The sequence below is a fragment of the Trichosurus vulpecula genome, chromosome 2 (assembly GCF_011100635.1).
Source record: "Trichosurus vulpecula isolate mTriVul1 chromosome 2, mTriVul1.pri, whole genome shotgun sequence".
Taxonomy (NCBI): Eukaryota; Metazoa; Chordata; class Mammalia; order Diprotodontia; family Phalangeridae; genus Trichosurus; species Trichosurus vulpecula.
The window spans coordinates 428,654,600-428,726,688 of record NC_050574.1 but is presented as its reverse complement, the minus strand read 5'-3'; the positions used below and the strand labels follow the sequence as shown (position 1 = coordinate 428,726,688).

At 36.2% G+C, this 72,089-nt stretch overlaps 2 protein-coding genes across 2 annotated transcripts; one reads left to right on the top strand and one right to left on the bottom strand.

The window, feature by feature from the left end:
* The first annotated feature begins 19,052 nt into the window (after positions 1–19,052).
* On the top strand, positions 19,053–68,870 carry TMEM47 (transmembrane protein 47). The gene is made up of 3 exons (XM_036745040.1): positions 19,053–20,046; positions 54,553–54,693; positions 65,477–68,870. The coding sequence occupies exons 1-3, from the start codon at positions 19,821–19,823 to the stop codon at positions 65,653–65,655; spliced, it is 546 nt and encodes a 181-aa protein (XP_036600935.1). The 5' UTR covers positions 19,053–19,820; the 3' UTR covers positions 65,656–68,870.
* On the bottom strand, positions 50,946–51,351 carry LOC118837901 (40S ribosomal protein S15a-like). Its single transcript, XM_036745041.1, has one exon. It carries the CDS (start codon positions 51,349–51,351, stop codon positions 50,959–50,961), a length of 393 nt encoding a protein of 130 aa, XP_036600936.1. The 3' UTR covers positions 50,946–50,958.
* Positions 68,871–72,089: the final 3,219 nt, after the last annotated feature.

Genomic DNA, 72,089 nt, shown 5'->3' with positions numbered 1-72,089 from the left:
AATGCTTTCCAGAATGGTTGGATCAGTTCACCACTCTACCAGCAAAATGCATTAGTATCCCAATTTCCACACATCTTCTCTGATATTTATCATGTTGTTTTTCTATCATATTAACCAATCCTGACTCTTCTGTTCCCCCAGTACAACCATTATTCCTAAAATATTTGGCTTGTCCTCTATGGACAGAAGACACTTCACCATCTTGGATGTCCTCTAGGAACACTCTCAACTTCTCAGTGTCATTGCTAAACTGGAAGATTTAGCACTAAATATAACTATCAAGGTATGGTTTTAGCCAGGACAGAATACAGTATTACTATGACCTCTTTATTCCTGGAAGTTTTACCTACATTAGAGCAGCCTAAGATCATGTTCACTTTTGGCTGCCATATTGACTCATATTGAGTTGCAATCCATTAAAACAACTGGTCTTATCTACTTATGTCTACCTCATGTTATATTATGAATTTTATCTTTTTGAACTCATGTATAAGATGAATAATTTCACTCTATTAGATGTTCCATATTGTAGCCTCTCTCATGTCTTTGATAATTTTACTTAGTCATCCAGTATATTAGCCTTCTCTCTTGATTTTGTTTCATCTACAAATGTGACAAATATGTCATCATCTATCCATTAATGTAAGTCATTGACAAAAAAAAAAACCTAAATAGAAAAGAGCTCACATCAGATCCCTAATACACTCCACTTGAGATATCCTGCCATGTTGACATTTAACCACAAATGTGTAAGAAGTTATCTAGTCCATTTTTGTCAAATTCAAATGAAAATGGATCCTGCAATCCACATATTATTCTTTAAAAGAAATTAACATTACCTATGTTGTATTGAATATTTATTTTGCTAAAAATTCCTAGTTACATTTTAATCTGATTCAGTTTGAACTTGGGAGTTTTGCAGGGCTTATGCAGGTAAGTGACCATGAGTTTGAAACCTCCAGTCTATTCAAACAATCAATTAAAACACGAAACTTGTCTAAATGATTCTTTAGAATTTGGCATCCAATCTCTGCTTAAAGACATTTTGTGACAAGGACCTTAATACCAGAAGAGACAATTCATTCTATTTCTAGAAAGATTAGAACTACTTTTAGTTCTAATCATTAGAAAGGATTTCTTTCTTCCTGAGTCTAGCCATCTGCTCTCTTGTAACTTCTACTCATTGGTTCTAGTTTTTCTTCCTGGGATAGAATAGAATGAACAGAAGAAGCCTAATACCCTCTTCCATGTAACAAACATTCAAATATTTGAAAAAAATACCAACTTTGCCCTCTTAAATCTTTCTTCTTGAGGCTAATAATCCCCAGTTCCTTTGATTTGCATTAATATGAAAACTTTTTCTATTCATGTTACCATTCTAGCTGCCTTTGACCACAAACAGAACTTACCAATGTCTAAAGTATGGTTCTCATAAGTATCTCAAATACAGTCTGACCAGGGAAATGTATAGTGAGATAATAAATTCCCAAGTTCTAAGCAAATTCTTCTATCAGCCTATGATCATATTACTTTCCCTTTTTAGCTCTACATCATATAGTTGACATATAGGTAGCATTAAGGCCACTAATCCCCAGGCCTCTTTCAAATGAGAAAGATTTGATAACATGTATCATATATGTCCATGTCTACAGATAAATATAGATATGTAATTTCTAAATAAGGCTTCTTAAGTTTACACTGTCCAAAGGAACACCAAAAGGAAACATCTTAGGAGTATCATAATGTAAAATATGGAGAAGCAACATCAAAGCAAAAATATTACAAACATGCAGAAAGAAGCAATTCAAGTATTATTGAACTGCAGTTAAGATCACACACAAGACTTGGCAGCTTCTACCAAAAAATAAAAACATCCTGGGAATTCAATATTCTAAAAGACAAAAGACAGAACTGAAACCAAGAATAGCTTACTCTACAGAGCAGAGTGTAACCTAAGGGAAAAATAAATATTTAATGGAAAAGAAGACTTCTAATTATTTCTGGTGAGAAGTAGGAGCTCATGCATATAAACAAAAGAGTCCAGAGAAATATAGATATATCATGAAGGCAGAATTCATGATTTCAAAGAAAATCATATATATGCCTGAATGGTTCAGAACCACAGTATATAAGGAATTCTCTAAGTAGAAGGCAGACGAATTAAAGCATTTATTCAAGCTCCAAAGTAGCAGACCCACAGACCAGTGTCCCCAATTCAATATTCTGGCAAACAGCTTCCAGGCTCAATATGTCCACCTCACAAGAGTAACCAGGAGCTTACAGAAAAACATCATGACATTAAACCAAATCATACTCGTGCTTCCCCTCTCTGGTAAGAAGATTACCCACTGGCCTCCAGCCCTTGCTCAGCACTCTCTGCTCTTCCTGAGGGTCAGTCCTGCTATCAGCAGCACCTGCTGCTTCAGCTCCTTCTGCTTCTGCTTCAGCTGCCGCTGTTGCTGCCACTGCTGCCACTGCTGCTGCTTCTCCTGCCTTCACCACGTCTCAGTCTCCAAGTTGTGTTCTCTCTTTTTATACAGTTTCAGACATCATCAAATGTCATCTGAGCAACCAGAACTTAAGCTCCTATGATTGGCTCCGGTCTTAGCACCTCCCCTTAAGACCCTGGGGGCTTCATGCCCACATCAGCTTATCACCTAATAGATAGGGGTTTTTGGCCTACTTGGGAGGGAAGATATGATCAGATCTCCCTTCTTTCACCCCACCTGGGGCCCCACCTTAAGCATATTTAAATGGGCGGGAAAAATCTTCTCATTTACTGATTGCCTTAACACTAGACCAAAAAGTTTATTTGAGTTATTAAAGAACTATATGACTACATAGTGCTAGCATTCTAATAAGGGTAAAGAGACAAATATCTCTTCATGATGTTAATATATTCACATGGTATTAAGGTAGTTTAATAACAGTAATAAAAAAGACCTAGGGATCATTGTTTTTATTATTAGGCTTTTAAGTGGACAAAGGAATGGAGGGTAATAGAGAAATAAAGAAATGTAAAAAGAAAAAGAGGGGAGGACTTACTATTTCACATAATTAGGGTACATAAAAAGATTGCATAACATGGAGTAAAGGTAAGAGATGGATGGGATCAGATGAAACTCACTTTGAAATGGACAAAGAAGGTTTGAACATACAACTTGTAAAAATACATCAAATGTGAGAAGGAAACAAGTCACAAGAAAAACAAATTTGATGATCTTAAAACAGGGAAGGAAAAATAAAACTAAAATTTTATATTGTCTCTAAGACAATTGGGGAATGGCTAAACAAATTGTGCTGTGTGAATGTAGTGGACTACTATTGAGCCTTTAAGAGATGATTTTAGAAAATCCTGGAAAGTCTAAATTGACACGGACTTAAGTGGGCAGAAGCAGGATCACAATTTGCACAAGGACAGGAACATTGTAAAGAAACACATTTTTTTTTATTTTTAAATTTAACATATTTTATTTTTCCCAATCACATGTTAAAACAATTTTAACCATTTTTTTTAGTTTTCACTTCTAAATTCTTTTTTTTCCCTTTTTTCATTTGTTATTCCTTTCCATTTAGACTTTTATTAGTTCCTTTTTCTTTCCTGCTTTTATCTGGTTATATATTTCTTCTCCTTTTTTCTTGTGTTAGTGAAGTAGATTCCTCCTTCATCTTCTCCCCTTCAGCTAGTCCTGTTAATTAGTTTTTTTAATTTAATTTTTTGTGCCCCTTTCCAAAAAGAATTTCTTTCACTCTTTATTATCCATCTTCTCTTTCTTTTTACTTGAGACCCTCAAGCTCTGATTCATGATCCCTATAATTATCTGGTCTCTCTCTTCTGTGTATTCTTCGGGCAATCAAACCTTCCAAGGTGTCTGGTGTAAATTGGTTGCAAATCTCAGACAAGCTGGCAGCTTCAGCTCCGATTCCTTAGCATACCAAAGGAGTCCATTTCAGTCTCCTAGAGTTAAACATTTTTACCTTGCAAGATTCAGGCACACCTCCATGAGGGAGGAGGCCTCACTTCTAAATTCTATCCCTTTCCTCCCTCTCCCACTACCTGAGATGGTACACAATCTGATATAGGTTATACATATACAATCATGTAAAACATTTCCATATTAGTCATTTTGTACAAGAAGACTTGAAAAAAACAGAATGAAACAAAGATAGTGAAAAATAGCATGCTTCAGTCTGTATTCAAACAATACCAGTTCTTTCTCTGGAGGCAGACTGTATACTTCATCATGACCTTTAGGATTGTTTTGTCATTTTATTGCTGAGAATAGCTAAGTATTTTCAGTGCTTCATCATATGATATTGCTGTTACTGTGTAAAGCATTCTCCTGGTCCTGCTCACTTCACTTTTCATCAGCTCATGTAAGTCTTTCCAATTTTTTTTTAAATCCTCCTGCTCATTATTTCTTATAGAACCAATATTATTACATTACATTCATATATCCCAACTTGTTAAGTCATTCCCAGATTGATGTGCATTCCCACAACTTCTACTTCTTAGCCAACAGAAAAAAAAGGTGTTAAAAGTATTTTTTTTGTGCAAGTGGGTTCTTTTCCCTCTTTTTGATGTCTTTGGGATGTAGACCTAGAAGTGATATTGCAGGATCAAAGGGTATGCACAGTTTTAGGGAAAGAGAACTTTTAAAAATCATGATTCTAATAAAAGAATGTCTGATCATATGTCTAGTGAACCCATGATGAAGCATGTTACCCACCCTCTGACAGAAGTGATGAACATAAAGTTAAAAGACATATTTTTTTGGATATAGTCACCATTGGGATTCATTGTGATTAACTATATTTATAAATGTTTGTATTTTTTCCTTTCTTTAAGTTAATTGGGATTCATGTTAGGGGGAAGAAATTGATTAGCAATAGCAAAACCATATTATTGAAACTTTTAAAAGGCACAGAAGATGAACAATAGAGTGTCAGAAGAAAGAACAAACAGGATATCATCAAAAGTAATGTGTTGAATTTATTATAATTTTTTAAAAGGGGAGAAACTAAATGGAGATTCAGTTTCATGTAGAATCCTCTTTTTGTTCTCCTGTTTGTATGGAAATATTTCTAGTGGTTAAAGTTTGACTAAAACAATCATTTTTTTTTAAATAAACTACATCTGACTATTTAAAAAAATGTCCATTGCAGTATTGAAACAATAAACAATACCAAGTTTTATACAACAATTAGTTTTGACATAGTGAACATATACTTCTGTTTTTGATGACATCTCTCTACCTAGGGAATACCTGAGCTTTAGAAGTTAGATGGTAACAGCCTGCCAATCTCAAGTTAAAGTAGTTACAGAATTTTCAAGGACATAGATATTCTTAAATGTAAGAAAGAAAAAAAACATTCTCCCTAAGAGCAAATAGCTTGTCTCTTATACTTTCTATATTTGCTTGAAGTATTTAGCAGTCAGTCAAAAAATATTTGTTAGGCAGGTACTATGTACCAAGTATTGTGTGAAGGGCTGAGGATACATAGAAAGGCAGAAGACAGTGCATACCTTTGAAGAGCTCACAGTCTAATTCCAGACACAACATACAAATAGCTACAGACAAAGGAGTTATTTTTAAATAAATAGGAAGTATTTAAGAGAGATGTCATTAGAATTAAGATGGATTGTTAAGGACTTCCAATAGAAGGGGATATTTTAGCTGAGACTGGAAGGAAGTTAAGAGATAGAGATGAGAAGAGACAGCATTCAAGGCATGGAAGATAGCCACTGAAAATGCCTGAAGTCAGGTGATCAAGGATCTTGTTTGAAAACCATCAACAAAACAAGAGTTACTGAATCTAAGAGTGCATATGGGGATGTGAGGTATAAGAATACTGGGAAGGCTGGGGCTAAGGAAGAGACATACTACATTATGAATGTCTCTGAATGCCAAATGAAAGATCTTAGAGTTTTCAGGGAGCCATTTCAATTTATTGAGCAACAGAGTAATATTATCAGGCATGTGCCTTAGAAAAAAATCACTTTGACTATTGGGTGGAAGATGAACTAGAGTATGGAGAGATTTGGCATGAACAGAAAACAGCAGGCTATTACAATGGTCTAAGAGTGACATGAGGAGGTCTTATACAGGGTGGTGGTAGTATCAGAGGAGGGAAAAGGAAAGATGTCATAAATGTGAAATTGACAAACCTTGGCAATAGATTAAATATGAGACTTGAGAGACAATGACGAGTTGAGGATTACAACAAAGTTGTGAGTCTGGGGAAATGGGAGAATGTTATTGACTTTGATAGTAACAGTGAAGTTTGGAAGCAGGATGGTTGGGGCGGGTGAGGGGGAAAGATAATGAGTTCAGTTTTGGACATGTAATTTAAGATGATTATAGGACATTCATTTGAGATGTCTAATAGATAGAGATATAAGACAGGAAGCCTGCAGAGTTTTTAGGGGTGGATAATTAGATTAAGAATCATCAGCATAGAAATGATAATTGAATTCATAGGAGATAATGAGATCACTGATGGAAATAGTATATAGAGAGAATACAACAGGGTCCAGATCTGAGAACTCTGAGAAATGCATGGTTCATAGCCATGACCTGGATGAAGATACAGCAAAGGAGAATGAGAAGGAGCTGTTGGATGTTTTGGAGGAGAGTCAGGAGAGAGCAAAACTGAGTATCATGCTCCAAGGCAAAATATGGACTTTCAATAAAATAGAGGACTTTCAAGCTTTCTCAGTGAAAAGACCAGAGCTGAATAGAAAATTTGACTCTCAAACACAAGAATCAAGAGAAGCATGAAAAGGTAAACAAGAAAGAGAAATCATAACGGACTTACTAAAGTTGAACTGTTTTGTTTACATTCCTACATAGAAAGATGATGTGTATGATTCATGAGACCTCAATATCATAGCAGCTGAAGGAATATGCATATATATATGTTTACATATATATATATATGAATGTGCATGTATTTATATATGTATGTGTATATGTATATATATATATATATATATATATATATATATATATATATATATAGAGAGAGAGAGAGAGAGAGAGAGAGCAGACACAGGGTGAGTTGAAGATGAAGGGAAGATATCTACAAGAAATAAAATCAAATTAAGGCATGAGAGAGGAATATATTGAGAGAGGGAGATAGGGAGAGAGAGAATGGGGTGGATTATCTCACGTAAAGGTGGCAAGAGGAAGCAGTTCTGTGGGAGGAGGGGAGAGGGCAGGTGAGGCGGGAATGGGTGAATCTTGCTCTCATCAAATTTGGCCTGAGGAGGGAATACCGTACGTACCCAATTGGGTATCTTACCCCACAGGAAAGAAGAGGGAAGAAGATAAAAAAAATGAGGGGATGATGGAGGGGAGGGCAGATGGGGGTGGAGGTAATCAAAAACAAACACTTTGGAAAGGGGACAGGGTCAAGGGAGAAAATTCAATAAAGGGGATGGGTTGGGAAGGAGCAAAATATAGTTAGTCCTTCACAACGTGAGTATTGTGGAAGGGTAATACATAATGGTACACATGTGGCCTATGTTGAATTGCTTGACTTCTTAGGGAGGGTGGGTGGGAAGGGAAGAGGGGAGAGATTTTGGAACTCAAAGTTTTAAAAACAGATATTCAAAAAAAAGTTTTTGCACGCAACTAGAAAATAAGATACACAGGCAATGGGGTGTAGAAATTTATCTTGCTCTACAAGAAAGGAAGGGAAAAGGGGATGGGAGGGGAGTGGGGTGACAGAAGGGAGGGCTGAATGGGGAACAGGGCAACCAGAATATACGTCATCTTGGAGTGGAGGGGAGGGTAGAAATGGGGAGAAAACTTGTATTTCAAACTCTTGTGAAAATCAATGCTGAAAACTAAATATGTTAAATAAGTATAGACACAAAAGGCAAAAGAGTGTGGGGTGATAACAGGGATGGGTAGATTAAGGGAGAGGAGTTTGTGTGTGTGAGAGGGGGGGGAGAGAGAGAGAGAGACAGAGATAGAGGGAAGAGAGAGAGAGAGAGAGAGAGAGAGACAAAGAAAGAGACAGACAGAGAGAGATAGAGAGAATGCAAGAGACATGGACATGTTTAGAAACAGTAGAAACAGTAGGGAAGCAGCCAAGGGACACCAATGGATTAAAGGTAGGAGGGGATGGGATCATGGAGATGAAAATCATCCAAAGAAGACGGGATGGAATAGTATCATTTCTGCATTTACTGATGTTTGCCTTGACGATAAGAAGCACTACCTCACAATATGAGGGGGGAATCAAGGAGGAGATAATGGCAGAAGTCATTTGGGTAATGTGAGATAAGGAGGAAGGAGGAAGAGAGAATTCTCAACAAATAACCTGAAAAAAACATTTTAATGAATTTAACATCTTTTATTTAAAAATTTTGAGTTCCAAATTCTCTACTGCCCTTTCATGATCCCATACCCACTGAGAAGGCAAGCAATATAATATCAATTACACATGTGAAGTTATGTAAAACTTATATCCATATTTGCCATTATCAAAAAAGCAAGAAAAAGAGTGAGAAACTTATGCTTCAACTTGCACCCAGAGTTCATCAGTTCTTTTTCTGGAGGTGACAGAATTTCTTTTTTTATATCATTAGTCTTTTGAAATTGATTTTCTTGGGAATTTTCATTTTGGCATCTCCTTCAGGAGGTGATAGGTGAATTCTTTCAAATCCTATTTTCCCCTCAGATTTAAGATATCAGGGCAGTTTTCCTGGATAATTTTTTGAAGTATGATGCCTAGGTTCTTTCTTTGAACATGACTTTCAGATAGTTCAATAATTCATAAATTATTTCTCATTCTATTTTCCAGGGCATTTGTTTTTCAAATGAAATATTTCACATTTTCCTGTATTTTTTCATTCATTTGACTTTGTTTTATTCTGTCTTGCTATCTCATGGAGTTATTAGCTTCCACTTACCCAATTTTAATTTTTGAGGAATCATTTTCCTCACTGAGCTTTTGTACCTCTTTTTGCATTTGACCAATTCTGCCTTTAAGGAGTTCTGTGAATTTTTGTACCTGCTTTTCCATTTTGGCCAATTCTGTTTTTTAAGCCATACTTTTCTTCAGTCTTTTTTGGTGCCTCTTTTACCAAGTTGTTTATTCTCTTTTCATAATTTTCCCTCATTTCTTTTCCTATGTTTTTTACTCTACCACTTTCACTTTTTTTTCTTTAACACTTCCAGGAATTCTTGTTTGGCTTGGATATGATAAGCATTTTTGAGGCTTTTTTTTGGAGCTTTTGTCTTCTTCTGAATTTATGTCCTAGGCTCTCCTGCCCCTAAATAGTTTGTAAGCATCAAATTTTTTTCTTGTTGTTTGCTCATTTTTCCAGCCTATTTAAGTCGTACTTTGTTTACATAATAGTCAGAAGGCCCTGTACAAAGCTTCAGGGTTTTTTGCACTGCTGTTTTCAGAGCTTGTTTTGGGGGCCTGCAAGTTTTGGTGCTTCCAAGGTGGTGTGATGCTGGGAGAAGTACTCTGCTCTACTTGTCTGCACTCTGATCTTTACCTAGGAAGCTCTTTTGCTCCCCTGCTACTGCAATTGTTAGTACTCATCTTTGCTTTGGAACTTGACCAAGGCCCCTAGTGCCTTGTGACCAACCACCAGTGCTCCTCTCTATCCTGAAACTGTGACCCAGAAATGTCTATAGGAAATGGGGTTGCCAATCAGCAACAAATATACCCACTTCCAGCAAAGGATCCCCCGTAATCATATTTTGACCAGTTGTCATACCCCCTTACTGTCTCTAGACTGAGAGCTCCTTAAGGGGAAGCATTAGCTGCTGCTTCTGCCATATATGTGGGCTCTGGACAGCCCTCCTCCCCCATGTCATAAACTTATCCTACTTACCTCTTAAATTTTATTAGGCAGGAAAAAATGTCTCACCTCAACTTTTTGTTCACTCTGCTACTATGAAATTTGATTTGGGGCATTATTTTAAAGATGCTTGGAAGGAAATATTGGGAGAGGTCAGCGGGGTGGTTGCTTCTAATCTCTCATCTTCAGGTTGCCCCTAATCCTACTACTGACTTTATTTTTTTAAGTAAAATATGAGATAAAGTTCTTATTTGAGACCCGCTATTGCCACAATCGAGCCCCAGGCCTCTCAGCCCAGGACTGGAGTCTGTCTGAGCACAGAGCCTGTGGCTACTGGAGCAACTAGCCCAGAAGCCTCCAACCCCAGGCAAATGCAAGGGCACCAGACCAAACCAGCTGTGAACAGCATGAGCAAAATGCTGGATCAGGAACAGGCCCAAGGCAGAAGTATCCGCTACAGCTGCAATTGAGCCTGAGGCCTCCCAGCCCAGGACAGGAGTCTATCAGAGTGCAGAGCCTGCGGCTGTGGGAGCAGCTAGCCTGGAGGCCTCCAACCCACAGTCTAAAGGTTTGAAACTCGTCTTCTTGAACTTCCAGGAGCCACAATGTGCAGGTAAAACAGTTCTTATCCCTCTCTTGAATAAACCCAGAGAACAATACCTCAGGAGAAACAGAGGAGTCAGAAGAGGGGCTTCAGTAGCAACAGAAGTGGGGGAGAGGACCCTTCCTATGGTGGTGGAAGTAGACTAATGCAGGAAGAGAGGTGTCCCAGCAGCCCTCACCTCAGCAGAACAAGAGTAACTGAGCCCCAGGGGATGGAGCTAACAAACATCAATGCCAGGACCCCAGATGGGGCTTTTCACAGCAAGGGAAAGTGGCAGACCCCAGCACAGACAAGATCTGAGACCACCCATTTGGTAGAAAAGTCCTGGGGAAGAGGAGATCCCCCAGCAGTCAGATCACTCCTCCCTCCCACACCTCACAAAACCAGAGGCTATAGAACGTAAAGCCAATGAGCAGACCCACAGATTCCAGTACAAGAAACTTGGGATAGAGCCTCAGAAAGAGAGATTCACTTTAGAAGCCAGGAGGAAAAAAAACACCATGAAAAAACACACTAAGAAGCCAAAGACAATTGATTCGTATTATGGAGACAGGGAAGACCAAAATATCAATTCAGAAGAGAACAGTGTAGACACTACACCCATATCTGAAACCTCAAAAGGGAAATTGAAATGCTCTCCAGACCAAAAAAGCATTCCTGAAAGAACTCAAGGAGGACTTTAAAAACCAAATGAGGGAGGTAAAAGAAAAAATAGTAAAAATGGGAAAAAAAAACAGAAAAAAATTCAATGAGAAAAACAAATCTTTGAAAGGTAAAATTGGGTAACAGGTTATGGAAAATCAGAATATAAATGAAGAAAATGTCTCATTGAAAAGTAAAATCAACTGAATGGAAAAGGATATAGAGAAGATAAAGGAAGAAAACAAAATATTAAAAATTAGAATTGGGTAAGTAGAAGCTAATGACTCTATGAGACATCAAGAATTAGTCAAACAAAATCTAAAGAATGAAAAAAGTAGGAAGATATGTGAAATATCTGATTGGAAAAACTACTGAGTAGGAACACAGATCCAGGAGAGAAAATCTAAGAAGTATTTGTGTACCTGAAAGCTATGCTGGAAAAAAGGGCCTGGACAGTATCTTCCATGAATTCCTCAAGGAAAATTGCCTGGAGGTTCTAGTCCCAGAGGGTAAAACTGTCATCAAAAGAATCCATCAATCACCCCCTGAAAAAGATCCCAAATTGAAAACTCCAAGAAATATTATGGCCAAATTCCAGAACTACCAGGTAAAGGAGAAAATTCTGCAAGCAGTGAAAAAGAAACAATTCAAATATAATACAACTACAGTCAGGATCACACAGGATCTTTCAGTTTCTACCTTAAATGGCAGGAGAAATCAGATTAAGATATTCCAAAAGGCAAAGGAGCTTGGACTACAACCAAGGATCAACTACCTAGAAAAATTGAGCATCATTTTTCAGGCAAGGAGATGGACATTCAAGGAAATAAAGGAATTCCAGACCTTCCTGATGAAAATGCCAGAGATCAATGGAAAATTTGATCTTCAAATACAAAATTCAAGAGAGACATAAAAAGGTAAATGGGGGGAAAACCCCTAGTTAATCAACAAGGCTAATTAGTTATATCCTGATATAGGATTATTTTGTTTTATATATGTTTTACATATATGTCAATCTTGAGAATTGTATACTTATTATGACAATTGAAAGAGGTATTCATAGACTGTGGGTATCAGTATTAAATAACCAATATAATGATAAAAAATATAATTAAGAGATATAAAGGGATGGTTCTGGGAGAAGAGGAAAGGAGGTAGTAGAAAAGGGTAAATTATATCCCGTGAAGAGGCACAAAAACACATTGTAGTAGAGGGAAAGAAGGGAGGGAGAAGAGCAGTTACTGAGGTTTACTCTCATCAGATTTGGTTCAAGAAGGAAAGAACATACCATGATAAGTATAGAAATCTAACTTGTCCTACAGGCAGTAGGAGGGGAAAGGGGAAAAAGGGAGGGCATAGGCAGAAGGGAGATAAGAAGTGGCAAGGGGAAAATGGTAAGATAAGGGAGGGGAATCAAGAGGGAGGGTAAACTGAAGAAGGCAGTGGTCAAAAGCAAAATACTGTTGAAGAGTGGAAGGGGAAAGGGAGAAACAAAATCATAAATGGGGGGAAACAGGATGGAGAAAAAGACACAGATAGTAATCATAACTGTGAATGTGAAAGGGATGAACTCTCCCATAAAACAGAAGTGGATAGCAGAATGGATTAAAAACCATAATCCTACAATGTGCTATTTACAAGAAACACATTTGAGATAGGGGGATATACACAGGGTAAAGGTAAAAGGCTGGAGTAAAGTATATTGTGCTTCAGCTAAAGTAAAAAAAAAGCAGGTGTAGCAATCTTAATCTCAGACAAAGCAAAAGTAAAGATAGATTTAATTGAAAGAGATAAGGAAGGACACTACTTCCTGATAAAAGGCACCATAAACAATGAAGCAATATCATTGTTTAACATATATGTACCACGTGGTATGGCATGCAAATGATTAGAGGAGAAGCTAAGGCAGTTACAGGAAGACATAGACAGCAAAACCATACTTGTGGGGGACCTCAACCTCCCCCTCTCTGAACTTGATATATCTAACCTCAAAATAAACAAGAAAGAAGTTAATTAGGTGAATATAATTTTAGAAAAGGCAAATACGATAGACCCCTGGAGAAAACTGAATGGGGATAAAAAAGAATATACTTTTTTTCGCAGCAGTACTTGGCACATGCTCAAAAACTGACCTTGTACTAGGGCATAAAATCATCACAATCCAGTGCAGAAAGGCAGAAGTAGTCAAAGCATCCTTTTCAGATAATGATGCAATAAAAATTATTTGTAACAAAGAACCATGGAAAAATAACTAAATATTAATTGGAAACTAAATAATCCAATTGTAAATAATGAGTAGGCCAAAGAACAAATGATAAAAACAATTAATAACTTCATTCAAGAGAATAGAAATAATGACACAACACACCAAAACTTATGGGATGCAGCAGAAGCAGTTCTTAGGGGGAGTTTTATATCTCTAAATGCTTACATGAATAAAATAAAGAAAAAGGAGATGAACAAATTGGGCATGCAACTGAAAAAGCTAGAAAAAAGAATAAACTGAAAATCCCCAGTTAAATTAGAAATATTGAAAATCAAAGGCGAGATTAGTAAAATTGAAATCATGAAAACTATTTAATTAATAAATAACACCAAGAGCTGGTTTTATGAAAAAAACAATAAAACTGATAAACCTTTGGTCAATTTAATTTAAAAAAAAAGAAGGAAGAAAATAAAATCATCAGTATCAAAAATGAAAAGGGTGAATTCACAACCAATGAAGAGGAAATTAAAACAATAATTAGGAATTATTTTGCCCAACTGTATGCCCATAAATTTGACAACTTTAGGGTTATGGATGAATATCTACAAAAATATAAATTGCCGAGGTTAACAGAAAAGGAAGTAAAATACCTTAATAACCCCATCTCAGAAAAAGAAATTGTACAAGCCATCAATGAACTCCCTAGGAAAACATCTCCAGGGCCAAATTGTTTTACAGGTGAATTTTATCAAACATTCAAAGAAAAATTAATTCTTATACTTTATAAACTATTTGGGAAAATAGGTGAAGAAGGAGTCCTACCAAATTCTTTTTATGACACAAATATGGTACAAATACCCAAACCAGGAAGAGTTAAAACAGAGAAAGAAAAATACAGGCCAATTTCCCTAATGAATATTGATGCAAAAATTATAAATAAAATATTAGCAAAAGGATTTCAGCAACTTATTACAAGAATAATACACTATGACGAGGTAGGATTTATTCCAGGAATGCAAGGTTGATTCAATATTAGGAAAACTATTAGCATATTGATCATGTCAACAACAAAACTAGCAGAAACCATATGAGTATCTAAATAGATGCAGAAAAAGCCTTTGACAAAATACAACACCCATTCCTATTAAAAACACTAGAAAGCATAAAAATAAATGGAGTCTTCCTTAAAATTATAAATAGCATCTACCTACAACCATCAACAAGCATTATCTGTAATGGGGATAAGCTAGAAGCATTCCCAACAAGATCGGAGTGAAACAAGGATGTCTATTATCACCCCTGTCATTCACTTTGGTGCTAGAAATGTTAGCTATAGCAATAAGAGAAGAAAAAGAAATTGAAAGAATTAGAATAGGCAAAGAAGAAGCTAAATTATCACTTTTTGCAGATGATATGATGATTTACTTAGAGAATCAAGTAAAAAAAACTACTTGAAATAATAAACAACTTTAGCAAAGTTGCAGGATATAAAATAAACCCATATAAATCCTCGGAATTCTTATACATTACTAACAAAGCCCAACAGCAAGAGACAGAAAAAAGAAATTCCATTCAAAGTTACTGTAGACACTATAAAATGTTTGGGAGTCTATCTGCCAAGACAAACCCAGGGCCTATAGAACATAATTAGGAAACACTTCACACAAATTAAGTCAGATCTAAATAAATGGAAAAATATCAGTTGCTCATGGTTAGGCTGAGCTAATATAATCAAAATTACAATTTTACCTAAATTAATTTATAAATTCATGGTCATACCCATCGAAGTACCAAAAAATTATTTTACAGAGCTGGACAAAATGACAAAAAAATTCATCTGGAAGAGCAGGATGTCTAGAAAATCTAGGGAATTAATGAAAAGAAATGCTAGGGAAGGTGGCCTGGCCACACCAGATATTAAACTGTACTATAAAGCAGCAGTCATCAAAACTACCTGGTACTGGCTAAGCAACAGAGTCCCGGATCAGTGGAACAGGTTAGGTACACAAGACACAGTAGTCAATGACTACAGCAATCTACTCTTTGATAAACCCAAAGAATCCAGATTTTGGGCTAAAAATTCACTATTTCACAAAAACTGGGAAAATTGGAAAATGGTAGGGCAGAAACTGGGCATAGACCAATATCTTACACCATGTACCAAAATAAAGTCAAAACGGGTTCATGATTTAGGAATAAAGCCTGATACTATAAGCAATTTGGGAAAGCAAAGAATAGTTTACCTATCAGATTTATGGAAAAGAGAAGAATTCATGACCCAACAAGAGATAAAGAGCATTACAAAATGCAAAATGGATAATTTTGATTATGTTAAATTGAAAAAGTTTTTGTGTAAAAAAGCCAAGGCAACAAAGATTTGGAGGGAAGCAAAAATTTGGAGAAGATCTTTACAACTAGTGTCTCTGATGAATGCCTCATCTCGAAAATATACAGCAAACCGAGTCAAATTTATAGGAATACCAGTCACTCGCCAATGGAGAAATGTTCAAAAGATATGAACAGGTAGTTTTCAGAGGAAGAAATTAAAGATATCTATAGATGCAAGAAAAAATGCTTGAAATCACTACTGATTACAGAAATGCAAGCCAAAACAACCCTTAGGCACCACATCTCTCCTGTCAGATTGGCTAAAATGTCAAAACAGGAAAATGATAAATGCTGGAGAGGATGTGGGAAAATTGGAACACTGTTACACTGCTGGTAGAGTTGTGAACTGATCCAGCCATTCTGGAGAGCAATTTGGAACTATGCCCAAAGGGCTCTAAAAATGTGCATACCCTTTAATCCAGCAATACCTCTTCTAGTTTTGTATCCCAAACAGATCACGCAAGTGGGAAAAGGACCCGTATGTACAAAAACATTTATAGCAACTCTTTTTGTAGTAGCAAAGAACTGGGAATCAAGGGATCACTTGGGGAATGGCTGAACAAGTTGTGGTATATGAATGTAATGGAATATTATTGTGCTATAATAAATGGGAAAGATACAGACCTCATAATAACCTGGAAAAACCTACATGATGTAATACTGAGTGAAGGGAGCAGAACTAGGAGATCATTATACACAACCACAGATATATGGATTCTGTGATGATTAACCTTGATAGACTTAGCTCTTCTCAGTAATACAAGTTTCAGGGATAACTCCAAAGGACTCATGAGGGAGAGAGCTCTCTACATCCAGAGAAAGAACTATGGAGACTGAATGCAGATTGAGGCAAACTATTTGCTCTCTTTTTTTTCTTTTGTTTTTCTTCTCTCTTTTGTATTTTTTTTGTTTCATATCTTCTTCCTCATGATTCATTCCATTGGTAATACTTCTTCTTTACAACTTGACTACTGTGTAAATAAGTTCAACGTGATGTTATATGTGGAAGATATATCAGATTCCATGCCGTATTGGGGAAGGGATGGGGGAGAAAATCTGGAGCTCAGGATCATGAGGAACTGAGTGTTGTAAACTAAAAATAAAAAATCTTAATAAAAAATTTAAAAAAAGAAAAACAAAACAAAGAAACACAACTCAAAAAAAGTTCTTAGTTGAGATTGAGGGGGAGAGATGAAATGTTTGAGGGTGGACAAAATCACTTGGAAAAGCTGATGTCTTGAGTATATAGGGAGTGAATTAGGAAGATTTTTAAAAGTTGCCTAGTATCAGAGAGGGCCCAGTTGAAGTTCAGTTACTTAAGGGGCAGCTAGGTGGTGCAGTGAGTAGAGCACCGCCCCTGGTGTCAGGAGAGGTCCAGAGTTCAAACTCCAACTCAGACATTTGATACCCTTACTAGCTGTGTGACCTTGGGCAAGTCACTTAATCCCAATTGCCCTGCCTTCCCCCCTCCAAAAGGAACAAAAAAAGAAAAGAAAATTCTGTTACTTAAATCTATGTTGGGCTCAGAATAGTTGTAGATTTTTTTTTTCCATTTTCATTCAGCAACAAGTGTGTAGGAGTGAAGGCAGTTAATGTGGCAGTGATCCAAGGCTAAGACTTGACAAGACATAATGTACAATATGATAAGGAGGCAAGGAACTCAAGAGAAAATCATCGAAGTGGTTCACCAAGGGATCAAGATGAAAAAAAAAAGAGGATAGTGTTGCTAATACAGAGTTGATAGCATGGGAGAGAATTGTGTGGTCAAGGGAGTAGAAGTCATTTATGGATGAAAAGTAAAATTTGCATTTGAAGGGCATTGGGAGGGGTATAAAGTCTATAATGTCGTTTCAAAGGAATTTTAAAATATATAAATATGGAGGTGGTGCATTTATGGTTGGTGTAAAAGACATCTTTGTGTGTGGTTGAGGTGGGATAGAAGATTAAGTCATGAAAAAAAGAGTAAGCTGAGGAATTGGGCAATTAGAGTGTTTGAGGGAGTATTTATATATATATATATATATATATATATATATATATATATATATATATATATATATATATATATGTATATATGTATGTATGTATATGTTGAAATACCCTAGTATCAGTACCTAGCAAGAGGCTAGTATGCTGTACTGGTGCTTCTCTTGTCCCTTCAGGAGGCTATAGATCAAATTCATCGAAATTGGCCAGAAGAGCAGGGCATGATGGTAAGGTGCTCTTTCAGAAGCTAGAAATCAAGAAGTACATGTGAGGGTCACAATGTGTGGCACTCACCTCTTTTCCTTCCCACTTCTACCTAAGACTGGAAACCAGGCAGGTGACCCATGGAGATCATAGAGGAAAGAAGTAAGGCAAGTTAGTAAGGCAAGGGATTATCAGGTTGAGTAGGATCAGTCAGAAAAGAGGAGGAGAAAAGACGATTTTTTTTCATTTGTCATTGTGCTACTTAAAGCAGAAGATTGTCTATGCTAGGAAAGAACACAATACATTACTCAAATACTTTAGTGGCTCCCCATCACCTATCAAATAAAATTCAAACTCTTCTAGCCTTCATGATTCTCCATAAGCTAAAGACTTCATCTCATTCCTCAAATGTTCTAAATTTAGCCATCTGAAGCTATTCCTCAATCCCAAACACTTGAAGTTTGGTTTGTTTCACTCCCTTCCAATACCCAAAATGCCCTCCTCCCTCTCAACGTATTAGTATTCTATCCATCTTCCCAAGCGATATACCTTAAATGCTATCTTCTCCTAAGCTTTCAATGATGCACCTTAGTGAGTGATCTTCCTCTGTAGGCATGGAACTAATATACCTACAATTTAAGTTGCATTATGGTTAATTTGCAAATGTTTTGCCACTTTTTCAACTCCTTGAGGGCAGAGCCCTCTTTATATCTGGCTCCCACCCCACCCCCAGTTTTCTTTACATGTTGAGTTTAGTAAATTCTGTGGAGTAAATGAACTTCGCAGACTAGTTCACATATGGAACTTTATGGTGTATAAAGGATAGCCTCCTTTGTTTCTTTTCAAAAGCAACTGGGACATCTGTTGTATCTAGGTGCCTAAGAAAAGGCAAGTCAAAAGAAGAAAGAGCATCAGATCAGATCAATAGCGGGGGAGACATATGCACGGGCAACAGAAGGGATGGGGCTTGGGAAAACAAGATTGAGTCCTGGGTTGGAAAAGTGAAGAAACATGGTACTAACTTTTCTTTCACATACTAACACCTCTCCATCACACTAGAGGACAGCCGAGATGACTGAATCCTGATAGTGCAGCTGATAAATCTCTTGGCAGCAACAGCTGCAGATAGGAAACCTAGGAGGAGTTAAAAATCTGACGCCTTCTAGAAAAGGACCCCTCCTTCCCTGCTATAAAAAGAAAAACCACATGACATGGTTTGGGGGAGGGCGAGGTGACAGAGAAAGTAAAGGGTTGGTGGGGGATGGGCAATGAATCTTCTAGGAATTGTCCAGTAACAGCTCAGAAAGGAGCCCAGTAAACTAGAGAGAAAGAGTTTGTGTCCGGGACCCCACCCCACCGGCTGTTGCTTGGCTTGCCAGGTTGGGGGGCGACAGAGTTATTTGGCTTTCTCTATTCTATCCTTGGCAAAGCCCGGACAGTGACGCTGCCGCCCTTTCCTTCCTCTCTCCCTCCTTTTTTTTTTTTCCTCCCCGCCTCCCTGCAGACAGGAGGAGGGGAGATGGGAGGAGTGAGCGAGCTGGGCAGAGCTGGAAACTGGGCACTGCACACAGTGAGAGAGCAAGAGAGCTAAGCGCTGGGGAACTGGGCGGCCAACGCTCGGAGCTGCCGATGCTACTGTTGCCTTCAGCCGCTGCAACACCTGAAATAGACGCGAAAGGACACTTCGCCACCTTTTATCACCTTTCGCAGCTGCTGCATTCCTGACGGTACTTCCCAACCAAGCAGCCAGATTTGGGGGGTGGGGTAAAGGAGACAGGAACTCTTATAGGATTGTAACTCTTGCAGGATTGGCTTTTTATTTTTTAAACTATTTTAGTGGACTTTAATTTTATTTTGTGCGTGTTTTCGCCCTACATCTCACCGGAAGCGGTGTTACATCGTCTCCTAACCCCAGAGGGGGCCAGAGTTGCTGGGGGCCAGATCTGGTAGTGGCTCCCCTGGGCATGGCTTCAGCTGGCAGCGGCATGGAGGAGGTGCGTGTATCGGTGCTGACCCCTCTGAAGCTAGTGGGGTTGGTATGCATCTTCCTGGCTCTGTGTCTGGATCTGGGAGCGGTACTGAGCCCGGCCTGGGTCACAGCGGATCATCAATATTACCTGTCCCTGTGGGAGTGCTGCCGGAAACCCGCCAACGTAGACATCTGGCACTGCGAGTCCACTCTGAGTAGCGGTGAGAGCTCTGCTGTAACATACCTCCTCATCCCCGCCCTCCCTGCGCTCCTCCCTGTGCTCCTAGTTGTCCCCAAGCCACAGCGCATAGGCTCCCTCTCCTACTTGTGTTAGCCGCGAAGTGCTGCCCCCGCCTAACCCCTCTTCTTCCCAAATGGTATCTGGTTTCGCTCAGGCTAACTAACCCCCTGCTGGCTCCGGTGTGATTCTCCCAACTAGTGTCTGCAACCTTTCCCAACTCCAGCCCTTGCTCTCAGGCTTCCTCCTTGGCACATCCCAAACCCCTCTTCCACCCCAGGCCCTGGGCCAAACCTCTTCGTACTAAGCTCCCCGTCGAGCACGCCCGCCCCAATCCCCACTGCTCTGTTCATTTAGCCATTCCTCTAGCTCGCAAGTAACACATGTTATTTTCCTTAATTGGTATAATTTGCGGCAAGGACCATGTGGAGGTTTTAAAAACATAACGCCTTCCCCGCTCCCATTTTTTAAAAGGTGGAAAAAACAAAACAACCCCCCCCCCCCGCAAGACCCAAGTAGTCTTCCTAGATCCTATGTCCCACTCCACCCACTTTCTTACTCTGAGAGAGAAATTTTTCTGAATTTATTTATTTTTTTTCCTCTCTCGGTGTCCAACTCTACCCTGTCTGGGTTTTTTCTAACCCAAATTTTTTTTAAGGTTTTATTCCTGGAGCTTTTGAGGGACAATAGAGCAGAGCAAATGGTTTGAATTTCCTTTTTTGGTGGCACAGTATGTGATTTTTCCGGATCCTCATCTTCTTTTCTCCTCTCCTTTCTCTACCCTCGCCCATCGTTCCTAAAAACCCTCTTTCTTTCTCAGGGCTGAATTGCTCATAGATGGCTAAAAAGTTGTGACTTCTACCGGTTTATGTTAAGGTTGGAATGATCAGCCTCCTTTATGGGGTAGCGGGTGGGAGAGAGGACATCACGAGTCAGTGGCTCACCCTCTCCTCTGGTCCTAAACAAGTACATCTCTCAGCCTCGGGATCTCTGGCTTCAACGTCTCCACACCCACCAGCTCCCGCCTCCACCTACTACCTAGTTTCCCACCACCTCCACCACGCGACCCTACTGCCCCCCCCATCCTCCTCCCCCCACCCCGAGCTTGGCGGGTATTCTCTGCCACGGGCTGCCAGCCTCCTCAGCCTCCTGCTTTCTTATTGCTATCCTATTGTGACCATTCTGGATTCTTTGACTGTCGGTTTTAGCCCTGAGAAAGAGTATAGTCAAAAAGGATTTTACTATTAAAAGAAATAAGACGTTGGACACTAAACACTGACGTGGAATGAAACTCGTTAGATTTCATTATACATGGGTTGGTTTAGGCTTTCTTGAGACAACTTCTGAAGCTTCACTCGATACGTTGGCAAGTTATACCCAAACTCAGACCAGCACTAAAAACTAACTGCCTGGGATTTGTCTTTGTCCTCGTTTCCTTGGCATGGGAGAAAGTAGTTTTAATTGGTGGAGTTTCTCGCCTTAGTCTTTCTTTTTCACTCGGGGCCCAGAAAATATCGACTCAAAATAAATTGCAATAATTTCTTGGTGGTGGTTGTTTAATTCACCATCAAGTGGGCTGGCAGGAGGACAATATACAGCACTTTCATTTCTTTGGAGGTTGCTCGTTTAGAACTGAAGACACAGATTGGTTCTTTAAAACGTCTGCATTAAGTAACTGGGGTATCCAAACAAACTTTGGAAGAAAATACCTTTTCTTTATTCTCTCCAATATAAATGGAAATTTATGTAGGAATGTCAGCTTCAACATGTTTCCTTAGCAACGGGAATCTTTTGCCCCTTTCTCACTGTCTTCTGAAATAATAGCCCCTGATTGCATAAAGGTTAAAATAATAACGGTTTCAAATCCCCTCTTTCTTTTCATATTCTTCTCCCTTTATCCTTCCAAAGAATGTAGGGATGGAGAGCAGCCAGAGTGGGCTTGTTGAACAGTATGTAATGTTGGTTAATCTTTCCTTAATTGCCTCAACAGTATCTATAGCTTAATTTAAAAAAAAATAAAAAGAGGGCAGAAAATAGGGAGACATAAGTATAATGTAAATGTAGGTAAATGGAACACTTCAAGGTAAAAATCCAAGGGAGAACACAGTTGTCTTTCTTGATTCTCGTCCTTCTGGCCCCCAAAAGAAATTCCTACCATTGCATTCATTTCTGTTAAGGTTCTTAAGTATCAAATTAGCTTTATTTTAATAAAAAATAATAAATCCCAGAAGAGCGAGGGTTAACAAGCTCCTGGAAAAGATGTGGTGATTATTTTATTTTAAGGATATTTGAACAAGCTCTTTATGCCTGTAGTCCACTGTTCTTTCTTTACTAGTGTAGGGGGGAGGAGGGATACAAAAACCACCATATCCCCTTCTCCTCCCCAGAATATTACATTATGTGTTTGTGTGTTTAAATTTCAAGTGAACGTTTGAGCATTAAAGGAAAAAATGGGTCTAACTATATGAAAAGAAATAGAGCCAGCACAGAAGCTGGCAGTCCTTTGCTTTCCTGTTTGTGTTTTATAACAAGCTGTATTTTAGCTGGTTGGCTGTGAGAAACTGCAGAAAGCAGGGATAAAGCATCTTTTCTGGTGCTTTGAAGAGATGGACTTCATTGTCCCTTGAAGTGGATTACCTCAGGAAGCACTATCAAGGACAGAGTTTTCCTAAAGGCCCTTAATGGCATCTTCAAGGCTTAATTAAAAACCTTTGTCTTAATTAGAATTAGAACTGCCATGAAATGGCAAGTTCATGTTTTTTAGAGCAGGAAATTTTCAAGTATATTTCTGCTGGCTGCAACATGCCCAGTTTCTGCTCTGCCTCCTCTGCAAATTTCTTCTCTTTCAATGCAGCATTTTAATTTTGATAGAAAATGTTCACCCTTTGCTGTTGATAATCCATTTTGTAGTTTTAACTGAGCATAGCTCTATCCCTGTTTACATGGGTCTGTTGAAGCCAGCTTCAGCACTTGTAGTATGAACTAGACTAGTCCTTGGAGAGGATTAATCAGCCATCATCTTCCTCATCCATACCCTTTCCTGCTGAGGTGGGAACTCAGCATGTAGGGACAATCAGTCATAAAGAAATATTTTGATAAATGCTCCAAAGATCAGATTAGGAAAATGGATAATTTAGTATTAGGGTTGCTGTGGAGAGGAAGAAAACATTTTAAGTCTACAAACTTGGGATCATTCACATTTATGCTCATGTGAGCACAAGATGTTAAATTCGCAAGGATATGACTCACTGAATTTCTTCAGAAGTGTGATGTGGCAGACCTCTTGTTTGTAGGTAGTCTTTTGTTAACAATTTTAATATGTCCTTATGCAGAATAGCAATAACAATAACCCTTGTGCTTGATCATCCTCTTCTGATACTTTTTTTAATATTACATATTTCAGGCTTACCACAGACTTAAAGTGAGAAGAGATTGGCTATGCCTACTTAGTATATATTCTATGTGTATACAAGCACATGCACACGCACAGAGTATCCTTAAAATTGTGGCCTAATAGCTTATTAAATCATAAAAGTTTTATATTGTGACTTTTGGGAAAATGTGTATCTTGTGTTCATGTGCTATTTTAAATAGCTTCCAAAAAACAAACCCAGACTGTTCTTTTCGGGTCAGACTGACCTATTGAGTAAGCAAAAATCAACAAAAGACCAGATCAACATTGTTAACCCCTGTAATGCCTCCTGTGACACATGGAATGCATTCATCTATAACCTATTCTCAGCCTATGGATTGATTTTAATATGTAGAGCCCCTATCCCAGGAACATAGTTATAATCATTCATGAGTAATCATAAAAATAGCCATCTTTTTAAAATGTGAATCACTAACATAGTTTTGGAAGTTTCATAAAGTACATATCAATTACAGGCAAAATATATTTGGTTTTCCATCTATAAGACAAGGCTATTTGAAAAAGTGCTTCTAAAATGTAATAGGAGATATAATTTTGTTCAATAATCTTTTTTTTTCCAGACATAGCATAAAAAATCTAGTTTCAGTGGTAGAATGTTAGGTAATGACCAACCACCCTGACAGAGTATCTGAACATTTCTCAACTCCTTAGATTTGGTGGCCTCAGAGTGCAGAAATGCAACATCCACAAAGCCTTGAAATCTCAAGCATGCTTGTGAAACAAAATTGCCAGCTCAGAAGGTGTCTTCCTCCAGGGAAGCTGCGGCTCATTGCTTCAAATGAGTTGATATTGACTAGTGTTTACAAATAGCTCAGCAAGAATGGTGGGTACTACAATATACTCTCCTACTGGGAAAGAGCATAAGCAGAAGAAATGCAATTTCACTAAATTCCAAAACAATCAAACTTGTGAAAAATTGATGAATAATTTCATTTAGTATCATATATTTTAAAAAAAATTATGTATCTAAAGTAATTCTTTTAAAAATATATTGTGAGCTAAAGAAAATCAAACAGTTCATTTCAACTTCATCAGAACCCTTTCCTCCCAGTCTCCCAAGTTTCCAAATGCATTCATTAATTTATTCCAAAAGTGTGATAAGATCACGGATTTAGAGTTTATAAAGGATATTAGTATCCTAGTCCAAACTTCATTTCACAACAAAATTCTGAGACTCAGAGAAGTTAATTAGCTTGAACATGTCACACAAGTACTAAATGGGAGAGTAGCAACTTGAATCCATGTCCCTTGAATCCCTCTTTCTTCCCTCTACCCTGCTGAGTTCCCTCCTGTAATTTATTGTGAAAACAGAATGATACTTTTGGGGGGTATATTCACTTCAGAAACCTTCATTTTCAGTTCCAGCAAGGCCTTTGTTAAATTAGATTAACCAGTTTGAGACAGATAAATGATGCAATTCATAGAGTCCTAGACCTGAAGTTGGGAAGACCTCACTTCACATCTAGGCACTTAATAGCTCTGTGACCCTGCGTAAGTCATTTAACTTCTGTTGGCATCAGTTTCTTCATTTGTAAAACGGGGACAATAAGAGCATCTTCCTGCAGGGTTATGAGAACAAAGTGAGTTAATATTTGTAAGGAACTTTGCAAATCTTGGATTGAGATACAAATGCGACTTGTTATTCCTATAAGAAAACTTTATTTAAAAGCATGGATTTCACCCACCTACAGAGATATGCTTTAACAGGTTGCTACAATTTAAAGTTGAATGAACATGACCAATTGGGAAGTTTACAGAAGCATCCATATCCAAAGGCGTACTGTTCAAAAAAGACCATAATTTGCCAATTTTCCCAATAATTTATGGTTGGTGCTTATTTTAGTAAGTATATGTATCAGATCTTGATCAGATTTAATTTAGTATAATTCTACTATAACAAAACATAATTCACAATACTCACAATATATGTATATATGCGTGTATATATATGTGTAACACAATCACATATACACACACGGGTTAAAATATTGTTTTCCAAACTTTCGCATCTCTAGTAAAAACCATAGAGGTCTTGTATAACATAGTGCACTTATAAACGGGTGTTAGTCTAGTTTTCCAACAGTAGTTTATGAAAGAGTTCCACTGTGTTTTCTGTAACATAAATCAAATGAGAGGTAAATCTTTGGGGCAAGTAATTTAAGGTTCCTTTCTTAAATAGCAGATTTTTGAGAGCGCATTAAAAAGAATTTCTTTACCTTAAACTCCATGGTGCTTTTTTTTAGCTACTCAATTGCATTTGAGTATTACTTTCTTTGGCAATGTAATAGCTACAATTTAACATGTACATATTAAGGGAATGCTACATGCCATTAAGGCAGTGGGGCAACAAAAATGAAAAAGAAATTTTCTTTCTAGAAGGAGAATTACAGTAATCTAGGGAATATACACAATTTGTGACAATTGCAGCATATGATGATATAAAGAGAAATAGAAAAATTGACCCAGGAAATTTTGGGGAGGAAAAGAACACTTCCAATTATAAGGATCATGGCAGACTCTTTGGAGTAAAGAGACCTTAAGCTGAACATTGACAGAAGGGGGAAAAAAACTAACTTATCTGGAAAAGATGAAGAAATGCATAAGGTAGCATGGTTCAGTAGAAAGAGTTGAATGTGGAGTTGGAAGACCTGGGTTCAAAATCTGACTCTAGCACTTAGCACTTACATGAACTTAGGCAAGTGATTGATCCTCTCTATGTCTAGGTTAACCTCTTAGGTCTCTTCATACTCTAAAGTTAGGATCCTATGATTCTATTAGTTTGGTTATGGGGATTGATTACATGAATGCATAGAAATAAAGATGGCAGATTGAAATTAATTTGGTTGTAATATGTAACATGTAGGTGGAAATAATGGAAAGATAGTATGGACATCATGTTGTGAATGACTAAGTGGTAGGCTAAAATGTTTGCATTTTACCCTATTCTGTTAATATTAATTGTGTTTTTATGCAAGATTTTCTATATAGAACCAAGAAAACCACAACCTTAGGTCATCTACCAATTTGTAGCCCCAAATGCTTAACACAACTTGAATAAGATAGAAATTACTTGTGATCTCAGATACTATAGTTTGGTCAACATTTCCTTTTCCAAAATACCAAAACGTTAACATTCTATTTGTGGAAACATATTCCAGGGGTTTCAAAAACTTTTTAATGAAAACACAATTCGTGGAGCATTTATTGAGCATCTATTAAATGCTGGGCATTTATCTTACATGCTAGGTATATAAACGGACAACTAAAACAACTCATGCTCCCCAGTAGCTAACATTCTACTGGGATGAGAAGGATATAAAATATATACATCTAAGTAAATATTAAAATAAATTAAAGGAATTTCCAAAGAGAGTACTAATAACATAAGAGATCAAGAAACACTTCAAGTAGGATGGGAAATATTTGACAGAAGCTAGGGGAAATCTATGATTGTAAAGTGAAGAGTAATGACAATTTATAAAAGTGCAAAAGCAAGAGGGCAGGCGTGAGAATGTTGTCTGTGTTGAGTAGTTTTTATTCATTCATTATTCACATGAGTATTAATTTCCTACTCTATGAAAAGCACTAGTAGGTCACGGTGAAACAAACAAATTTTCATACAATAAAGAAAGCATATACATGGGAATGTGTGAAAGTACTTGAAACTGTTGTCAGATTATATGGAAGATATTTGATAAATGGTTTTAAAAATATTTCTAGGCAATTGCCTAAGCATCATATAACATTTCTTTTGATCAAACGAAATTTGATCACCTCAACTTTAAATAGAGAGTAGTATACTTAAGATATGTGTGTATGTACATATAGTGTGTACATAGACACACACATATACATATGCATGTGTACACACCCACACACATACATATACACACATATATGAATGCTGGCACAAAGTTAAATACTCAATTTAGTGATTCTCAAGTCTCCATTGAATTTTCTTTCCTGTCAATATTTGTGGATACTGATATCTCTTGGTTTTTGTTTGGATAGTATGGCATATGGATAATATGATTTATTCTATTACCTTTAGTGTGGTAAACATTATATAACAGGTAGCTATCTTCCTTTTGCAAGAAAATATATCCCCTCATCCCTCATATAAAGCCGCATATGAATTTTAAACTGCTTTCTCAATATATTAAACAGAATCTGTTTTATAAAGGATCATCTTTAGTTATACAAATTAATTATTCATTTTCCTTGCCTCTATTGAAAGCTGCCAATGTGTAGTACTGCAGTACTATAAAAACACAGTTTGTACACTTGTGTATAAAAACCAAAATTCCTCATTTCCCTTACTTATTTCCATTAGGGGAAGCTTTGCCACAATATTTTCGTTATAGAATGAGCAATATTTTCAGGCAAGTGGAAGGACAGAGACATAACCCGACACAGAGACAGAGAGATAGAGGGAGTTCATGCTAAAGTTATCACAGCCTCTTGTAGAAAAGCAAATATTTTAACAAGGCAGATGATTCTCTCTCACCACCTATATAAGGATTCTTAATATTACTTAATCTAAAGAAAAACGTATTTTGAACACCAGTTATGTTCAAATCATTGAAATAGGTGCTCTGGTTCATAAAGAGTTTTATAAGTCATGATCCGTACCTCAAGGAAATTAGAATCTTGAGAGATATGAAATGTGGATAATTATAAGTGTAACAGATGCTCTCAGACAACTATCTAAAATTATGGCAGGTTACTATTTCCCCTCAGGGATCTAGAGTGGACTTGGGTGGTTAGGATGGTCTTGTTTCTCATATTTCATGGTTGATGTGACCCAACAAATGTGTCTCCCCACTATCCTTTTCTCCCCTTTGAAGGGTGCTCAAGAAGTTCCACTTAGGCATGTTATAGCATCTTTGTAGAATTGTAAAGATGTTGATAGGAGATGTATCCCCACCTGATTAAGGTACTATAGTACTCTGTTTTATGATCCATTTTGTGTTTGGTGAGTTAATTTAATTGATTTACCCAGTCAATCTCATCCTTATATAAGCAGAAGGTTATAGAGTGATAAATGTAACAAGGGAAATAAATCACATGATACAGGAGTTTGAAGAAAGGAGAGATCACTTGGAATTGGTTAAATGAGATAAAATTTCAAGGAAGAGTTGGCATTTGAATTGTCATTTTAGTAGATATATGGTACACATAGAGGGCATGCATGTTTATTTTGTTCCTTTTCTCATCTTCCCCAGAATATGCCATCACAGTTTCAAATTATCAGAGTTTTCATTTATCAAGAAATTCCATTTGGAGGAAGTGGTGTGGCTCAAATATAGGAAAATAAGGAGCAAATTTAGAAAAAAAAAACAGTGAATAGTCTGATTTGGCTAAATGATAAGGTTCAAGTATGGAGCAAGATCATAGAGTGTGTGCAAAACAATAGTGTAAAATAAAACTGCAATGACAGATTGCTGTTGGATCATGGAGAGTCTTGAATACCATGCTAAGAAGTAGGGGCACAATTTAGTAGACCATGGGAAGACACTGAAGGTATTGATGCATTACTCATGATTGCAACTATACATTCAAAAAAATTAATCCTGCAGGATTATGTGATTAGAATATGGAAAGATTATACTCAAAGAAATTCAACAAAGGGGTAATGAGATCTTGGAAAGAAATAATAAATGTTTGAAGTAAGGTAGTCACAGTAGAAATGTTAAGGAAGTCATTCACATGGGAGACATTATTAAAGCATAAGTTGATAGGACTTGGCAACTAAACAGAATTTGTTAACGAAAGGGAAAAGAAGGGAAACACCTATATGTATGTGTGTGTGTCATAGATAGATAGATAGATTGATAGACACGTAGATAGCTACATAGATACATAAATAATGCCTATTGTGTATCCGGCACTGTGCTGAGTGATTTTACAAATGTTTCACTTGATCTTCACAAGAACCCTTTAAGGTGGGTGGTATAATTATCCCCATTTTACAGTTGAATAGAGTAAGGCAACCAGACCTTGAGTTGTCTAGTAAGTGTCTGAGGATGGATTTGAACTCAAGTTTTCCTCACTCTAAAGCTAGCACTCTATCTACTGGACCACAAACTGCTTCTATGGAGGTAGAGAGACCTTAGGGAAATGGAAAGCTGTAAGATAATACTAAGCTTTTACGTCTGTGTGACTAAGTGCATGGTGCAATGTCATTGACACAAAATAAGGAAAAGCAGGGAAGAACAGATTTATGAAAGGATACATCTATTTCTGTTTTAGAAAGAGCTAAATTATTATGATACAATATCTGCATGGTTCAAAAAGCCCCAAAATATTTTCAAATAAAAATAATTCTGTTATTTCTTAGAAACCCAATTTTCTAAAATCTGTGGTCATATAAACATATTGGTATGTATATACTTAGAACTAGAAGATAATTCACACAACTGTAAATTTCTCTTTTGAAGCACTATTCTGATTGCTGCTGTAAATTTACTACAAAGTAAAGCAATTTGCGGAAGATTCCATTGCTTTAAAGATAGACCCAATAGCGATGATGAAGGCAGATTATCAAACAACTCAAAAACATTTTGAAAGGGGGTTAAAAAAACAACCACCATCAAAAATATTTGAGGTGGTCTTTTAGTAGTCATTAACCATTTTCACAGAAACTTGAGATTCAGCAATAGTAACTCAACCAAGTGATTTTGAATTCCCTCAGCCCAGGTCAACCCCCACCCCAGAACAGGCTTCTGTGCTTGCTACCTAATTGACTAATGGTAGACTTCTGTTCTAAGGAAGCAGCTGCTCCCTTCATGTTGGCCAGAAGATAAAAGCAGGGAGAATCAGAGTCTCTGAGCTGACATTTATAAGGATGGCCAATTTTTCTTTTGTGGCAGAGCTGACTTACTTAGACTAAGAAAAATGTAATGCTAAGTGAAACATTTTATAGGCCAAAAAAGTGTGACTTTAAAAATCCATTATTAAAAAGTGTTTTAGCCAGTGTTCCTCAGGGTTGAAGTCCTGCATAAAAAGACTTACAGAACTTTATAAAGTCTTTGGCATAGAGAAGAGGGAACAATATGGGTGTGAAGTATTTCTGTTAAAGATACATGAGGCCCCCCCCCGCCTTGCTCTCTCAATGGAGGAAAAAGGGAGAGAGAGAAAAGATGAATATTCATTTCAAAATAAAATTTAAAGAAAACAAAATCTAACTTTTCTAAATCTTTGATAACATCTTTTGAACAACCTTTTAATTAATTTTGGGGGGAAATAGGTTTTAGTTTTTTTCCAATTATTTTTCAACACTCAATTTAAAAAAAGATTTTTGCTTCCAAGTTTTTCTCCCTCCCTCCCTTTCTTTCTCTCTTCCCAAGACAGAAAGCAATCTGATATAGGTTATACATTTAGAGTCACAGAAACATATTTCCATGTTAGTCATATCATGAAAGAAAAAACAGAACAAAAAGGAAAAGCCACAAAAAACAAAAAAGTGAAAATAATATGCTTTGATATCCATTTATACTCCATAGTTCTTTCTCTGGTTTTGGTTAGCATTTCCCATCATCAGTCTTTTGGAAATGTCTTGAATTATTGTAATGCTGAGAAGAGCTAAGTCGATCATAGGTGATTTTTGAAGAGTGTTGCTGTTACTGAGTACAATGTTCTCCTGGTTCTGCTGACTTCATTCAGCGTCAGTTCATGTAAGTCCAGGTTTTTCTAAAGTCCCCCTGCTCATCATTTCTTGTAGAACAATAGTATTCCATTACATTCATATGCCACAACTTGTTCAGCTATTCCCTAATTGATGGGAATTCCCTCAATTTCTAATTTTTTGCCGCCACAAAAAGATCTGCTATAAATATTTTTGTATGTGGAGGTACATTCCTCTTTTTATGCTCTGTTTGGAATACAGATATAGTTATTTCTGAATCAAAGGTAAGTACAATTTAATTGCACTTTGGCCATAATTCCAAATTGCTCTCCAGAATGGTTGGATCAGTTCACAGCTCCACCAAAGATGCATTAGTATCCCAATTTTCTCATATCTTCTCCAACATTTATCATTTCCCATATCCATCATATTAGCCAATCTGATAGGTAGTACCTCAGTGTTTTAGTTTGCATTTCTCTAATCAATAGTGATTTAGAGCATTTTTAAATATGACTGTAGATAGCTTTAATTTTTTTCATCTGGAAACTGTGCATATCCTTTGACTATCAATTGGAGAATATTCTTATAAATTGGACTCAGTTCTATATATTTTTGAGAAATGATGGCTTTATCAGAAACACCAGCTGCAAAAAGTTGTTTTCCAGGTTTCTGCTTTCCTTCTATTCTTGGTTGCATTGGTTATGTTTGTGCAAAAACTTGTTAATTTGATTTAATTAAAATTATACATTTTGCATTGCATAATGCTCTATATCTCTTCTTTGGTTATAAATTTTTCCATTCTCCATAGATCTGATCAGTAAAAGATTCCTTACTCTCCTAATTTGCTTATGGTATCACCCTTTATATCTAAATCATGTGTGCATCTTGACCTTTTCTTGGGAGATGGTGTAACATGCCATGTATATCTAGTTTCTGCCATGCTATTTTTCGGTTTTCCCAGTTTTTTTGTCAAATAGTGAGTTCTTATACCAGAAGCTGGAATCTTTGGGTTTATCAAACAGTGGATCACTATAGTCATTTACTACTGTGTCTTGTTTACCTATTTATTTTGCTGATCCACCACTCTATTTCTTAGCCAGTAGAAAATAGTTTCAATGATTGCTGCTTTATAATACAGTTTCAGATCTGATATGGCTAGTGTAACTTCCTTTGATATTTTTTTAAATTCTCTTGATATTCTTGACCTGTTCTTCCAGATTGTTTTTTTTTTTTTTTGCTATTATTTGTTCTTGCTCTGTAAAGTATGTTTTGGTAGTTTGATAGGTATGGCACTGAATAGATAAAACAATTAGGGTAGAACTGATATTTTTTATTATATTAGCTTGGCCTACCCATGAGCAATTGATATTTTTCCAGTTGTTTAGATCTGACTTTATTTGTGTGAAAAGAGTTTTGTCATTTGTGTTCATATAGTTCCTGGGTTTGTCTTAGCAGGTAGACTCCCAAATAGTTTATATTATCTACAGTTATTTTAAATGGAATTTCTCCTTTTATCTTTTGCTGCTGAGCTTTGTTGGTAATACACAGAAATGCTGATGATTTATGTGGGTTTAACTTTATATCCAATGACTGGGCTTAAGTTTTAATTATTTGAAGAAGTATTTTAGTTGATTATCTAGGATTCTCTAAGTATACGATATTATCATCTCAAAGAGTTTTATTTCCTCATTTCCTATTCTAACTCTATCAATTTCTTTTTCTTCTCTTATTGCTAAAGCTAATATTTCTAGTACAGTATTGAATAATAGTGGTAAAAGGGGGCATTCTTGCATACCCTCCAATCTTATTGTGAAGGTTTCTAGCTTATCCCCATTGCACATAGTGCTTTTGGTTGGTTTCAGATAGATACTACTTATTTTAAGGGAAGATTCATTTATTCCTAGGCTTTCTAGTCTTTTTAATAGGAATAGTTTCTCTATTTTGTAAAAAGGTTTTTCTGTATCTCTTGAGATAATCACATTATTTCCGTTGGTTTTTTATGATTGGTTCAATTATGCTAATAGTTTTCCTAATATTGAAACAGCGCTGCATTCTTGGTATAAATCTCACCTGGTTATAGTGTATTACCCTAGCGATAAATTACAATGATCTGCTTGCTAATATTTTATCTAAATTTTTTGGAGTAATAATCATTAGGGAAATTGGTCTTTAATTCTTTTTATCTGTTTTGGCTCTTTATGGTTTAGGTATGAACACTGTGTTTGTGTCATAAAAGGAATTTGGTAGGACTTCTTTTTTCACCTATTTTCCCAAATAGTTTATATACAACTGAGATTAATTGTTCTTTAAAGGTTTGGTAGAACTTACTTGTAAATCCATCTGGCCCTGGAGATTTGTTCTTAGGGAGTTCATTGATGGCTTGTTCAATTACTTTTTCTACAATGGGGTTATTTAAATATTTTGTTTCCTCTCTGTAAATCTGGGGAATTTATATTTTTGTAAATATTCATCAATTTCACCTTGATTGTCACATTTTTGGCATATAATTGAGCAAAATAGTTCCTAAATGTTGCTTTAATTTCCTCCACGTTGGTGGAAAATTTACTCTTTTAATTTTTGATACTGTAACTTAGTTTTCTTATTTCTTTTTTTTTAAACCAAATTAACCAAAGGTTTATTTATTTTATTTTTTAATAAAACCAGCTGTTAGTTTTACTTATTAATTCAATAATTTTCTTACTTTCAATTTATTAATCTCTCCTTTGAGTTTCTGAATTTCCAATTTGGTATTTAATTGGGGATTTTAGTTTATTCTTATTTTAGCTTCTTAAATTGCATGTTCAATTCATTGATCTATTCTTTCTCTATTTTATTCATGTAAGCATTTAGAGATATAAAATTTCTCCAAATACTGTTTTGGTGTCATCCCATAAATTTTATGTTGTCTCTTTATTATTATCCTCTTTGTCTCTGCTTCCTTTTTATGGGAGTGTTCATCTTATTCACATTCAGAGTTATGATTAGTAACTGGATGTTTCCCTCCATCCCATTTCCCCTGTTTTACTTCTCTCTCTTTCCTTTCATCCTGTCCCTCCTCACCAGTGTTTTGCTTTTTGCTACCACCTCCTTCAATCTTCCTTCCCTTCTATCAGATGAACCCCACCTTTTTTTCTTTTCCCTCTCCACTCTTACTTCCCTGTTGAGTAATATAGATTTCTTAATGCAACTGAATGTGTATGTTATGCCTTATTTGAACCCAATCCAATGAAAGTAACATTCAAACAATACTCCCTTCCTCCCTTTGTTCCCTTTGCTGTAATAGGTTTTTCATGCCTCTTCATATGATATAATTTGCCCCATTCTCCCTCTCCCTTCCTTGACCTGATGGCTCTGGAGTTCAGCTATCATATTCCTTGGAGTTTTTATTTTGGGTTCTCTTTCAGGAGGTGATCAGTGGATTCTTTCAATGACTATTTTCCCTTCTGCTGCTAGGGCATCAGAGCATTTCATAATTTCTTGAAAGTTGCTCTCAAGGGTCTTGTTTTTGATCATGACTTTCAGGTAGTCAAATCATTCTAAATTTGTGTCTTATGGATCTTTTGTCCAGGTGAGTTGTTTTTCCACTTAGGTATTTTACATTTTCTTTTATTTTTCATTCTTTTGATTTTATTTGACTAATTCTTAATATCTCATAGAGTCATTAACTTCCACTTGCCTAATTCAAATTTTTAAGTAATTATTTTCTTCAGTTAGCTTTTGTACCTCCTTTTCCATTTGGCCAGTTCTACTTTTAAAGTTGTTTACTTCATTCAATTTTTGTGCTTCCTTTTCCAAGGTTTTTACTCTTTTTCTAAAATAATACTCTTGCATAACTCTCATTTCTTTTCTTAATTTTTGTTCTATCTCTCTTACTTGATTTTTAAAATCATTTTAAAAACCACTGGCTCTCTGCACCTGGGCCTCTGGAGTGGGCAGCTTTCCCACTGTGCTAGAGTGGCCTGTCCTGGTTGGGCCTGTTGTGCCCTGGGTTCTTGGTATGGCTGTTTGCCTGCTGCTCTGGGGCTGGAGGCCTCACAGTTGACCTGCTGTGCCACTTTCTTCCTGAGCCTGGTCCAAGAGGCCTTGGTTGCTGAACTGTGCTGTATCTAAGAGCCTCCTGCTGGCTTGCCTGAACACTGCCTGTGCTGGGCTGTGCTCCCATTTTACCCAAGTGAGACAGACTTTTCCTGAAGTCCTTCTGAGTTATCTTGGGCTGGAAAATTGTTTTACATTGTCTTTGTGGCTTCTGTCACCCAGAATTCTTTAATAGGCTTGATTTAAAGTTGTTTCTGAGGAAAACTGGGGAGAGCTCAGGCAACTTCCTTGGCTTCTCTCTACCATCTTGGTTCTGCCTACAAACTTTTATTCCTTTTAGTATGACTCTATCAGACACTAGAAGTCAGAAGTTGTGAGACTCTCAAAATGGTGAAAAGGATTAACAGTGATGGAAGAGGGGAAGTCTAGATGCAAAATGATTTGCTTCATTTTTGGTGATTGTATTCTTATCATCAAGGACAGCGATTCATGAGTTTAGGTACTTAATGAATTCTTGCTGATTGATTGCTTAAATGTCCAGGTCAATAAAATGTTTGCAATGAATTTTGTAAAATCCTTATAGTAGTGTCCCCATCTTTACAAGCTATTTGGAACAAGAGAGATGGCACCACTGAAACAAAGTATAGAATTTTAGTGCTGAAAAGTGCCTTGAAAAGTAACTAGACCAGCCTCCTTATTTTCCAGATGAGAAAACTGAAACCCATTAAAGGTAAACATTTTGTCCAGGGTCATAGGCAAAGCTGTAACAGTTTGGACTAGATCCTAAACTTCCTGACTCCCAATGTAATTATTTTTGGTTATACTACAGGGTTATCTGTCTGTGAAAGTCAACTCAGAAGGAATAATTTGTTGTCAAAGCACTTATTGTTTCTGCCAAGTGCTCCCAAAATAGCTTATTCAACAAAACATTTGCCAATATTCCTTGCAGTCCCTGCATTTACTTTAATTGAGAATTTGGGAAACCTGAGTTGTCTTAATGAATGATTGAAAAGTTGGAAGAAAGAAATTGATCCTTGTTATATCAAACCTTCTTTTCCTCCTCTTCCTCCTCTTCTTCTTTTCTGCTTCTGCTGCTTCTTCTGCTTCTGCTTTTCCTTCTCCTTCTGCTTCTTCTCCTCCCCCTCCTCCTCCAACACGTTCAGAAATGATTTGTCTACTGTATCCATGACTCCAATCACACTAACACACTAGGATATCCTCTCTGCTTGTTGGTGGTCTATCTCTCATACCCTCCATCAATATAATTATTGTCAGCAGCCTAACACTCTGTGAAAAAATTATTTTCAGGTGGTGGAGCCAAGATGGCAGTTGGAAAGCAGGGACTTGCGTCAGCTCCCTGCCAGGTCCCACCAAAAACCTATAATAAATGACTCTGAACAAATTCTAGAACTGCAGAACCCACAAAATAGCAGAGGGAAGCAGGGATCCAGCCCAGGACAGCCTGGATGGTCGCTGGACGAGGTCTATCGCACACGGAGTGGAGGGGAGCAGAGCTCAGCAAGGGAGGCAGCAGGACCAACCAGACCAGGAGCCAGGCAGGACAGGCCCTAGTGCCCTGAATCAGTGAGCTGTGGCAGTTACCAGACTTCTCAACCCACAAACACCAAAGACAACAGAGAAGGTTAGGGGGAAAAGTTGCGGGAGACAGAGTTCACAGTTCAGCCACCACCCCAGGGGCAGCGGGGGTGGTGCAGCTACAGAACTACAGCTGCAGTTACTTTCAGCCCCAGGGCCACCTGGTGGGAGAAATTAAGTGGCAGATCAGAGCAGGAGTGCAGAGCCTGCTTAAGATTTGTGTCAGGTCCGGGTTGGTGGTTCTTGGGGAAGTAGGAGTGCTGGTGTGGCAGAGCTGGCTGTATAGAAATAGATCTGAAATCAATGGTGTATCCCCTTGAGCTTGGAACAAAGTACTCTTTGCCCTACAAGCAGTCATACCCCGACAAAAAACTCAAGGGTCAAGTAAGTTGGCTGGGAACATGGCCAGGCAGCAAAAACGTACTCATATTCAGTCTCAGACTCTGGAATCTTTCTTTGATGACAAAGAAGACCAAAACATACATCCAGAAGAAGTCAACAAAGTCAAAGAGCCTACATCAAAAGCCTCCAAGAAAAACATGAACTGGTCTCAGGCCATGGAAGAGCTCAAAAAGGATTTGGAAAAGCAAGTTAGAGAAGTAGAGGAAAAATTGGGAAGAGAAATGAGAAGGATGCAAGAAAACCATGAAAAACAAGTCAATGACTTGCTAAAGGAGACCCCCCGAAATACTGAAAAAATATTGAAGAAAACAACACCTTAAGAAATAGACTAACTCAAATGGCAAAAGAGTTCCAAAAAGCCAATGAGGAGAAGAATGCCTTGAAAGGCAGAATTAGCCAAATGGAAAAGGAGGTCCAAAAGACCACTGAAGAAAGTACTACCTTAAAAATTAGATTGGAGCAAGTGGAAGCTAGTGACTTTATGAGAAATCAAGATATTATAAAACAGAACCAAAAGAATGAAAAAATGCAAGACAATGTGAAATATCTCATTGGAAAAACCACTGACCTAGAAAATAGATCCAGGAGAGATAATTTTAAAATTATTGGACTACCTGAGAGCCATGATCAATAAAGGAGCCTAGATATCATCTTTCAACAAATTATCAAGGAGAGTTGCCCTGATATTCTAGAGCCAGAGGGTAAAATAGAAATTGAAAGAATCCACAGATCGCCTCCTCAAATAGATCCCAAAAAGAAAACTCCTAGGAACATTGTCACCAAATTCCAGAGCTCCCAGGTCAAGTAGAAAATACTGCAAGCAGCCAGAAAGAAACAGTTTGAATATTGTGGAAAACAATCAAGATAACACAGGATCTGGCAGCTTCCACATTAAGGGACTGAAGGGCTTGGAATACGATATTCTAGAGGTCAATGTAGCTAGGATTAAAACCAAGAATCACCTACCCAGCAAAACTGAGTATCATGCTCCAAGGCAAAATATGATTTTCAATAAAATAGAGGACTTTCAAGCTTTCTCAGTGAAAAGACCAGAGCTGAATAGAAAATTTGACTTTCAAACACAAGAATCAAGAGAAGCATGAAAAGGTAAACAAGAAAGACAAATCATAAGGGACTTACTAAAGTTGAACTGTTTTGTTTACATTCCTACAAAGAAAGATGATATTTGTGATTCATGAGACCTCAATATCATAGTAGCTGAAAGGAATATACATATGTGTGTATATATATATATGTGTGTGTGTGTGTATACATATATATATATAAATACGTGTGTGTCTATGTATGTATATATGTAGGTATATATGTGTGTGTGTGTGTGTGTGTATATATATATATATATATATATATATATGTAACACAAAGGGCACAGGATGAGTTGATTATGAAGGGATGATATCTAAAAAAATAAAATCAATTTAATGGATAAGAGAGGAATATATTGAGAGAAGGAGAAAGGGAGAGATAGAATGGGGTAAATTATCTTGCATAAAAGTGGCAAGAAAAAGTGGTTCTGTAGGAAGGGAAGAGGGGGCAGGTGAGGGGGAATGAGTAAATCTTGCTCTCATTGGATTTGACCTGAGGAGATAATACCATACACACTCAACTGGGTATCTTACCCCACAGGAAAGTAGGAGGAAGAAGATAAAAAGGGGGATGATAGAAGGGAGGGCAGACAGGGGGAGGAGGTAATCAAAAACAAACATTTTCAAAAAGGGACCGGGTCAAGAGAGAAAATTCAATAAAGGGGAATAGGTTAAGAGCAAAACATAGTTAATCTTTCACAACATGAGTATTGTGGAAGGGTTTTACATAATGATATGCATGTTGCCTATGTTGAATTGCTTGCCTTCTTAGGGAGGGTGGGTGGGGAGGAAAGAGGGGAGAGAATTTGGAACTCAAAGTTTTCAAAACAGACATTCAAAAACAACAACAACAAAATTTTTTTTTCATGCAACTAGGAAATAAGATACACAGGCAATGGGGCATAGAAATTTATTTTGCCCTACAAGAGAAGAAGGGAAAGGGGGATGGGAGGGGAGTGGGGTGACAGAGGGGAGGGCTGACTGGGGGACGGGGCAACCAGAATATACGCCATCATGGAGTGAGGGGAGGGTAGAAAAAGGTAAAAAATTTGTAATTCGAACTTTTGTGAAAATCAATGCTGTAAACTAAATATATTAAATAAATTAAAAAAAAAGAAATAGCTCAAATTGACCCCCCCCCCCAAATGATTTTCAGAAGCTGACAGGAAATGTATCAAAAAAGCTCCTCTTCTTTAGTCTTGTTCTGAAACTTCATTTTTCTTTGTTTCCTTCATATCAATGGAATATTTGGAATACTTATATACTGTCAAAAGATGTCTGTCAAAAGATTGGAACAAAAACACAGAACAAAAAAATTCTCTCTCTCTCTCTCTCTCTCTCTCTCTCTCTCTGTCTGTCTGTCTCTGTCTCTCTCTCTCTCTGTCTCTCTCTCTCTCTGTCTCTCTCTCTGTCTCTCTCTCTCCCTCTCTCCCTTCCCCCACCCTCTCTCTCTCTCTCTCTCTGTCTCTCTCTCTCCCTCTTCTATAGGAGGAATTGTACAAGATTTTTCATAAAACAGGAAAGCAGGAATGGGTTTTTGCCTGCCTTGATGGAGGGAATATTCACATCAGTGAGATCACTGAACTTGATTACTTGATTATACTGTAATTACCTTACAAGTTAATTATTTGGCTTAAGGCCAATAAAGATGAAATTTAGAATTACGGTTTCTTTCCCTGAATTTATAAGAGAAAGAAGGCTGATTTCGGTCTCTTTCCTGAATACCATTTGTCTTGTTTCTCCTACGTTTCTGTGAATTAGACAAAGGGACATCAATATTTGGCATATTTCCTGTTCAAATATGCCTAAAAAGGAATTTTTTTGAACGGTAAGATACTTCTTCATTTCTACATCTTTTATTTCCCTTCTCCAATCACACATCAATAAGCAAATGATATGTCAAATATACTTTATATTCCTAAAAGATGATATGTTCTTTAGTGTAACACCTACATAAACGTTCTGAAATATTTGTAGCTAAAATGTCTGGGTCATTCAGTATGATCTTTCACTGCTTATGATGTTTAATTTAGTAAAAAATATCTTGCCTGACTATAAAGAATCCAGTTTAATCTAGAATATTCAAATCCTCTATAAGAAACTAGAGGACCATTGATTTTCATATCTTTGGTCAAGTGACCTTTAGAAAAGCATACATTTGAAGATACCCCACCCCTTCAAATATGTTATTATAATACTTTGAAATTATTATTCTGCTTTGTTAAATGAACATTTTGTTAAGTAGTATGCAAAAGAAACATTATATAGTCATATCACGTGATCATATGTTTGTAAATATAAAGCTAGAAACCACCTTAGAAGTCATCTAGTCCAACCCTTCATTTGATAATTGAGGAAGCTGAAGTCGACAGAGGTTGGCGACTTGCTTAAGAGTACGTGGCTAGAATATGGTTAAGTTGACAGTAGCTACCTTACAAATCACAATTTCACTACTTTTTCATGAGGCAAAATTGTGCAATGTTATTGTTTTCTTTGATTAAAATAACTGCATCTTTATATTCTGTTTTATCCTTTCTGATTTTTCCCATGGTGACAAAAGAGGAATAGCATATTTTATCTGAATTTTTCTCAAAATGTAAAACATGGTTCTTTCTGATCTGTATAATTATTTAGCAGCCAATTTGTGTTACCACATTAATTATTTCAATGATTATGATGGATTATAAAGGAAACCAGAAAATCAGTTGACCATGCCGTGACCAATTTGATCCTATACTATAATTGTTTCTTATCTGTGTCTATCTTTGCACAAAATAAAATATGAATTTGCCTATTGTATTTCCAGTAAGTATTTTGGTAACTACCTGTCCTGTAGGAAGAAAGTTAGTTAGCTAATATAGTCCCGAAATCCATCTTATGGTGAAATACTTAAGAAGGTGAGACCAAGTTACCTTACTAACACCTCCCTTAACTACTTCACTTTCTATGTGTATACAGTTGTAAAAATTAAATATATTTGAAACATTCAGTAGCAAAATGTCGATTATTGTTATCTTTAATGACCACACAAAAGTCTTGAAAAACGAGTTTTAATGAAACAGAATAGGTCTGGTGCCAACTTGTAAAGATTTTCATTTCCTCATGATGAAAGTTATGAACGAAGATGGGATCTTTCCATTCCAGCTTAAATGTACGTATCGCTAGACATCTTATGTTACTTGTGAGGATAGCATTCAAAGAATCCAATTACGGACTTGGAGGAAAAAGAAGCTTCTTCAGTGAATTTATCAATAGAGTCATGATCCAGTATTTGTGGATTTTTAAAACTTGTTGAACCAAATTTCTGTCTTAAATAAGATACTTAGGCTCCTCTATCTATGATTCTAAATGAGCAAAATGGGATTAGGAAAGCAATATCAGTCTATCTTCATGATAACTAAAAATAAATAAATTCTTTGCATTAAGAAACTTGGAGTCTTTACTGGGTATAGGAATGGTATATTTCTGTGCTTATTAGAGTCTGCAGTGTCTAAATAGTTTTAGAAAAGCTAAACTGATTACATTTATAGATAACTAAAGGGAGACATTACAAATAGACAGGGAAAGATAACTTTATTTTGGTAAATGAAGCAGAATGATCATTTTAGGGACATCGTTTTTGTTAATGTGTTCTGCTTGATTGTTTCAAGACAATGAAAATGAGAGCTAATATTTCCATAATGCTTTAAGGGTCACAAAGCATTTTATATATAAAGTCCATTTAAAATGATTTTTTACCTGGCAATTTTTAGAAAGGACATGTTCCTATTTTGAGCAAATCACTCAGAATCAATGTTATATTTAAGATACACAAGGGAAAAGATATGTGACTTGGAGAATGGGTCGTTTGTTTTAAAAGGAAGGCTGGTTTTGAATAACTAAGCTAAACAGAGTGAATAAAATAATTGGAGGTAAAATTTGATTCTTTATTGATGTCTAATTATTGTTCTCTGTCAAGTGCTGACTATTATCAGACATTCACCTACAGTGATACCTATAGATGAAGCTTAATTAGAAATGGGTGAAAGGGAACTTTCTGAGAGCTTGAGAAGTAATAGATATGTAGCAACATCTCTGGGATAAGCACTGCTCTTTGGTTCCTGAATTAATCACCATTGACTCATTGACACTGGTCTCAAAGTCTGGTTCATTTAGAGACCTTAATGTTAACTGAAAATCCCAAACAACTTTTTCCCTAGGAATTCTACAATCAAAAGTGCTTTGTCCTGTTGAGCCTTTTAGGAAGTGGCTCCATGGAACTTGTAGACTTTAGATAGGACCTCACAGTGGGTTACATTGTTTAAGTAAATCAATGATAACATTCTTTGGGATTCAGAAGTATCTGGTAAACATGCAATTTTCTTGTACCATCTAAGAAAACATGCAACAAAAGAGGTTTATATTAGTGCTACTGAGTTGTATTTTAATGACAAACTTAATGGCTCCTCAGGGGGGTTAGGATACGAAGCCACAAAACAAGGACAGCTAGATTGGGTTTGATTCTATTTTATCTTACCTGCCTTTTGTTGTTGGTCAGTCAGTTTTCAGTTCTGTCCAACTCTTTGTGACCCCATTTGGGGTTTTCTTGGTAAAGATACTGGATTAGTTTGCCATTTCCTCCTCCTGCTCATTTTATAGATTCAGAAACTGAGACCAACAGGGTTAAGTGACTTACCCAGTGTCTGAGGTTGGAGTTGAACTCAGGAAGATGAGTTTTCCTGACTCCAGGGTGGACAGGATTTTCACTATGCCATCCAGCTACTCTACCTATCTGTCCATCCTTACCTATCTATCTGCCCATATATTTAGTTATTTGTTCATTCATTTGCTCATTATTTATTCAGTCACATATTCATTCATTTGTTCATTTATTCATTTATCCATCCATTCATGTGTTTGTTTCTTCTTGCAGTTCTTTATTTATTGATTTATCTATTTATGTATTTATTCACTTAATATATTTTCTACTAGACCTGGAAAGAGGTTTTATAGCATTGCTCTAGAAGGGAAGTGTTTGGTTTTCATATTTCTCCTCTTTCTAACAATGTTCATGTCCCTACTTTGTCCCTGAATCTTTCTGGAAGAAGTATTTGCAGTGAGATTTCTTTCAGAGAATGACAGCTTAGTTTTAGTTTTGGTTCCCAGCTTCTGAAGGATCTTCCTGGGACATTTTTACTCTAACCAGTTTAATGGCATAGTTTAACGGCTGCAGGGGCTCATATTACTTTCCCCAAATAGATCACCATATGTTCACTGCAGTCAAATCAACAAAATTCAAATTTCAAATGAGGTAAGCTGATGGTGAACAAGGCTACTAGTTTTAAGAGTACTGTACTTATTAATGTCATTTGGTACCTACCAGCCTGGATCATTCTTCTACTACCACTATAGTTTAATGTCTGTAAATACATAAATTTAATTTTAAATAGTAGGTCTTCAAGAAATCACATTTCATGTATTGTAGCATACTATAATACTAGTAATTGGAAACTTAAGTTTAATACAGAATTGAACTGATTTCAATCATTTAAAATTCATCTGAGATTTTAGAATTAATGAAAGTGAATAGAAACAACTCCATAATATTTATTTTTTTTGTTGTAAGCATTAAATATTTACAAGATACAAGACTCTTAAAGTGAAAAGATTAGTTGAAAATTTCTACTGCTTTATATTTGAATGCAGTGTTTGGGCTATTTATCATAAATGCTGGTGCTATATCACAAAACATTTTTAACATGTGGCAAATATGTATTTAACACTTAAACCTCTCATTTTAAGATTTATTTTATTTTTCATTTATGAGGTAAGTAAGCTCTAGTTTTCATTTCCTAGTGGTGTTGGCACTGCACTATTCTTGCCAGGCATTTGAAGGTGAGTGGGATGGAACTTGTAACTGGACAATGAAATGACAAGGCACTATAGCACTTATGGCCTCAGAAATGTTACCTCTTTCTTTATATCCTTTGGGTTCAGCCTGGAAAGTAACTAAAGGTTGGAGAAAAACTGGGCCCCTAAGGATTGTTACAAGCACCATAAAGCCATATAACCCTATGTCCTAGAACATACACACAAATACATGCACAGACACGTGTGTGTATATTATGCATATATGTACAGATATGCATGCATTGATCTTATACTTCTACATATTTCCATAATATATACACATTTCTGTATATGTGTATATCTATGCATATCTAATCTTGTTAATCTCTCGATTTTATAACATATTTGATTCTAAATATACCTTTTCTCCTCCCTTTCCAGCAAACCATATCATGTAACAGTGATTTAAAAAGAAAAAAAAACTACAGCTTAACTTGATAACTAACACAGTGACTATTTCTGATAATATATTCAATATTACATACCCAAAGAACCCTACCACTGAGATGAAGGGAGGGAGATGCATTTTTCTCATCTCTTATCTGATGTCAGGCTTGGACCACTTGACTCTTGGCCACTTTCCTAACTTTTCTAGATACTTAGTTGCTTTAGTCAATCACAGCTAGGGTTATATTTACAGCCATAGCTACAAGGAATGTTGCTATGGTACTGCATGAACAAAGCCAACCAAGACTTTAAGAGCAGCACTTCCTGACAAGATTTAAGTAAGTATTGGTCATGTACCCCAAATAAACACACACACATACATAAATGCACACACACACACACACGCACACACACATACACACACACATTTACTTGAAAAAGGCCAAAGAATAAGTCTAATGATTATAGACCAGTTTCCCTAAAGGTAGGATGAGACCCTAGCTACTTTAGAACAAGGTTTAAACCTCTGTCCTATTCAATTTCATTTATTCTAAGCTATTCATGAGCTTCTTCATAACTATCCATTTGTGCACAATTAATTGAAAGACACAAATCAGAGAACATTTATTATTAGGCTCAGTTTTATGTAAAACACAACCAGGAAATAGAAACAGCTCAGATAAATACATAAATCATTTAGGAATGTTTAAAAACTGCAGGCAAATGGAAAGGGGAATGGTAGATAAATCTTCACTGTTCTTTCAATAAACTGATGGTTTGACAATAGCCTACAGTTTCTGTCTCTTCTAAAAATTCCAATAATTTTTTTTTCCAGTAAGGACAGGCCATGGATATTTGAACCAAGCCCACAGTTCCCATATACTAGTCTCTGAATTCCCATCAAAAATTCCTGGATGGGATTATCCACTCTCTCTGTCTGTCTCTTTATCTTGTTTCTCTGTGTCTCCGACTCTGTCTCTAGCTCTTTTCTCTCTGTCTCTGTATCTGTCTCTGTCTGTCTGTCTGTCTGTCTGTCTCTCTCTCTCTCAACTCCTCCTTCGCCTAAATTCAGGGAAGACTAGATATGACAGAGACAAAAACATGAGGAGTAGGTTCTCTGAGTATCATGCTGGCTCAAAAACAAAAGGGTCTCAGGCTCCTCCCCACCTTGGGGGCACTCAGCAACTTTTTTCTTCTTCAGTGTACCCAATTTATACTTCCCTCAGCAATCAAAAAATTCTTCTTCACTGTATGCTTACCAAAGTGGAATCAGTAATGTCTGCACATGCTTCACATCTCTCCAATACATATCTACCCCATCATAATGTGTTTGGCTCCTTAGCCTGGTCCATGTAGGGAGAGGAGAAGGAGGAAGAAGAGGAGCATAAGGAAAAAAGGAAGAAAGAAAAAGAAAGGAAGGAAAGAAGGAAGGAAATGAAGGAAGGAAGGAAGAAAAAGAAAGAAAAAATTTGTTGTTCAGTCACTGTGACTCCATTTTGAAGTTTTCTTGGCAGAGCTACTGGAGTGGTTTGCCATGTCCTTCTCCAGATCACTTTTCAGATGAGAAACTAAGGTAAACCAGGTCAAGTAATTGCCTAGGGTCACATAGCTGGTAAGTGTCCGAGGCAAGATTTTAGCTCAGGAAGATGAGTCTTCCTGATTTCAGGCTCAACACTTCATGCACTGTGCAACCTACCTGTGATTGTCACACTAGTAGTGGTATCAATATATATAATGCACATATATGCATATATGCCTATGCATGCATGATTATATGTTCATGAGATCCTAGTTAACAGTGGTTAGGGATCCAAGACCTTGATTTAGGTCCCACCTTTGCAAAATAATTGGCTATTTGACCCTGGGCAAGGGTCAATGCTACTTCTTAGCATTAAATTCATTGGTAGAGGAAATTTCTTCCTTTGAGAATACTTTGAGAAAGGAATACTTCCTTTCATATACTTATGAAGTCACAGGTCCAGTCCCTATCCCGTTTGTATATACAGGTATATGTCTCTGTGTGTTTGTGTGTGTGTGGGGGAAGGTTCATGAAGAAAAACATAGCTTGGTTGTTGTTTTTGTTGGTTTGGTGTAGGTTGTATACTTTCATGTAATAGATTGATACTAAATTTTCACAATATCATAATTTTGTAGAAATACCTTACCTGATGTGATATAAAAGTGAAACAAAATACTGCAAAGCACTAGCATACATAATTTTTATAACTTATTTATGAGAAATAATCAACCAGAAAGAGTAGCCTTGCTTAATTTATAGGTTTAGTACTATACAAATCAAATTACCAAGAGTATATTTTATAGAGCTAGATAAAATCATGAAAAAATTCATTTGCCAAAAGAGTAATCTTTACCATTAAAATTCACACTTGAATTAATCTATTCCATATAGACATGGGATTTTATGCATGCTAACAAACTTAAAGGAGAGGTAGCCTGATGGAGTGATAAATAGTCAGTTCCTGAACTCAGAAAGACAAATTCAAATCCTGAATCAGAGATTAGTTTGTGTGACCCTGGGCAAGGCACTTAATTTCTATGTTTTTTAAGCAAATTTCTAGCTCTTCTTTAGTAAGTCACTAGGCTGCTATCTTTATGAAAGTGACATCTGCAGTTCTTCACAACAAAACGTGACTTTGAGATAAAACTCAAGAAAAAGTGTTTTTTATTTAAAATATTTTCTTCTACAAGTATAACTGCTAAATTTGACCAAATCCAACATGTGAAGTCACATTTATTTAATATCACATTCTTAATTTTTTAGATCACTTTAAATTAAAAAATTGATATTTAATTTAAAATGTCAATTTATACACAAACTTTCAGGAACACATCTCTTGCATAAGCCAAGAATTATGTATTCTATACATATATTTTCACAAATATATTTGGAATTAAATCTAAGCATTTTTTTGATATGGATTTCCATTCAAGGTCTGTAATGCTGTAATAGTACATAAAAGCCACTTTTGAAATGTCTCTTTAAAGAATTCATGGTAGAAAGATGTGTTCTTTTGTTTGAAGTTCTATCATTTTTAAAAAAGTGAACCACATATATGTATATATTTAAAATCATGACATTTGGTTAGATGTACCTTTTTGTTTGTTTAAAGGACTTTATTCTATTTTTTTGTTTGTTTCTTTTAACTTTTTTTTTTGGTGGAGGTGAGACCTCGTGGAATTTACTTGTATTCCCTCCTGCTGATGGGAGGCTGAAGATGGTAGATCACTTAAGCTCAGTAGGTTAGTAGTAGTAGGCAAAAGCTTATGAAATGCTCTAAGACTGTCACTATTATGTTGAGCCTCAGGGAGGAGAGGCTTCTTAAGTAAGGCTGAACTGGCCAAGGTGGGAAAAATGGAGCACGTCAAAATTAGTATTAGTTCTTTGCAGAGTGGCTTCTGTACTTCTAGCCTGGACTAAGTAGGGAGATCCATTCTCAAATAATTAAATTAAACAATGACAAAACAAGTAACAAATAAAAGTATAGAAGAATGCACCTAAGGTAAAAGAAAGTACACAAAGTAGTTCTTTTGTTTTCTATCTCTCTGTGTGCCTTAGCCTCTCAAAACCATAAGATCTCAAAAAATAGAAGTGAGCTAAATACCTCCTGTTACTACTTATGGACCACAAGCTCAGATGTTAATTTTTTTCCCTTCTCTAAAGATGGTGGGTGGAAAAGGAAAAAAAAATACAGAAAGGAAAATGATAAGTGACTTCAACTCTGGAAAGCATTGGAATCAGAATCCTAAGCTGGTCAAAATGCGGTTTTTTGTTTGTTTACTTTCCCCAGGAAAGCTATATACAAGCAAGGAAAATGTTGTACCTAAACCCAAAATTGAAAGGAAAAGAAATTTCCTACTTCCTCAAGGTCTGGGTATAGTGATAAGAATGAAGATACCTGAATGATTAAAATTGTAAAATGCCTAGTTATCATACTGAGGATGTGTGTTGCAAGCTGTTGTCATGGCAAAGAGCCTTTATTCGGTGAGCAAGGACACTGAAAGCTAACATCGGTCCTAGACTAGGTTTAATGATACTTACTGGCTGCCATCAAGTCAAGCAAGTGGTTTTCCTGCAGCGATTGACTAGTGGTTTACTACATGTAACTGGATTTCTTGCTATCACCCCTTTTTCTCTGTGGAAAAATGAAACAAAACAAAAACCCCTCCCCCCAAATCCAAAATTAATCTTTGCTTTCCCTACCAAGGCCCATATTTTGAGAGGTAATAATGCAAGTATCTAACTGATACATGTTTCAATTAAAAGAGGCTGCATAACCAAAGACACCAAGAAAGAATTTTTTTATATAGACGAGAAGACGAGAAGAGGTATGAGATGACAAAGCGATGCAAGACTGCTTTTTTTTAAGTAGGCTCAGTAACTCTTCCAAATGAAGATGTTTTCTCAGCACTGTGGCTAACTGAAATCAGCAATCTTTCATTCCCATGGATTTTATCTTCTAGAAATATTGTTTAAAATGAAGGACTCATTAAAACATTGGGAATAAGTTTCTAAAAATCAGAAAGTAAAACCAAACTTTCTGCAAAGGGGAGGATCTATAATGTAATTATCCAAACTTAATTCAAGCTCAACTTCTAGACAATATGTAAATTAGTTTTCATTTATTACATGAATAATGACACAACAGAAGCCTTTAGAACAGAAGTCAGGTGACCTGGGTTATGCTTTCTCTATTTTTTTTGGTCCAACTTTTTTATTTTATTTTATTTCTTTGTTTATTTAATATTTTTTTAGTTTTCAACATTGATTTCCACAAGATTGAGTTACAAATTTTCTCCCCATTTCTACCCTCCCCCCACCCCAAGATGGCATATATTCTGATTCCCCTGTTCCCCAGTCAGTCCTCCCTTCTGTCACCCCCTTCCCCCTCCTCCCTATCCTTTTACTCCTTACTTTCTTGTAGGGCAAGATAGATTTCTATGCCCCATTGCCTGTATATCTTATTTCCCAGTTTCATTAAACAATATTTTTTATCATATATTCTCATTGCCCTTTTCCCTAGTCTGCCCTCCCTTCTGTCACACCAATCCCCTCCCCTTATCCCCTTTCCTCTTACTTTCTTGTAGGGCAAGATAGATTTCTATACTCCATTGGTTGTATATCTTATTTACCAGTTGCCTGTAAAAAAATTTTTTGAGCATTTTTTTAGAACTTTGAGTTCCAAATTTTCTCCCTTCTTCCCTCCCCAGCCACCCTCCTTGAGAAGGCAAGCAATTCAACACAAGCAGCACATGTATCATTATGCAAAACACTTCCATAATAGTCATGTTGTGAAAGACTAACTATATTTCCCTCCATCCTATCCTGTTTCCCTTTATTCAATGTTATCCCATTGACGCTGGCCCTTTTCAAAATTGTTTTTCTTTTGATTACCTCCTTCTCCACTCTGCCCTCCCTCCTATCACCCCCTCTCTCTTATCCCCTTCTCCCCTACTTTCCTGTAGGCTAAGATACCCAATTGAGTGTGTATGTTATTCCCCCCTTAAATAAAGTCTGATGAGAGCAAGATTCACTCGTTCCCCTCACCTTCCCCCTCTTCCCTTCCAACAGAACTGCTTTTTCTTGCCACTTTTATGTGAGGTAGTTTACCCCATTCTGTCTCTCCGTTTCTCCTTCTCCCAATATATGCTCTCTCACCCCCTGATTGTATTTATTTATTTTAGATATCATACCTTCATATTCAACTCACCCTTTGTCCTTTGTATATAGAAATGTGTGTGTGTATACAGATACATATATATGTATATATGTGTGTGTGTGTGTGTGTGTGTGTGTATATATATATACATATATATATATATATATATATATATATACACACATATGTATGTACATGTTTATTCCCTTCAACTACCCTTATACTTAGAAAGGTTTCATGAGTTACAAATACTATCTTTCCATGTAGGAATGTAAACAAAACAGTTCAACTTGAGTAAGTCCCTTATGATTTCTCTTTCCTGTTCACCTTTTCATGCTTCTCCTGATTCTTATATTTGAAAGTCAAATGGTCTCTTCATCTCTGGTCTTTTCTTTTTCAAGAATGCTTGAAAGTCCCCTATTTTACTGAAAATCCATATTTTGGCCTGGTGTATTATACTCAGTTTTTAGGATAGGTGATTCTTGGTTTTAATGCTAGCTCTTTTGAACTCGAAAATATCATATTCCAAGTCCTTTGATCCCTTAATGTAGAAGCTACTAGATCTTGTGTTATCCTGATTATGTTTCCACAGTACTCAAATTGTTTCTTTCTGGCTGCTTGCAATATTTTCTCCTTGACCTGGGAATTCTGGAATTTGGCAACAATAGTCCCAGGTGTTTTTATTTGGGGATCATTTTTTTTGTCCATTGGACCATTTTATTTGTATGTTTGTTTTACACCCTTAGAAAAAGAATCCCAGGATTTTTCCTCCTGCGTGTTTTTGTCTTGCTTCCTCATGGTCCATGATGCCATCTGAAGGTGTAAGCACAATAAACCCAAACTGACAGGATGGTAGGAGATTATTCTGCCACTTTTCTAGATCTTTCAATTGAACATCAAATCTGGGGCTGATTACACCACACTTGTTTAATCTGCCCGTGAGGTTCACAACAATTTTTCCTGCTCTGTGATCATCAATGATCTCAAATTCCCCAATATAACCATGCTTCATCATCACAGTTAAGAACCGGATGATTACTTTGGAGCACGGCCTGATGAGAACCTGACGTTTTCCTCGCTTTTCTGCATTGTTGATGCTTTTGAGTGCATTTGCCAGGACATTCATGCGCACCATGGCGGGAGCAATGCAAGATGGCAGAAAGAGCTTGGGGATCATTTCAAGAGGCGATTGGTTGATTCTTTCAATTTCTGTTTTACCCTCTGGTTCTTCCTTGATAATTTATTTAAAGATGATGTCTAGGCTCTTTTTTTGATCATGGCTTTCAGGTAGTCCAATAATTTTTAAGTTATCTCTCCTATATCTAGTGTCCAAGTCCGTGGTTTTTCCAATGAGATATTTCACATTGTCTTCCATTTTTTCATTGTTTTGGTTCTGCTTTATGATATCTTGATTTCTCATAAAGTCACTAGCTTCTGCTTGCTCTATTCTAATTTTTAAGGTAGTATTTTCTTCAGTGGACTTTTGGACCTCCTTTTCCATTTGGATAATTCTGCCTTTTTTTCTTGTTCTTTTTCTTGATTACCTCTTCATGCTTCTCTTGATTCTTGTGTTTGAAAGTCAAATTTTCTCTTCAGCTCTGGTATTTTGACTGAGAAAGCTTGAAAGTCCTCTATTTTATTGAAAATCCATATTTTGTCTTGGAGCATGATACTCAGTTTTGCTGGATAGGTGATTCTAGGTTTTAATCCTAGCTGCATTGACATCTGGAATATTGTATTCCAAGCCCTTCGATCTCATAATGTAGAAACTGCCAGATCTTGGGTTATTCTGATTGGGTTTCCACAATACTCAAATTGTTTCTTTCTGGCTGCTTGCAGTATTTTCTCCTTGATCTGGGAGCTCTGGAATTTGGCGACAATATTCCTAGGAGATTTCTTTTTGGAATCTATTTGAGGAGGCGATCGATGGATTCTTTCAATTTCTATTTTGCCCTGTGGCTTTGGAATATCAGGGCAGTTCTCCTTGATAATTTCTTGAAAGATGATATCTAGGCTCTTTTTTTGATCATGGCTTTCAGGTAGTCCAATAATTTTAAAATTATCTCTCCTGGATCTATTTTCTAGGTCAGTGGTTTTTCCAATGAGATATTTCACATTGTCTTCCATTTTTTTCATTCCTTTGGTTCTGTTTTATAATATCTTGATTTCTCATAAAGTCACTAGCTTCCACTTGCTCCAATCTAATTTTTAAGGTAGTATTTTCTTCAGTGGTCCGTTGGACCTCCTTTTCCATTTGGCTAATCGTACCTTTCAAGGCATTCTTCTCCTCATTGGCTTTTTGGAGCTCTTTTGCCATTTGAGTTAGTCTATTTTTTAAGGTGCTGTTTTCTTCAGTGTATTTTTCAGCATTTTTTGGGTTTCCTTTAGCAAGTCATTGACTTGTTTTTCATGGTTTTCTCGCATCCTTCTCATTTCTCATCCCAATTTTTCCTCTCCTGCTCTAACCTGGTTTTCCAAATCCTTTTTGAGCTCTTCCATGGCCTAGGAGCAGTTCATGTTTTTCTTGGAGGCTTTTGGTGTAGGCTCTTGCACTTCATTGACTTCTTTAGGCTGTATGTTTTGGTCTTCTTTGTTACCAAAGAAAGAATCCAATGTCTGAGACTGAATCTGGGTGTGTTTTCGCTGCCTGGCCATATTCCCAACCAACTAACTTGACCCTTGAGTTTTTCAGTGGGGTATGCTTTCTCTTTTCTATAGTGGCCATCTGTATATATTTGTACAAGTTATGTCCTCTGTCTGGCTTTCAGTTCCCTCATCCATAAAATGAAGGTGATAGACAAGATGACATCTGAAGTGTTGGAAAAGCAGCTTAGGAATGTGTTGGATATAATGGATGGGACTCAAAAATAAATTATATCAATAATTTACTACATTTACATTGTACTTTTAACTTTCAAATGTTTTTATGTAGCTATCCATTTCCTCAAATTATTCATTCTGCCTCTAAGATAACTGAAAATGTGGAAGAGACAAGAGTCCAACCACACCATTTCTATTTTTTTACCTTTTACACCAAATGGAGGAAATTTCTAGGTAACCTTCACAGTTAGTTTGATTGAAAAAATCTGGAAGTATCTAAGCACTGTGGTTTGACCATGGAAAGAACTCAATAAATTTTGAATGAGTGAATTAAAAGTAGATTCAACAGCAATATAGCATTTTTTTTCCTGACTCACTGTAGAAATCCAATCAAAGAATAGTTTTGTCAGGTGGTGATGAGGCTATTAGACTGGGATGTGATAACATGGAGAGAGAGAGAGAGAGACAGAGAGAGACATAGACAGAGGGACAGAGAGAGATTGAGATTCCCAGGACCTAAAAGAAATAGCACAACTTTTATTTTAATAACAATTAGCATGTATAAACGATTTACTATGTGCCACACACTGTGTTAAGCATTTCATAAGTATTTCTATTTGATGGAAAGCAATGGAAGAATATTATCACCTTCCTTTGAAATTCAAGAAAACAGGAAACATTTTAAAAATGAAATCTGGGAGTGGGGACAATTCATACTTCACAACTTTAGTGGATTTGTGATCATTAGAGTATACACTCTCCCCATAAATGCAGATCGCAACCCCTCCATGCCTTCTCATTCTGTAGGGTTCTGTCCAAGTTCTTCTGTCAATTTTGAAGAAAGGAGCTAGGTAACACACTAGAGATCTTTCTCTTGATCTTTTAAAATTATATATAGATTAATACAATACTCGGACTGTCCATCTTGTACCCCTTATTATCACTGCATGACTGAGCCACTTCTTTCTACCAGTGATCAATTTTCATGATTCTGTGTTTTATAATGCTTTTTATATGCAAGTTACAATTAATAATTTGGTGCAGCTTGCTTATGCCTGCCATGTATCTTTTATGTGGCCCTTTGAATGGATTTCACATAGATATATGCTAGTGAAATCCTTAGAAGGATAAAATAAATGGGGAAAACATTGTCCTGAAGGTCATGGGAACCTTGGTGAGTTAAATTATCCAAACGGTACAAGGGATATATTACAATAGATCTGGAACAAGAAATAAACTTAGAGGATATCAAGTTTCCCCCTTTCATTATACAGATAAGAACACTGAGTCTCAGGGATATTGAGTGACTTACCCATAGTAATCCTCAGATGTGATTTGAAACCAGGTCCTCTGACAGAAGAACCAGTGCTTGTTCCACTATGTACTTCTGAGTCTCTATAAGACATTTTTCTCACTCTACTTTTCCATTAGTCGGTTCTATTTAACTATACTTTGGTGTGGAATGCGGACCATTACCCGGCTTTATACTTCATACTATATTCCTTTCCTTTTCTAGACTGGCAGATTGCTACACTGGCCTTACTCTTGGGTGGTGCTGCCATCATTCTTATTGCCTTCTTGGTCGGTTTGATATCAATCTGCGTGGGATCTCGGAGACGTTTCTATAGACCAGTTGCAGTTATGCTTTTTGCAGCAGGTAAATATATTCATATTTTCTGTGTCTGCATTAAAAAATCGTGAGGCTGTCTACATCTTCATTGTCCATGCAGAAGTAGGACATGTGTATTGCACCCCATACAGTTTGGTGAGATTTGCTATGTCTTAAGGTAAATTGGATTAGATATTAGCAGATTATTAGGTTTTTTAGTGTGTTAAATATTTTAAAATCAAAAGTTCAAAACTTTTAAACCAAATATGAATAAATAATACCACTTGCCTTAGTAAATGTAACAGATTTATTTACAAAAAGCCCTTTTTCCCTCACAGAGGGTTTTATTTCTGAAACTGCCCTTTTACTCTTATTGAAATCTTAATAAGTCAGATTTTTTTCCACAACGTGAAGCTAAGAAGTTAATTCCACAATCTATGCTGTCATATGTAATTCAGTGGGAAAATAAATCAGATTAATTTTAAAATTTATTATTTCTACCCTGTACCACCAGTTAGTCAGTTGTGAAATGTCAATTAATGTGTTCCTCAATTTAACAACTATCACAATATAAAATTGTCCAGATTTAAAACAACACTAATGAAACAGATGTTTAAAAATCATAGGGAAACATTCAGAAAGTGCCTCACTGACTAAGAAAAAGGTGAGCTATTTCTTAATGAGATTAGTAACTCCCATTAACAATTACCTCTTTAAACATTATGACTTGATCTGAATTATATACATTTGTATATTGAGGTGACTTCCATTCATTCTGTCAATCACGGTTGTGTCAAATCCCACAATATCACCTATCCAATAGTGAATAATGAATAGAGTGATAGAACCATGTAGACTGCTAGATGGATTTTTTAAAGTCATTAAAATGATAGGAATAGATAGGTGGTTATTGAATTTGAAGGGTATTGAGAATATAAAAGAAAAAAAGGGAAAAAATGATGAAGTGTTTTGCTGCCCCCTACTGTTTATGTTCATACTTTTACTTAGACAACTAGACAGAAAGGAGATTTCTTGAGTGTCAGGAAAGATTGTTTATAGAAGACAATACAGTCAAACCACCACACTTTACAGATAGGAAAACTGGGCCCCAGAGATGTAAAGTCATAATTTACAGATCACAAACACGGAAGAACCAAAATAAGAGGCTCATAATGTCATTGACTTCAATCTAGAAGGGAACTCTAAGATCACCTAGTCTAATTCCCTTATTTGGAAATTAAGAAATTGAATTCTAAAGACATTGAGTGACTTAACCATGATCACACATGTGATATGTAGTGGAGTAAGGGTTGAATGCCCAGTCCTTCAGAATTCAACTCCCAGTCAGGGGAATTGATTGTTACTTAATTTTAATGTTATAACTTTCCATTTTGTTACATAATTATTACTATTGTTAATTATAATAATGATGATAATTTAATTATCACCTTTAAAAAAACATATTCCATTTCATCAAACAAATAGTATTGTATCAGAATTCCAAGTTGAGGGAAAAAAGCATTTCTCTATCCCTGGAAACAATATTCTCTTATGATTGATTTAATGGAAAATTAACATGCCCTCAAAGTCCATAGAATTGCAGCTTAGTTTTGGCTTCAGAGCTTATTCTGGCTTTAGTACTGTTGAGCAAAATGAAATAATTTGAATCTCCTTGGAAATCCATCTTAACTGAATTTGATTTTTGTAACTATGGCTTGCTTTTTTAAGTATTTAGTAAAACAATTATTGACACTCTTAATGACATAATGATATATGTTAAAGTGTTATTATTTGGGTTCTTCTTACACGATATGTATATATGTGTTACATATACACCTGTGTATGTGTGTGTATGTGTGGAGGGAGGGAGAGAGGGGAGAGAGACAGAGACATAGAGAGAGCTATTTTTCTATTTATGGTAGGATCAAAGTAATAAAGTTGTGTTTCTTCTGGTGATTTTGTTAGCCGTTGATTTCGTCTTTAATATCTTTGTAATAGCTTTGAAGATCTGGTAGGTGAGTAAAACCATCACACTCATAAATCAGAATGGTTTGTCATAACAATTAGAATTTTCAAGTTTTCTTTCAAAGAGAAATCCATGCTTTTTCATACACAGCCTAACAAACAATATTGCTTCCCTTTGTCTTATGTAGCTGTTTCCACATAAGCTACTACTTAGGGGCAGATAAGTGGAGGGGCAGCTAGGTGATGCATTGGACCCAATGATGGACCCAGAGTTAGGAAGACTCATCTTCAAGAGTTCAAATCTGACCTCAAATGCTTACAAGCTGTGGGATGCTAGGAGGAAGTCATTTACCTTGTTTTCCTCAGTTTCTTTATCTATAAAATGATATAGAGAAGGAAATGGCAAAAAACTCCGGGATCTCTGCCAAAGAATTCCCAAATGGGGCCACAGACTTGAAATGACTGAAATGACTAAATAACTACAATAAAGCTACTACTATAGTATACCACATGGGCTGTGGGGTCAGGAGACCTGGGTTCATATCCTAGTTTGTAATATTTAGTAGATTTGTACCTGGATAAATCATTTTCCTTCTTCATACTTTAGTTTCCCTAAGCCAGCAAAGTTTTCATGAAGAGAAAATAGTGTTGTGAAAGTCTAAAAGGATCAGATAGTTATGTACTAGTAAGAAAATAAATCTCTTTAAAAACAGTTTAACCAAAGTTGTGTGAGAGCAAGAACTTGAAACTAGACACATCCACAAAAACAAAACTTAATTAATTGTTAAGTCCTGGGATTTTTTAATGCACCTAGGATTTTTCAAACTACTGTAACCCAAAACCAAAATTATAACATCGTTCAAACATAATATCTTTATAATGCTGTCACTTCATTTAACTCAATCTCTTTTGACATGCTGTGAATATATGAGTTCTTGAAAGAATCATTAACTTTGAGCTCATTATGCATTTAAACATGGTAGATCTTCATGGTTATTTGTAACACAGCAGGTCAGTCTTTCCCTTTCTGTTTGGAAAATATCATTGAAGTACTTGTAGCTGATTCCTGAAAAATACATTTATTAAAATAGAACCATCATGTTCCTATGGCAAAATGAAGGAGAGAATTGGAAAATCTGCTCATTAAAAATGAAGCAGGGTCCAAAAAAAGGCTTTACACTAAAGTCACTAAAGAAATATACCTCTTATTATGGATGTTACTTCAATGTGGAAAGTATTGGGTTTGCAGAGCTTGGTCAAAATCCTCTCCGCCTCTTCCTAGCTGTGTGACCATGGATGAGTCACTTAACTTTTCTCAGTCCTTGATTTCTCAATAGCAAGTGAAATGATTGATCTAGTTACCCACCCCCTAAGTACCCTTCATCTCTTTACTTTAAAGAAATGGATGTGGCAGTTTATATAAGCAAAATGGATGGACTTTACCTGAATCTAAATTATTTTTATTAAGACAGGAAAATATTTCATAACTAGATATTTTTCAGGATCCATTTTATTATGCACATTTTTCTCTCTGATTTCAGGGAGAGTAGAATAATTCAGGACCATAAAGGATTTTTAATATAATTTTAATCTGGCACTAATATAATAAAGGTTTATCTCTAAATAGTTTTATAGGCATTTATACCAGTTAAGTCTCTTGTAAGTGCTTTCCCTCTTTTCCACAAGAGGAAAGTTGTATGACTGTGCCTAGGAGGGCAAATATTTGCTTAAGTAAATTGAAGCACACTGAGATGAATTTTAAAAATAATCACTGTAAACACCTCACTGTAGAGGGTGGATAGTTCACAGAAAAGAGAATGGGATATAAAATTCCATGTCATTATCCCTATTCCATGTCTGCATATGTCAATAACCAGGCAATATTAGTAATGATTTTAAACCATCATATAATGGTTTTTCATTGGTCTACATGGAGTGTACCTATTCATTTGAGTTCATTTCCTATTGGACTTGATAACTAAAAAAAATACATCTTTGTTGTAAGATTTTGTGTTGTTTTGTTTTGTAGGAAATAGTGGTAGCTAGCATTTGATTTCAACAGGCAATGGGTGGGGGGAATTTCCTGGTATGAGGAATTATCTTTACTGGTTCAGATGAACAACTCAAGTATGAATCTAAGAGATTTCTATTGTAGTACTATAAGGTTGTGTAACCTGCCCTCGGTCACCTATATGTATCAGAATTAGCAACTGAGTCCAAATCTTCCTGTATAATGCCAGCTCATCATCAGCAGGCTTCTAATTATAATTCATATTTGATCAAATTGACTACTCAGTAAATTTAAGACCATAGGCTATGAAATTACCCTCTGGCATATAGAGTCACAAAGCCAGCTAGAAAACTCTAAAAAAAAGTTTTTTAAATACATTTTTACTGGAATTATTAAAATAATGGTCAGCATATTAGCACATATGAAACCTAAAATGTGTCAGAGTATTCCATAAGCACAAGCAAGATTTGATTTGTATTTTTGATAGTTACTTGGACTGAAGAGAAGGTCTTATTTTCTAGGAAGAAATTTCCCCATTCCACTTATCTGATGGTATCTGAGTGGCCAGATTGAAATCATCCAAGGAGCCATAGTGAGTTGTCTGCCAGTGTGTTTAGAATACTGCATAACTGGTTAGAGACAAAGCTTTTAATGAATTGAGGCTTTACTTTACAGAAAGTAATGGATTTTAAGTATTCCTTTCTTCAAGAATTTAATCTATTGAATTATTTTTTTCAGCATACACACACACGCACACACACGCGCGCACACACACACACACACGCACACACACACACAAAGCTGGCTGATTATAAAAAGTGTTGCCACTTTGGTGACAACTCATTCTGAAATCTTATGGTAGACTTTCCAAGAACATAAATTACAATGGGAATGATGACCTTTTGCTGACAGTTGGATTGAATAGAAGATTCAATACTTTCACATGATTAAATATGTTTGCTGTCATGATGTTGTCCCTTCTGTAAAGGTTAATGAACTGTGTACATTGCTACATTACAGTTTGCTTTCTGTTCTACTCTCTTCCAATGTGATTCGTGTGTGTGTGTGTGTGTGTGTGTGTGTGTGTGTGTGGGCATGTGTGTGTTTTACTTTCCTGAGATTTATTGGCTCTCAAAAGAAATAGTTAACAAGGATTTAGTGAGTACCTACATTGTGAATTTATCTCAGAAAGGTTTGTGTTTCTTTAAAAATCACAAACAAGTATGATTTTCACACATGTAGTGCAAAGATCCCTTTATAATAAAAGTACATCATCAATTAAAATATATACGTAAGCTATTTCACTGGTCAGTGCACAGAACGTCCTAGCAGAGGCCACAGATTTCAGCTGTCTGTGGACTTGGAGAGACTGCACCCCCATAGAAGTCTAATGGGACAGAATCAGCGTTAAAAACAGAAATGATTCTTGTAAGAGAGATGGCCTACTTGGTGTAAGAAATGGGACAAAATGGAGAGCAGCCATTTCAGGGCATGGGGTATAAATTTCATAATGAACTCGTAATTGTGGATCTTTAAAGGTTATCATAAAAGTAACTTCAGAAAAGAGTCTTTATTCTGAGGGAAAACAGCAAAGAACAGAAAGGTTCTTGCCTTCCCTCTCCCCCCCCCCCCCCCGCACTTGCTACCTTATGAAGCAGATGCTATTTCAGGATGGGACACTTAGTGATGAGGATGTTTGAGACTAATAATACCTCTCAAGGGATCCATCGCCATCAGCTAGTCATATTTTAGGGAGGAGAACATAATTCTGGAGGACAGAGACTGTATCAGGATTCCTGTATCCCTCAATTTTTTTTTAAGCACAAAGCTTGGTTCATAGTAAAATGTATACGCTTTAGTGCACATTGAGATGAATTGAATAATAAAGAAAGAAAGTATAAGGACTCACAATGGAGAATGCTATCTACATCCAGAGAAAGAACTATGAAGTATGAATGCAGATTGAGGCACACTTCATGATAGCCTTCCCCCCCATTTTTTTTTCCTTTTTTCTCTTTCGTTTTTGTTTCTGGGAAGGGTTTTTTTTTTTGGTCCTGTTTCTTCTCTCGCATGATTCATTTCATTGATCACAGTTCTTCTCCATAACTTGACTAGTGTGTAAATTAATTCAATGCGAAGTTATACATGGAAGCTATACGGGATTCAATGCCATCTAGGGGAGGGAGGGGGAGAGGGAGGGAAGAAAATCTGGAACTCAAAATTATGTAGAACTGAATGTTGTAAACTAAAAATAAAAATTTCAAAAAAAAAAAAGGAAATATAAGCATCACCTATGAGGAAGTTAGGCTTTAATATACAATGCAAAACATATGAACCAATTTGTTTGTATTATAATTGTCCTTTTTCATTTGAACACCCTCTTACTGGAATTATTTATTTATTTTTTCATACATTATTATTTAATATTTTTTTTAGTTTTTGGCATTCATTTCCACAAGATTTTGAATTACAAATTTTCTCCCTGTTTCTACTCTCCCCACCCAACTCCAAGATGGCATATATTCTGATTGCACCATTCCCCAGTCAGCCCATCCTTCTGTCACCCCACTCCCCTCCCCATCCCTTTTCACCTTACTTTCTTGTAGGGCAAGATAAATTTTTATGCCCCGTTGCCTGTATATCTTATTTCCCAGTTGCATGCAAAAACAACTTTTTTTTGAGCATCTTCTTTTAAAACTTTGAATTACAAATTCTCTCCCCTCTTCTATCCCCACTCACTCTCCCTAAGAAGACAAGCATTTCAACATACGCCACACATGTATCATTATGCAAAACAATACCATAAATAGTCATGTTGTGAAAGGCTAACTATATTTCCTTCCATCCTATCCTGTCCCCTTTTATTCAACTTTTTCCCTTGACCCTGTCCCTTTTTGAAAGTGTTTGCTTTTGATTACTTCTTCACCCATCTGCCCTCCCTTCTACCATTCCCCCTTTCTTCTCCTCTTCCCCCTACTTTCATGTGGGGTAAGATACCCAATTGAGTGTGTATGTTATTTCTTCCTCAAGTCAAGCCCAATGAGAGCAAGATTCTCTCATTGCCCCTCACTCGCCCCCTCTTCCCTTCCAATGAACTGCTTTTTCTTGCCACTTTTATGCGAGATAATTTACCTCATTCTATCTCTCCCTTTCTCCCTCTCTCAATACATTCCTCTCTCATCCCTCATTATTATATTATTTTATTTTTTAGATCCCATCACTTCATATTCAACTCACCCTGTGCCCTCTGTCTATATATATGTGTATATATATATATATGTCTATATATATATATGTATATGTATATATGTTGAAAGGAATATATATATTCCTATGATACATATATATGTATATATGTATGTATATATGTTGAAAGGAATATATATATTCCTATGAGATATCTATCTCTCTCTCTCTGTATATATATATATATATATATATATATATATATATATACACACATATATTCACTTCAACTCCCCTAATACTGAGAAAGGTCCAAAGAATTACACACATCATCTTTCCATGTAGGAATGTAAACAAAACAGTTCCACTCTAGTAAGTCCCTCATGATTTCTCTTTCTTGTTTATTTTTTCGTATTTATCTTGATTGTTGTGTTTGAAAGTCAAATTTTCTATTCAGCTTTGGCCTTTTCACTGAGAAAGCTTAAAATTCTTCTATTTTATTGAAAGTCCATATTTTGCCTTGGAACATTATACTCAGTTTTGCTGGGTAGGTGATTCTTGGTTTTAATCCTAGCTCCTTTGACCTCCAGAAAATCATATTCCAAGCTCTTTGATCCCTTAATGTGGAAACTGCTAGAACTTGTGTTATCATGATTGTGTTTCCATAATACTCAAATTGTTTCTTTCTGGCTACTTGCAGTATTTTCTCCTTAACCTGGGGACTCTGGAATTTGGTGACAATATTCCTAGGAGTTTTCTTTTTTGGGATCTTTTTCAGGAGGTGATCGGTGGATTCTTTCAATTTCAAGGCAGTTTTCCTTGATAATTTCTTGAAAGATGATTGTCTAGGCTCTTTTGTTGATCATGGCTTTCAGGTAGTCCAATAATTTTTAAATTATCTCTCCTGGATCTATTCTCCATGTCAGTGGTTTATCCAATCAGATAATGCACATTGCCTTCAATTTTTTCATCCTGTTGGTTCTGTTTTATGATATCTTGGTTTCTCATAAAGTCACTAGCTTCCATGTGTTTCAATCTAATTTTTAAGGTAGCATTTTCTTCAGTGGTGTTTTGGACCTCCTTTTCCATTTGGCTAATTCTGCCTTTCAAGGTATTCTTCTCCTCACTGGCTTTTTGAAGCTCTTTTGCCATTTGGATTTGTCTGTTCTTTAAGGTCTTATTTTCTTCAGTATTTTTGGGTCTCCTTTAGCAAGTTATTGACTTGTTTTTCATGATTTTCTTGCATCACTCTCATTTCTCTTCCCAGTTTTTCCTCTTCTTCTCTTACTTGCTTTTCCAAATCCTTTTTGAGCTCTTACATGCCCTGAGACCAATTCATGTTTTTCTTGTAGGCTTTGGACGTAGCCTCTTTCACTTTGTTGACTTCTTCTGGCTGTATGCTTTCATCTTCTTTGTCACCAAAGAGAGATTCCAAAGTCTGAGACTGAATCTGGGTGCTTTTTTGCTGCCTGTTCATGTTCCCAGCCAACTACTTGATCCTTGAGCTCTTTGTCAGTGTATGACTGCTTGTAGATTAGAGAGTACTTTGTCCCAAACTTAAGGGACTGTGCTGCTGTTTTCAGAGCTACTTCTACACAGCAAACCCTGCCACACCAGCACTCTTCCTCCCCCAAGAACTATCAACCCGCACTTCAACCCAGATCTAAGCAGGCTCTGCACTCCCTCTCTGGTCTGCTGCTTAATTCCCCCACAGTGTGGGCCTGGGGCTGGAAGCAACTGCAGCTGGAGCTCTGGAAGCAACCCCAAAGCTACACCACTTCTGTGCCCCTGGGGCTAGCTCCAAGGACACACTCCTTTCACTCTAGAAGTTTTTCCACTAACCTTCTCTGTTGTCTTTGGTTTTTGTGGGTTGAGAAGTCTGGTAACTGCTGCAGCTCAATGATTCAGGGCCCTACCACCTGTTCTGCCCATCTCCCACTCTGGTTGGTCCTTTTGCAGCCCACACTGGGCTGTGCTCCTCTCTGCTCCCAGCTCCCTGCAATAGATCCTTCCCAGCAACCATTCAGGCTTTCCTGGGCTGGAGCCCTGCTTCCCTCTGCTATTTAGTGGGTTCTGCAGCTCTAGAATTTGTTCAAAGCTATTTTCTACAGGTTTTTGGAGGGATTTGTGGGAGAGCTTAAGCAAGTCCCTGCTTTCCAGCTGCCATCTTGGCTCCACCCCCCTCCAACACTTTCTTACTATAATTATTTAAAGAATGGTCTTACATTAAGTTAGCATATAGGAAATGTAAAATGTCAGAGCATTTCAGTAACACAAACAAGATTTGATTTGTACTTTGAGTAAATGCTTAGACTGGAGAGAGGATCTTATTTTACATGAAGAAATCTGCCCTTTCCATTTAAGTACAATTAATAAAATCAACAAGAACAAAGTAATGCTTCACATATGAAAGAAGATGCTGTTATGGCATCAGGGAGGTTTCCTCTAAAGGTGGGTTTGGAGCCTGGTTTTGAGGTAGGTAAGAGGCAAAAATTACAAAGAGAAAAGGAAAGGACATTTCAAGGAAGAGGAGGGTCATGGAGAAAGGCATTAAGGTGGGAATTTTGCAGGCCATGAATGTTGGGAAACCAGTTAAATGGATTGTCTTGATTTGAAATTCAGAGAGGTAGCTTCAAAAGAAGAGATGAGAGAGGTGTAAATGAACAATAATAGAAAGTTGTATGATAAGCTAAGCAGTTGGTTTTGTTCCCAGTGAATGAATTTGAACTCCTTAATTTCTGAATAGCATAAAATAAGTGCAGAAATTGTTGCTGGACTTTATCCCTTAGCAACCAGGTCATTATTTGTTAAGCTTCTTCTCCATTCTTGGCACTGGGCTAGGTTCTATGGATACAAATTCAATGAGTGAAACAATCTCTACTTGTAAGTAGCTTACATACTAATGGGGAAGATAACAAGAAAAAAATACACAGACATATATTCATATGTATTTATGTATGTATGATTATAAAGAGAATAAATCAAAAGTAGTTAAACACAACATATTTCGGGAGAGCGAGTACTAGTAGTTGAGATGTCAGTTTCCCCATATGTAAAATTAGGATATAACAATGATTCCCCAGAGTTGCTTCCATGATAAAATGAGACAATACCTGTAAAGAATTTTGCAATCTCTAAAATACTATATTAATTCTTGCTATTATTTTTTTATTAAATATTTCTTCAGGCAGCTAGGTGGTACAGTAGGTAGAACACTGGACCTGGAGTTCGGAAAACCTGAGTTCAAATCTGCTTTCAGACACTTACGAGCTGTGTGACCTTAGGGAACTCATTTAATCCTGTTTGCCTCAGTTTCCTCATCTGTAAAATGAGCTAGAGAAAGAAATGTCAAGCCACTCCAGTATCTTTGCCAAGAAAACCCGAAGTTGGGTCATGAAGAATCATACATGACTGAGCAAGAACAACAAATATTTCTTCATCGAAGACAAGTAATTTTATGTTAAATATGACAATGATTAGCATTATATAATTCACTAACTTGATTAACTCACATATTTTGATATTTGTTAATATCAGATAAATTTGTGTAATAAATTCAAATGTTTTATTGGATAAAAAATACAATATCTCAACTTTTTTCTATTTTTTAAAAATTGTTTCATAGAAGCTTATAACTCCTTATCCTAATTCAGACTGGTTTTCTTTCAGTTGTTCTACAGGTGTGCAGCCTTGTCCTCTACCCAATCAAGTTCATTGAAACCGTGAGCCTGAAAATTTACCATGAGTTCAACTGGGGTTATGGCCTGGCTTGGGGTGCAACTATATTTTCATTTGGGGGTGCCATCCTTTATTGCCTGAACCCAAAGAACTATGAAGACTACTACTAGAAACAACAGTCTCCAAAGAAAATATAAACAAGGGATTACTACATCTTTTCTAACTTATGATTTTCTAGAACACTTGTGGAGCATCAAAGCAGTTTGATCTGTTGACTTACAATCTTCTGCCCTTTGGCTGCTGACATTATAAACAGCTTTTACATATGTTTTGGGGACCTGCAGAAATTAGGAGAGCTGATTAAACCCAAGCAAATGCTGCAAGCTTCCAATATGTTAACGTCATTTTACTTAACAAGTGAAAGATTTATGTGACAGACCATTGTTTGAAAAATAGTGGGAAAAAATGCCCACATCTCCTTTTGCCTGCAGGGGAGCAGCTGGCATAAGCTCCATTTCAAAGTTTCTTAACAAGGACAAGGATTCAGCTGTCAATAGTCTTCTTTTGCAAGCTTATCCTAAGCAGTCACTGCATTGGTCCTTGGTCACTCGCTTAATAATTTCTTGAAGAATGATCTTCCCTTTAGTATATAATGGGAGTAGTGAATGTGACTGGTTAATGACTCAAATTCCACATTCAAGAATCTTCTAAGTGATGGGAGTTTATGCATTAGCAATCAGCATCTCCCTGCTAGTTGTGGCAGAGAAGAAAAGTCAAGACTTGGAGACATTTGCTTTTAATTATGTGGGTTAAGAGTTGTGCCTCTGCCATAACTAGCATAAGGGGAAAATGGAGGGCCTCTCCTTTTTTCCCGGGCAAGCAGAAAGGGAAAAAATGCATGTGTTGCATTTGTCCTAAATAATTTCTCAATCATTTTACAAAGATCGCAGTAAAGAAATGTGCACATATAACAAGTCTAATTCTTTTTATAGAAGGTGATCATTTAGTACAAATTGCAGTGATACATATCCCGACTCCCTTGCACATGACATCTATTACATATAAAACCCAATATTCCCTGTAGCAAAGTGGTTTGAGCACTCACCTTGTGCACCTCGTTAACCATCTTAGGCTGGTATCCCCCTCTTAGCTGACATGCCAAAATACATCTACTTAAGTTATTTGCTTAAGCATTTGCTCCCTTCAGGATGTCATTTTCAGGGGAATTTTCATTGACACATATGAAAAAATGTTAAACTGAGATGTGGTGAATTCTAAAATGATGTCCTAAAGTCATTCAAGCAAGAGTAGGTATTAGGATTATATTTTTTTTTTCATTGAAGCCCTTAAAAATAGAAGCTGCTCTTTTAATTTTAGGAACCTCAAATACCTAGGTGCTTTTGTTTTTTAAAAAGCAGAGAGAATTAAATATATATACACATATATGTACATATATATGTATATACATAGTCTGAGAATAGAGGACTAGGGTTCATCTGATAATTACATTGTCCTCTGAATGTAACCAATTGGCTGATGATTTCATGCCTTCAGCTATTCTAACGTGTTTAAAGTGCCCCGATTTCAAAACTTCATAGATTGTTTAAGTTAAGGGAAGTGCCAATGGAAGAAAGTGTAGATTTGCAACAAAGTTCGTGTTGCAAACTGCTATGTTTATTTCTGTTTAATGCTTTCTAATTTGGGTACTTAAATTAATTATGAACATATTTTTATATCACATATACAGTTCTAATATAAAAGTTAAAATACTTATTTTTGTTAACAAAGACATGGAAATGATATATCCTGGTTGGCCCTCTTGCCGGAAGAGACAATGAAAATCCTTTAAAATGCTCTAGTGTGCTGTTGTGTTCCTGATTCCACAGAGGGACTGCAGAATCCATTAACAGCATGACTACATCTCTAGTATTAAATGCATTGGTCACAGCTCACAAAACAGGGCCCATGCTTTCCAGCTTGTCATTGTTTAAGCACTGTTGCCAAAACAACAAAAAAAAAAAAAAACCCACCCACCACAGCTCTCTACTTTCCTGTTTAAATACAGAAACTCTGTTTGTTGAATTCTCCAGTACACATCTTGTAGAAACACAGATGAAATAAGAAATGGGAAGCGGAAGGCTCTGCCTTAGTTTCAGCAAAATCAAACCAACTGGTTAAAAGTGCCTGAGGATGTTATTCTTTGGAAAATGTGTGTTTCTGTGAAGGATTTTTAAGAGATGGGAGGAAATTTTTACTTGATTTCCATGAAAGGCATTCAAAAATCTTTTGAACCAGTTTTCTCAGAAATACTATCTGTGGCATAGACAGCTTTACAGCTAATTAGATATCATCATTGAGCAGCATGAAGAACACAAATTTTGTAGCGTTACTTAGGCTACTCAATCCCCCTCTATTGTGAGAGGATGCCTTTATTACTCTCAAATGACAGAACAGTCCTGTGGTGCTGGCATCAATCAATAAGGCAATTGGTCATCCAAGAGGATACAGTGTGCTGTTATACCAATATCAAATCTATACTTCTTATCAAGTGTTCATTCTCTGTCAGTATGATGAGCAAAAATGACAGAGAACATGTGTCATGGGCTAATTCATGCATAATTTCAAATTACTTGGTAGAGTTTTCTAATATGGTATTTTACAATGTATCTTCCCAGTGAAGAGCCCTGTGTTCTATTTCTACCACTACCAACATTTGGAAATGTTTTAGTACTGACCCACAAGTTCAGTGCAAAATACAAAACCTTAAGGTTTCTATGCACCCAATATGATATGCTTATGTTTCAGAATAAATACAACAAAAATACTTATCTACCTTATTCATATCTTATTTTCTCTTAGAAGCAGAATTATTTCCTTTGCACAAATCCATTGTTTATCTTCCAGTTTCATGCATGTGCACATGCACACACTCACACATTGCACACACACACACACACACACACACACACACACACACACACCCCAAGCAGGGCTAGTTATTTGTATTTCTAAAGCTTATCCTATTCCGTCCGGTGCTGACCTGTACAAAGCACCTCTCTTGGATTTCTTGCACAACTATGTTTTAGCTTTTGTAATTTCAACATGTAAATTTTAAAGACATAAATATAGAGAGACTTATGTATTTGAAATATAAATGATATATATGGACTAGCATGTAACTGTATATTATTAAACATGCAATGAAATGACTGGTAAGTGAAGTCTAATCTTATGACTAGCGATGTAATTTATTCAGACCGTATTTTTGTACAGAACTGTGCACACTAACCTATTGCCTCTGTGTCCTCTTTAATGCCTAAAACTGTGCCTAGAGATTTCATCTGTCTTTAAAAAAAATTAAATTTATTTCATGCTGTTAATGGTATTAGTTTCTCTACTGTTGTTGCATATTTATTTTATTCAAATATATGGTGTGCTTATTACTTAAATGTGAATTCATGGTAACTCATTTTTAAAAAAAAATCATCAATGAGAAAACTTTATCTGTTCTCTACTATGGTTTTATTTTGAGAATATACATGAAATTAAGAAGTTCACAACTTTTGTAGCTGACATGAAGTTATCATTATGGGAAAAAATAAAGATAAAATTGAGCAAATTGACACCCTACTCTGTTCTGCACTGTCCAGACTTCTGGGCTTTTATGGTCCACAGTGCATTTGCTACTTTTAAAAATAGATATATAGATAAATAGTTAAAGAGATATGGATATTTTTGTTTAACACATTTTTTTTAAAAAGTGTCCTGATTTTCTCTTCAAAATTATTATTTTGGGGCTCTCACATAATTTCCATTTTTTCTTTATTATCTGTGACAGAATGACAATGGAAAAATAATTTAGAGTCTTGGAAAATGATTTTAGCTTTCTCAGGGTGAAAAAGGGAGAAGTTTCATGTATCGTATAAGTATATATATACATATATATGTACATATATATGTATGTATATACTTTTATATACATACATACATACATATATCTATACACACACACACACACACACACACATATATATATACACCTATCTCTCCTGTGTGTATGCATGTATGTAATTCAATGTGCCTATAATCCATATAGGCACAAAATATATAAATATATATTTATGCATACACATGTATAAATATTTACACGCATACATGCATATGTTGTCCTACCTTACAGTTCTTGTACCTCCACAAAATGGACAGAACTTTTACTGGATGTGTATGCGGGGGTCAATTGAATTTTTTCCTATGAGATCATAGATCATCTGTGCACACATGTGTGTTCATATTTATTTATGGATTACATGCATATTATATAGAAATAACAAGATAAGAGGAGAAACAACAAGTATCCATTATATTTTTCTCTTTTGGGAATTACAGCAACAGGAAGCATTTCAATATCCTTGCCTATACTAATTATAATTTTTCTTTTTAAATGAGTTAAAATTAGAATTTCTACAGGAAAAATGGATATCTATAACTGTTGAACATACTTGGAATCAAATCAAAATTATTTCTATAATAAAAATTCACTTGGGCAAAAGTCAGGTTTTCTTTTAATATCAGAAATTTATTCATCTATTATGGAATAGAAATTTATGCATTAAAATTTATTTCACTGATTTATATAACGATCAAAATTTAAATCCAGGAGGGACCTCAATTGTTTTAATTGTATCTTTTCATGAACAACGATTTCGTTTCCCTCTCAACCATCCTCCACAAAGCAGTGGGAAAAAATATAAAACCTTGTAACAAAAATACATAGACAAGCTAAACAATTTACCTTATTTTCTATGTCTGATAATATATGTCTCATTCTGCATCCTGAGTCCATTATACTTCTCTCGGTAGGTAGCATGTTTTATACTCAGTCCTCTGGAAACATGTTTACTCATTATTTTGATGAGAGTTTTTAAGTATTTTCAAATTGTTTGTATTTATAGCACTGTCGTTATTTTATAAATTATTTTTCTGATTCTGCTCAGTTCACTCCGTATCTTTAAAAATACCATCTTCCCAGGAATATCTGAAACCATCCCCAGGAAGTGCTTTTAGATCATCTAGTCTGACCCCATCATTTTACAGGTGAATGAAGTTGGGTAAAAAATATAAATATGATTTTCCTAATAGTAAATTATCCTCTTTATATCTGTTTTCTTTGCACTTCTGAATTTGAAAGACATAAGTTTTCAGTTCAATGTTTTCTTCATCTTTCATTTTCCAGTTACTTAAACTATAATGGAAATTTTGACCTTTGGCTGACAATGTGATTGAGTAGAAGATTCTGAACTATTGGTATATCAGAGGTTCAAGTTTTTACTTCAGTAGCTAGTATGACTTTGAATAGATCATCTCACACCTCTGGACCTCATTTTCCTCATCTGTAAAAGGAAAATGTTGGACTAAATGACCTTTACATTCCCTTCTGCTGTAAATCAGTGATGTAACAAAAATAAAACATTTTTATAGTGCAGTAGATTCAACAAAGGCAACTTAACCTATGTTGTTTTTGTTTATCTTCATAGAGGCCTTATGAAGTGGGAAGAACACCTATTTATTAATTTACATTTAAGCTAATTGGGCCTCAAAGGGTCAGAATAATATAATAAAGCTAGGTCCTGATTAATTCAAATAATGAATCCCATGAAATGTTCACATTACTTGAATTCTCACTGAAATGGGCTGGAGCCAATTACCATACTTACATAATTATAACTTCCAAAAGTGTGAATTCAAATTCATGTGACAACGTCATTGGATTCCCTAATCAGGACATGAATTTTTTCAGTCTATACACCTCATTTTACTAATGAGAACCATACACAGTAAGGGTAGTTGGCATAACTATCTGGGGATGAATATGGAATCCAACCTCAGCTTTCCTTACTCTCTGTCCTATACTGTATTTGTTAGAACCATATTTCTGTAGCTTATTTAGGTTTATGTCATATTTTTCTTACCACAATCTTGGGAGGATGGCATTGTTGGCATTATTATGCCCCTTTTGAAGGAAACAGACTCATTCAGTTGAAATGATTTGCACCAGTACAGATAACTTGTGAATTTGCAGCTAATACTGGAGCCAATCTTTTCTCTCTCTAAATATATAGCTCTTTTCATGATCTACCCTGTACAATATCCAAGAACCAGAAGGAAGTCAGAGCCAGGATGGGAATTTAAATTTTCAGAGTAGAATACCCTTTCATGAAAGCAAAATATATTTTCAAAGTTAAAAATGCTCCCTTACCATGGCAATTGTTTTTGATATCTCTTCTCCCAAGTCAGTACAGATAAATTCCAACTCTATCAGTTGGCAATGGAAAATGTGTTTACTTTTGGAAAATCTATTGCTCTGCTTTATGGAAGAAGAATTATGGCTTAGTTATCAGGTAATACTGTATATTTGTAACCAGAAATTATAACATTATGTTGGATAGAACATTTGGTAAATTCATTTTAAAAGAATCAAATTCCAGAAAATTAATTAAACTGATAGTTCATCATAATATGAAATGATCAGCTTAAGTAATTCTCTCCACAAAGGATATCACAACTATCTCTGGCTTCATTGAGAAGTCATAAGGAATTACTTGAG

Coding starts and splice junctions, on each gene's coding strand:
- LOC118837901 (XM_036745041.1), bottom strand. CDS start 51,351: ATGGTGCGCATGAATGTCCTGGCAAATGCACTCAAAAGCATCAACAAT.
- TMEM47 (XM_036745040.1), top strand. CDS start 19,821: ATGGCTTCAGCTGGCAGCGGCATGGAGGAGGTGCGTGTATCGGTGCTG. Junction 20,047..54,552: donor CGAGTCCACTCTGAGTAGCG/GTGAGAGCTCTG, acceptor TTCCTTTTCTAG/ACTGGCAGATTGCTACACTG. Junction 54,694..65,476: donor AGTTATGCTTTTTGCAGCAG/GTAAATATATTC, acceptor GTTTTCTTTCAG/TTGTTCTACAGGTGTGCAGC.